We start from the raw sequence: 69,399 nt of genomic DNA on the forward strand, positions 1-69,399 counted from the left end.
ACCTGCATAATACAATACATGGTGTAAAGGTCAGGCACCCAGTGCAAGAGATTATGTAAGTCAGGCACCCGGACGGTGCTCACTGCACACACAGTAGGTCTTCAGGCTAGTTCCCTCCATGCTCCTCCCCTTCAGAAACATGACTATGATTTCCAGAAGGGAGGTCTTCTGAGAACAGAGCATAAAACTTAATTGCCTCAGTTCCTCTCCTTCAGTTTGAACCATTTCTGCTCAGTTCCTGAATCCTTCACAGTGAAAGCTCCTAGTTCAGCTATTTTAGGGAAAGGCAAGGGCCCACCAGCTTCACATGACCTGATGTTTCCAAAACCCCAAAATCCCGCATGGTCTGATGGCTTTAGAGTCAAGGGTTTCATTCCTCAGGAGATTTCCCCCTCTTCTTGGCTGGCTCGTCTGGCTCATTATAGTTCCTTCTTGGCACTTATCAAAATCAATCCCTCATGTATTCAGATGAGGGGGAAGCAACTTGCCAAAACGAGCACTTGTACATGGGGAAGAAACAGGCAAATGAATCCCCTGCAGCTTTGAGCAGAACGGGGCTGTTTTGTGCCCTCCAACACATCCTTCTAGGGAGAAAATGCTAGGAAGATCTCAGACCAAGACAGGGGAGGGGCTGAGCTGAGCTGGGGGCTGGTGTCTCAAAACACGGTCAGGGCTCCAGAGGGTGAGAGAAAGAGGGGATTGACAGCCCCAGAAGGCCTTCCTATCCCATCCCTGCCACCCGCCTTCCCACCATCTCTCTTCCCAACCGACCCTTCTCCCTGGGAAGGTGCTGTGAGCTCAGTCCACCAGGGCAGTGGGGGCAGGGCTCTGTTTGGAAAATGCTCATCAGTCAAAGTTAAAATCAAGAGCATCCTCAAAATATGTAATTATGACTGTCAAGCAGCATTTATTCAACAAGTAGTTATCAAAGGCCACCCATGTGCCAAGCACCATGTACTTCAGCAAGAATATCCCACAGTCCTGGGACTCGCAGAGCTGTGTGACCTTGGGTGTATGTCACACCCTCTCTGATCATCAGTTTTCTCATCTGTAAGAGACAGGATTGAACCACACAGTCTTCCAAAAAGGAAGGTAGCCCCCCGTACGGCAGCAGTTACAGAAACTGAACATCCCAGACCTGGAGCTCCCAGAGCTTAGAGCAGGGGAGCAAAGACCTTACCAGACCATCTCACAAATGTGGTGGGTAAACCAAGAGGCTGGCTCTGCAGGATCGCGCAGGGGAAAAGGGGGAGTCTCATAGTAGGGAGGGCTGGACAGTCAGGAAATCGTGTTCTGAGGGAAGGACAGCTGAGCTGAGACCCTGATGGAGTGGGGCTTACACAAGTGAGCGGGGCAGGGACATCATTTCAGAAAGGACTGGAGCCCAGAGCTAGAGAGAAGGAGGGCAGGGGCTGGGAGAGCAGTCGGGCGCTTTCCTGGGGCAGTTCTGACCCCAGACACACAGCTCAGGGGCCCCTGTGTGCACTGCCCAGGGTGGAGGGCCGTCACGGGGCCCCGTGCACTGAAGAGCCGGCGGGAAGCGGGTCAGGCGACACCTCCTCCAAGGCCCAAGGGTTCCCTGCCCAGGGGAACAAGCACAAGGCCAGGGGGACGCTTTCCAAAGCAGGACTCTCCACAATTTTTCAGATTTATAAAAGAAAGAAAATCATTCAGTATCTGATGTAAACACATTTTCCTCTGTAAAACTTTTTATTGGTGTACAGTTGATTTACAAGGTTGTGTTAGCCTCCTGTGTACAGCAAGTGAATGAGTTAAACACACACACATACCCCGTCGTTTTGAGATTCTTTTCCCACATAGGTCATTACAGAGCATTGAGCAGAGTTCCCTGCGCCACACAGAGGGTCCTTACTAGTCACCTATGTTATATATAGAATTGCGTGTGTTTGTCCCAGTCTCCCGATTTATCCCTTCCCCCTCCCTGATTTCTCCCCTGGTAACATAAGCTTGTTTTCTACATCTGTGACTCTATTTCTGTTTTGCAAATAAGTTCATTTGCACCATTTAAAGCTGAGCACCGAATTGATGCTTTTGAACTGTGGTGTTGGAAAGACTCTTGAGAGTCCCTTGGACTGCAAGGAGATCCAACCAGTCCATCCTAAAGGAGATCAGTCCTGAGTGTTCATTGGAAGGACTGATGCTGAAGCTGAAGCTCCAATACTTTGGCCACCTGATGCGAAGAACTGATTCACTGGAAAAGACTCTGATGCTGGGAAAGATTGAAGGCAGGAGGAGAAGGGGACAACAGAGGATGAGATGGTTGGATGGCATCACCGACTCGTTGGACATGAGTTTGAGCAAGCTCCAGGAGTTGGTGAAGGACAGGGAAGCCTAGCATGCTGCAGTCCTTGGGGCCACAAAGAGTCGGACACGGCTGAGCAACTGAACTGTACCATTTAAATGTATTATCTTCTAAATTATAGTTTACAGAGTGGCTTCCCTAGTGTCTCAGACGGTAAAGCATCTGCCCACAATGCGGGAGACCTGGGTTTTACCCCTGGGTCGGGAAGATCCCCTGGAGAAGGAAATGGCAACCCACTCCAGTACTCTTGCCTGGAAAATCCCAAGGACAGAGGAGCCTGGTAGGCTACGGTCCATGGGGTCGCAAAGAGTCGGACACGACTGAACAACTTCACTTATAGTTTACAGAACATGCCTGGGATTGGGGGTGATACTCTACATGTGTTCAACTTCCTGGGTGTTCAGCTCAAAAATCCAGATGTCCCGGGAGGCCCAGAGGCAAACTAGCCCAGAGGATTCAGACAGGGGAGAAGGCAGGGGGGACTGAACTGCTGCCTGCTGGTGCAGTTGAAGAGGACCCAAGGAACGGGACAGGGGACCACAGGCCTCTCAGCATGAATCCTCCACCTGCCTTCTCGGGGGAAGCTGGCACTTCCAGGCACTGTAGGATGCTCCCCAGCAGGCCAGGGTCCTCCTCTCCCCTGGGGTCCCTTCTTCACCACCAGAGATGAGAAGAGTCCCAGCCCAGCCCTCAAAGGGACGTGCTGCCCAGCTACCCCCGGAGACAGGGGTATTAAAGGCCTTCCCCCAGGACCCACCTTCCATGCTGATCTTCCTGGCATGGACCAGACAGCCACCCCACCTAGCTTGTCCTGTCCACTTCAAATTTGAGAAGCCAGCATCTTCGGACAGCAACTCGGAGACAAGGAGGTGGGGAGGGGCCCTCTACTGCCCCCTGGTGTCCACCCAGGGGCCGGCTCCTTGAGGGTCTGCGACGGCTTTATAAATGCAAGCCTCCCTGTTACCGAGGTGAGCCTCCCCTCTGTATGACCTTGGGTGTACGCCACCCCTCTCTGAGCATCAGTTTTCTCTAAGAGACAGGACTGGACCACATAGTCTTAGAAAAAGAAAGCCAGCTCCAAGCAAGTGAACAAAGAAGGACAGATACAAGGGCAGAGGCAAAAAGTCAGGGAGCCAGAGAGTACCAGCAGGGCCCACTGGGGCCCCTGAGAAGCTCGGAAGAGGAGGAGGGGGCCAGGGTCCCAAAGATAAGGGCGGGGCAAGAATACTGGGAGGAGGAGAAACAAGCAACCCAAGATCCTAGCCAACGGCCACCAAGCTTGTCTCTCCGCTCCTCTCTTCTCTGTCCCCGCCCTTTTCCCCCTCAATAGCTAAATTAAGAAATCAAGATATTCGGAACCGAGTCCTTCAAAATAAAGGATATTATTGAGACAAACAACAAAACTGGGAAGGGTTCTCAGGATTATACATAGCAACCTATCATTTACTGAGTTTTGATGGTTGGATTGAAATTTTGCTGATTGTCCTTGTTTGTACAACACACACTGAAGCATCAGGTCAGCAACTTACACATTGCAGGGAGGGGTTCTTTGTATAATACTTGTACGTTTTTGTTAGTTTGAGACTGTTTCAACAACTTAAACTTTTAAAATGCTAGCCTAGAATTTTCTCTTAAAAATTGCATATATCCTTTGAGTCAGCAATTTAATTTTAAGACTTTGTTGGATAGATATGATTGTTTTCATCTGTATGTACAATGATATGTATGTATGTATAATTATATTTATATATCACTTTTATATATCACATATAATTACATTTATATATCACTTATATATTACAAGATTCTTCTTAATTCGGCATGGCTTAGCTGTCAGTTTAAAAGGTTTAATAGATATTTATAACAAATAGAGCATTGTGTTCCTGTTGATGGATTTAGGACACTGGGGTGATTCAGTGTCTCAAGCTAACTCAGTCCAAAGCAGGAACTCCTAAGAAGATAATACTTCCTCAGATCTCAGTGATGCTTTATCGCGACTGTGCTGTTAAGTACCGGTATCATCTTGATTTTACACACTTTCATCAGCTTTTTTGGAGAAGGAAATGGCAACCCACTCCAGTATTCTTGTCTGGAGAATCCCATGGACAAAGGAGCCTGGTGGGCTGCAGTCCATGGGGTCGCAAAGAGTCAGACACAACTGAGCGACTAACACACACATATATCACTTTAAACATGTATATATCAATAATGTTAAAATATTATCTGTAATATATTTATGGTAGAAATAGTTTAAATAGCAAAAAACCCAAAGTTAACAGTCCATCAATAGGACAGTAGTAAAATAATGATAGTAAACTCATGGTAGTGGATACTATGCGACCATTAAAAAGAATGAATTGGGTCTATACTAATTGTTGTTGCTCAGTCGCTAAGTCATGTCCGACTCTTTGCAACCCCATGGACTGTGGCACGCTAGCCTTCCCTGTCCTTCACTATCTCCCTTCCTCTAGTTTGCTCAAATTCATGTCTGTTGAATTGGTGATGCCATCCAACCATCTCATCCTCTTTTGCCCCCTTCTCCTCTTGCCCTCAATCTTGCCCAGCATCAGGGTCTTTTCCAAATAGCAGTTAATATTCACCAAGCATTCACCTTGTGGCAGGTCTAATCCAAGCACATTGTAAATATTGATTCAGAGCAAGCCTGCTGTGTAGATCCTATTGCTATTCCCCACCGTGTAGAATGGAGGACTGAGCCTTGGGGAGGTTAAGTAACAGCTGGGGTCCAGCTCCTGCAGCTGGTTCCAGAGTCCACATGCTTAACCACACACAGTGATCGGGGAGAGTACACAGACACCACTGCTAATGATTGCTTTGGGGAAATGCGCTTGGGAGGGGGGGGCGGGAATAAGGTTCAGCTTGACTTTTCATTTTATACTGTTTATATTCTTTACCATATATCTTTATCATATATCATCACATGTCAGCTTTGCACACTTTTAAAAACCCACTAATTTAAATAAACAAGCACAAAAGCATAAAAAACATTTAAAGACCATGGAAAAGAGTATGGAAGTTACTTTAAAAAGTAAAAATAGAGCTACCGCATGATCCAGCAATCCCACCATTGGGCGTATATCTGGAAAAAATGAAAATTCTAATTCAAAAAGATACATGCACCCCAGTGTTCACAGTAGCAGAGTTCACAATAGCAAAGACTTGGAATCAACGTAAATGTCCATCAACAGATGAATGGATAAAGAAGAAGTGGTATTCCAAAGGTCTACAAACAATGGATGCTGGAGAGGGTGCAGAGAAAAGGGAACCCTCTTAGGCTGTTGGTGGGAATGCAAACTAGCACAGCCACTATGGAGAACAGTGTGGAGATTCCTTAAAACATTGGAAATAGAACTGCCATACGACCCAGCAATCCCACTGCTGGGCATACACACCGAGGAAACCAGAATTGAAAGAGACACGTGTACCCCAATGTTCATCGCAGCGCTGTTTACAATAGCCAGGACATGGAAACAACCTAGATGTCCATTGGCGGATGAATGGATAAGAAAGCTGTGGTACATATACACAATGGACTATTACTTAGCTATTAAAAAGAATGCATTTGAATCAGTTCTGGTGAGGTGGATGAAGCTGGAGCCCATTATACCGAGTGAAGTAAGTCAGAAAGAAAAACACCAATATAGTATATTAATGCACATACATGGTATTTAGAAAGATGGTAATGATGACCCTATACGCGAGATAGTGAAAGAGACACAGATATAAAGAACAGAACTTTGGACTCTGTGGGAGAAGGCGAGGGTGGGATGATTCGAGAGAATAGCATTGAAATATGTATATTGCCGTATGTAAAATAGATCGCCAGTCCATGTTTGATGCATGAGACAGGGTGCTCAGGGCTGGTGCACTGGGATGACCCTGAGGGATGGGATGGGGAGGGAGATGGAGGGGGGTTCAGGATGGGGGACACAAGTACACCCATGGCTGATTCATGTGAATGTATGACAAAAACCACTACAATATTGTACAGTAATTAACCTCCAACTAAAATAAATAAATTTACAAAAAAAAAAAGAAGTGGTAGTATATGCAATGGAATATTACTCAGCCATAAAAAAGAATGAAATATTGCCATGGGCAGCAACATGAATGGGCCTAGAGATCATCTTACCAAGTGAAGTAAATCAGACACAGAGAGACAAATATCATATGATATAATTTATATGTGGAATCTAAAAGGAGGATACAAATGAACTCATTTTTATAAAACAGAAACAGACTCACAGACACAGAAAACAAACTTATGGTTCCCGAAGAGGAGAGGAGGAGAGAAATAAATTAGAAGTTGGGGATTAATATATACACACTACTATACATGAAATAATAAACAACAAGGACCTACTGTATAGTATAATCTTGTAATAAGCTATAATGCAAAGGGAATCTGAAAAACAATATATATGTGTCAATCACTTTGCTGTGAAACTAACACCTGAAACTAACACAATGTTGTAAATCAACTATACCTCAATTTAAAAAAAAATAGATGAAAGATAAAGAAAAATTTTTAACTTTTGCCTTAAGCAATTTACAGTTCTGATAGCAACTTTTAAGGGATCTGTTAATTTTACAAGCAATTATAAAGTTTATGGTAAGGACATGAAAAACATAAGAATTGTTCACAGGGTTTCTGGAAACTGTGGGTTAAGTGTAAGTGCTCCCTACTTCTGGGTTCGCACACACAGTGGATGGTGTTTGGCCGGAGCTGCTACTACCCTGGGGGTCAGAAATACCCAAACGCACTTACAGTGCTTCGCACAGCAGACAACCAACACTAACCAGAGCAGAATTGTGTGGCTTTTGAAAACACCTTATAAATTGTCCAATGTGAGGTCACAGTAATCCTGAAAGGTTTAATTTCCTCTTTTGTAAAATGGAGATATTCTAGTATCCGTTCACCTAATAGCACTGATCATTTACGTATTTATTTATGTTGGTATCCCCATTTTACATATATGGAAAAGTAGATTCCAGGGGTAAGAATGTACTTCTTGTTTGATCTTCATTCAGGTAAGTGAGAGGGAGAAGGCAAGCCTGGCTCTGATGTGCCCTAGTCCGGAAGGGAGAGGGAAGGTGGTGACGCCCTTAATGTCCAGGGGATTTGGGAAGGACGAGGGAAAGTGGTGACGCCCTTAATGTCCAGGGGATTTGGGAAGGTTGGCTGGAGCTGCTGGAGGTGCTTGGGGCCCTGTGGATTTGAGGTGCTCCTGAGCCACCTGATGGGAAGAGCTGACTCATTGGGAAAGACCCTGATGCTGGGAAACATTGAGGGCAGGAGGAGAAGGGGACGACAGAGGATGAGATGGTTGGATGGCATCACCGACTCAATGGACATGAGTTTGAGCAAACTCTGGGAGTTAGTGATGGACAGGGAGGCCTGGTGTGCTGCAGTCCAAGGGGTCGCAAAGAGTCGGACACGACTGAGCGACTGAACTGAGCTCGTGGAGAGGGAAGCAGCTGCAGGCGCTAGGAGGAGGTTACCCAGCGGCTGCCCTCTGATCGCCCCCAGGTCATCCTCCAGTCTATTCCTGTCCTGTCTGCGCGCGGATGCTGACTCCGCCGACTTTTCTTGACCGGCGAGGTCTCGGGACCCTCCTCGCGGCGGCGATCCTGGCGCCGGAGCTTCTCCCTCCAAAGTCCCACTTACCCGCCGGCGTTCCCAGGCGTTAGTTGGCGGCTTTGGGGAAGGCGCCTTCCTGAGCCTCCGTGTCCCTTCTGTAAAGCCGGAGTGAATAGCAGAGTAAACTGCAGAGCTGGGATGGGAATTAAGTCAGATAGCAGCGTGCGCTCCGAGGGCGCGAAAGGCCCCCAGGTCCCTCCGCACCGAGGGGGCCCCCGTGACCGCGTTATCGGCCCGACTCCCCAGGTGCGGGCCCGGCCCTGCCCTCCCCGCCGCCGCCGCCGCCTTCCTCCGCCCAGCGGGCTGTGGGCGAGGAGCGATGGGCTCTGCCCAGCGCTGGCGCCTCCGCGCGGGCGCCCGGGTGCCCGCCCCGCCCGCCGCCCGCACCCGGAGGTGCTCGCCGCTCCCGGAGCTGGGCGGGGCGGGCGCGCCCTCGTGATCCCCGCGGACGCCCGGACCTCGCCCTCCTGCCGCCCTGCGCCCTGCCCGGCCCGCTCGGCCCGCCTGGTTTCAGAGCCCCGAGACCCGACGCCCGGCCCGTCGCCTCGCTCTCCCTGGCAGGACCGGAGCGGGCAACCCGGGAGTCCCGGCGGCCAGGGCCGACACCCCTGGGAACGGAGTCGGTGAGTTCAGGGAGAACCGGGGCGGTGGGCGGGTCCGCGGTGCTGGCTGCAGCCCCGCCGGTGTGAAAACGCCCCCAGCAGCCCCCCAGGCCTCGGTCCCTCCTGACCGATGAGGAGGACGCGCCCAGCCCCCCACCCCCACCGAACCCCAAAGCCAGGCTTCACCTGGAGAGCCTAATTGGAAGTCTGGGAGCCCATTCTGGGCAAATCGGTTTCCATCAGAAGTCCTGTCGGCGATGGCCCTGCTCACCGGGCTGAGCCTGGCCCTCCGAGGAGACTCAGGGGCACTCAGGGGCCCGTCACTCAGGCAGTTTGGGGAGCTACTCCTGCCAGAGAGAGAGCCCTGGGGCGCCCTGGCAGGGGAGGAGGTGTCCTGGATTTGGGGCCCCTGAAAGCCCCACTTTTATTGGAATTTTGTTTGCTGACAGGCCCCCAGACCAGCCCCAGGCCCCTGCCCCAGCCAGAAAGTGAGGAACGCAGGGACTGTGGCCCGCCAGGCTCCTCTGTCCGGGGGGTGCTCCAGGCAGGAACACTGGAGCGGGTTGCTGAGCCCTCCTCCGGGGGACCTTCCTGACCCCCCAGGGATCAAACACTAGTCTCTGGCATCTCCCACATTGGCAGGCGGGCTCTTTACCAGAATTGCCACCTGGGAAGCCTGGGTCAGACCTGCTTACAAAGGCCCTCGGGTCTCCCAGGCTCAGACACCTGCGTCCTGTGCACCTTAACCACATGTTGGGAAGAACCCCACTCCATTGTCAGTTGGGACCTTTACATTTTTATGTGGTTTTTTTTTTTTTCCGTCTTAGTTACATATTTCTTTCTGAGAGGCTGGAGTGATAAAGAGGGGTGGCAGGCCCCCACTGGCCCACTAGATGCAAAGGCAGCAATGCCGATGGCCATGAAGCCCAGGGAGACAGTCAGGCTTAAAGTCCATGGTGGTGGAGCAGCGGCGTTGGCACCTGGGTTCAGCCAGTCACGTCCATCTTTTACCATCTAGCCCTCTGTCGGCCACTCCACTAGGCTTCAGCAAGACCCAGCTTTCTCGGACAGAAGCCCCGTGCCTGGGTCTCCAGGGCCTCACGCCTTAGAATCCAAGCACCAATCATAGGTCCCTGCGCTCCCTCTACGTCCAAACTCTGCACGCATTGGTAGGTGCCCCGCAGGAGTGACTGAGGACCGATCCAGGCACACAGACTAGCAGGCAAGGGGCCCTACTGATTAAGGCTTTAGTGACTGAAAGCTAAGGCCAGCTCGGGGGAGGCTTGGGTGGTGGTGAAGAGGTGCCAAAGCCCCGCAGGCTACTTGGAAGGGTGGCTTCGGTGCCCTCAGATGGCAGCGTGGTGATGGCTCACGGGGGCCCCCGCCCCTGCCATCGGGTCAGCGTTCGGGGGCTGCCTGTCTCATTCTTTGCAGAAGCAATCTCTGGAGGATGAGGCTCCCCTCCCCTGCACCCACCCTATGATCTCTCCCTCTAATTCCAACATCCTGGCATCACCCAAGGCTGGAGATGTCCGGAGAAGTCATGGTACAGCTGCAAACGCTGAGACCCGCAGGGGAAGGGGACTGGTCCCTCGTCCAGTGGGGGTCGGCTGGTGCCTGAACCGGGATTGGAGCCCAGCCCCTGACTCCCAGGGCGTCCTTGTCCCGCAGCATCACCTGGGGCCCCGACCTTGCTCCGGACTCTGTAGCCAAGGATTTCCTGCAAGTGTGGAAGGATGTCTGTGTAGAAACAAGGGTTCTAGCAGCTCCCCAGGGAGTTGAGAGAGCGGCGAGATGGAGCAGAAGGGAGGCAAGCGGCAGGGCCGGAGCTGCTGGGATGATTTCAGAGCACCTGCAGGGGTGGGCTGCCTCCAGGGTGGAAATGTGCTCATCTTGCAGCTGAGAAAGGTTGAGGGGTTGGTCGCGTGTCTGGGAAGCCAGCCCTGCCTGCAGAAGTAACCACACAATCCTGCTCTGAAGGCAGCATTTGGGAAACAGCCTCAAAGGGTTAATGCAGAGCCCCCCTGCCCCCAGCTAGCACCTGGGCCTTCCCCCAAGAATGTGCCTGTACCTTTCTAGATAAGGGTCACTCACCTGATTCTGAGTCAGAGAGCATTCCTGCCATTGTCAGTAGGGCATTGAAGAGGAACTTGGGCTTGCTGGAAAGTTTATCAGCTCAGGAGGTGACGACTCATTCTTGCCTTTGTTCCCAGGCTCGGGGGGCCTCTCCAACCCAAGTTATGTGTAGGAAGAACCCCCACCCATATTTCCCCTTAATGGGGTCAAAATATGAACTCAAATCTTTAACAGATACAGATGAGCCACGGCTGAAATGCAGTGATCTGGGTTCAGGCTATCCACTTTGTAAAACCAGTTCCACTGTCTCTTTCCAACTCATTAACTTCTACGTAACGTTCTTTTTTCTCCATTATAACTTATAAATGACTGGGGAGGGCTAACAGTCTTGAAGATTAACAATGTGATTAAATCTGAGCCCTGGACCAAGCACAAATTGAAAGTGTTTTGTTCAGGAAGCTCATGACTAGGCGTTATCTACACCCAAGTGGAACCAGGAGCAGATAGAGCCTGGTGAGTCTGCCCTCCCCAGCACGCACACCCTGGGAGGTTCCCCTGGGCCAGGGCAGGTCAGAACCCTGTCCCCTCTGTGGGTCAGGCATGTCCTCTGCTCCCATGTTCCCCCCGACTGTGGTGGTTGGAGGGATACCTGGTAGAGACCAGGGTCTTGGTGAGCAAAGTGGGGAGTGGTGGGAGAGATGACCATGGCTGAAAGGCTGTCCCCTCCATGAATCCAGGGTCCTTATACGTGGCCGTACCTGGCAGAGTACCTGGCACCTTCTACCACATCCCAAGCACCCCCATCAACGTACCAGCGTGACACAAGCCAGAAGGATGCTAACAGCTCCCAATTGCTAATGTCTTCTGGTTTATCCACTTTGGTTACTGAAATCAAACATATTCTCTGTTCAGTTTAAGGTTATTTTCTAAAGATAGTTTTTAAAAAGCTTTAGCAACCTAAATGTCCATCAACAGAGAAATGGATAAAGAAAACGTGGTACATATATACAATGGAATAGTCAGTTCAGTTCAGTCGCTCAGTTGTGTCCGACTTTTTGCTACCCCGTGGACTGCAGCATGCCAGACTTCCCTGTCCATCACCAGTTCCTGGAGTTTGCTCAAACTCATATCCATTGAGTCAGTGATGCCATCCAACCATCTCATCCTCTGTCGTCCCCTTCTTCTCCTGTCTTCAGTCTTTCCCAGCATCAGGGTCTTTTCCAATGAGTCAGTTCTTTGCATCATGTGGCCAAAGTATTGGATTCTTAGCTTCAGCATCAGTCCTCCCAATGAATATTCAGGGTTGATTTTCTTTAGGATTGATTAGTTTGATCTCCTTGCAGTCCAAGGGACTCTCAGGAGTCTTCTCCAACACCACAGTTCAAAAGTATAAGTTCTTCAGCGTTCAGCTTTCTTTATGGTCCAATTCTCACATCCACACATGACTACTGGAAAAAACCGTAGTTTTGACTAGATGGACCTTTATCAATTAAGTAATGGAATCTTACTCTGCCATTAAAACTAAAATAATGCCATTTGCAGCAACATGGAAGGATCTAGAGATAGTCATACTAAGTGAAGTCTGTCAGAGAAGGAGAAATATGGTTTGATATCCCTTATATGTGGAATCTAAAAAGAAATGATACAAATGAACTTACAAAGCAGAAGCAGACTCAAAGAGAACGAACTTACCATCGCCCTGGGAAAGATAGGAGGAAGGGATGGATAGGGAGTTTGGGATGGACATGTGCATGCTGCTATATTTTAAGTGGATAACCAACAAGGACCTGTATTTTACAAGGAACTCTGCTCACTGTTATGTGGCAGCCTGGATGGGAGGGGAGTTTGGGGGAGACAGGATGCATGTATATATATGACTCAGTCTGCTATTCACCTGAAACTATCACATTGTTTGTTAATTGGCTACACCCTAATGAAAAATAAAAAGTTAAAAAAAAAACTAACTAGAACCAACTAGGTCCAAGATAGAAAAAAAATAAGCTTTAAACTACCACCTCCGCCCACCCACCATCACTACCACCAACAATGAAATAAACTGACAAAAATAATTAAAAGCTTTAAGCTTCTGTACTTCATCAACTCACTGAATGGGAAGGTTGGTCACTGTAATAAAGCTCCGTGTTGGGGGCCACAGGCTGCTGACCCCTGGCTGTCCCAGGAACCTGCTTCCCTGGGAAGCATCACCTCCCAGCTGCATGGCATAGCGTCCTATGAATGGGGCGGATCTGAAGTTTCCAGTCACTCTCCTCCCCTCCTCTCCCAGCACCTCCTGCTCACCCAGAAGTTGGACCAGAGCTAAAAACAGGCACCAGAGTAAAAGTTTTCAGATTATGTCTACCCCATGAAGTATCGACAGTCCGCTCTTAGGCTAGCTACATGGGATGCTTGTTTTTCAAACTCTGTGTTACCTCGTTCCTGGCTTCATTAAACAGAGCATCATGAACACACATCAGTTTCCCTGGTGGCTTAAGACCATAAAGAATCTGCCTGCAGTGCCTGAGACCCGGGTTTGATCCCTGGGTCGGGAAGATCCCCTGGAGAGGGGAATGACTACTCACTCCGGTATTCTTGCCTAGAGAATCCCATGGACAGAGGCAGGCTACAGTCCATGGTGTGTGTGTAGGGGGGGTGGTCACAAGCTGTCGGACACGACTGAGAGACGGACACTGTCACTTAACAACTCAGGGTCACCGCTGGAACCTCCGATTTGGTGCAAAGTCATGAAGCCCTGGTTCCCTTGAAGCACTGTGCCCTGGTCATCGCTCTGTTCACAGCTCAGCAGCTTCTGCCCGGCCTCACTCCAGGCAGCGGGCAGCCAGCCTGGGTGTCTTCCCCACCCCATCCCTGGCAGACACCCCCCTCTCCGGAGGTGACTCCCTGGTCCAGGATCGCCAGTCCCCAGGCTGTGATCGACTTGGCTGTCTAAGCCAGGAAGCCAAGTGCCATCCTTGTTAGAAAGGAGCATCAGACAGAAGAGACAGGCTTGAGAGGGGCGGGGGGTGCGTCCTCTGGGTGTGGAGCCTCCAGGCAGGGGTTCTGACCCCGAGTGGGTCATTCATCCATGGGCCACTGGTCACTGACCCACTCTAAGACAGTTAAGCTTGCATGGCAAGAAAAACATACTGGTTTCTTTTTGTTTTATTTTTCTCCCTCACACCTCGCAAGTTAAGTTTCTTGAAATGAAGCCTGAAACTGTGACTTTTCCTTTAGGAGAGGAGACAGAATGCTGACTACTCAGCTGATAGTCACGGCTTTCATCTGCTCTGAAAATAGAATTTCAAATGAATGTTCTTCTTATGACAGAATTTTGTCAACGACAAGTAAAAAGCAAAAATGAATAAACCCCAGTCATCCATCAAATGACTTTTTGTTCCATTTTTTAAAGAAAAACAGAAACTATGTGCTCTGGGGAAGCATCAAGAATCAGTTTGGGTTTAATGTTTTCACATCCAAAAATCTCAATTCAACTGTAAAGAAAACAGTTTGAATGATTCTGACCCATCAGGGCATCCTCTTAACACAACATTCACAGCATAGTGCTTGAGTTTGGAAATATTGAGAGGGTCAGTGCAAAAAAAAAAAAAATTAGAAATTATTTTTCACCTATTTTAAGGCATAGTTTGACAACCACGGGATCTCTGTGGCCACTTTCATTTTAAGCGGTATCTGAGTGTTACTCTGAAAATGTCACTCTTCATAATTAACCTCTTGTAGAGCAAACTGGCTTTCTAGCACAGAGCAAGTGTCGTTTGCATTTGCACAGAGATCACTTTCAGGAGGTCAGCGTCAGTGAATGGAGATGCTGCTCAGAATTCAGAAGCAGATTTGAGTCTTTGGTTGGTGTTTAAGGCTTCCCAGGGAGACCAGACAGGCTGGGTCCCTTCTCTGATGTTCCTGAAAAGCAGGTTTCAGTCCTTCGTGAAGACTCGCTGAAGTCACACAGAGATTCTTGAACTTTCGGTTCCCACCAAGATCCCGTCACCCAAACAGAATCTGCCTCCCAACCCCGTCCCGCCAGAAAAGAGCTGGACTGAGTGTAGCCGCCATGTCCCCGGCCAAGGGCCTGCTGTCCACGCGCCGCAGCCCAGAGAGGTGGGGGCGCAAAAATGTGTCCCCGAGTGCCAGGGGGAGGTCATCGCCATCACGATATAGGAAATGATGCTCCGCTAGCTGTTAGGAGGTGTGACGACACGCTCAGGGGGTGGGCGTGCTGGGGGAGGGGGAGACAGGCGGAGGACCCATCGAGGACCTTGTCGGAACGCAGATTCTGAATTAGGAGGGCCAGGGCCTGGGAGTCCGCGTTTCTCACAGGTTCCAGGAGATGCTGCTGGTCCACGGAGCGCACCCTGAGTAGCGAGCAAGGTGGTAAAGTTATGCTTCTCTTGGTTTGTGACAGCCGGGTTTTCCTTCCTTTGTCCTCTTGGTGTGAATTGGGATCTTCAGGGTCCAGAAAGTCACAGTGTCATCTGAATTCTGACTCTGAGCTGTGGGGACTCTACGCATGGGTTTACTTATTTTGACTGTGCGTGTTTCCAGACACACGTTTGCCTGTTTTCAAAAACGACCTAACCCAGGTTCCAGCTCCTGGGAAATCGGTGTTTTCCGCATTGCCTCTTCCTCTGTGACTTGGCCGGCACCTGCACGGGCCTCCTGGGCTGACCGCTGGGCCCTGTGTCACTCCAGGTGTGACCCTGACGAGCAGCTGCGATGGGGAAGACACTGGATCTTTCCAAGCTCACGGATGAAGAGGCCAAGCATGTCTGGGAGGTGGTTCAACGGGACTTCGACCTTCGAAGGAAAGAAGAGGAAAGGCTAGAGTAAGTGTGTGTGGCGGGACCCTTGCAGCGTTGCCCTAGTATCTCTGGAGGGGCCGGCCCCTTGGGGGTCTCTGGGTGGGCAGATGGTAGTAACTTGGTGGAGGACACTGGATGAAAGTCACATGCTTTCTGACCTCAGTTCCCCCTTAATTAAAACAAGGAGCTCTGACTTCCTTCCTGATGGTCAGACATTCCCCGAGTAGTTTTATTTCAACTTGATCCAGCGCCAGGGTGACAGTCTCTCCTAATGCTAAGACCACAGCCTTGCATGAATAAAGGTGATGAAGAGGGAAAGTCTCAACGCTGATCTTCAATACCCAGGAGCTGGGATCAAGGGCTTTCAGAACAAAGGCGGAATTTTACCTCTTCCCAGCAGACTGGGGGGCACCCCATCCTCACTGTGGAGGCCCCAGAGCCATCTTGCAGGTCTCTCCTGTGGGCTGAGCTAAAGCCCCCTTGGCGTTATTTGTTCTTCTGCTTTGCATCTTCCTCTGCCAAACGTCCAAGGCTTAGCTGTCTCCTGGGCTCCCTTGTTGCCTCGGGGTATTTTGTGGGTTGGCAGGCCTATTGCAAAGGAGACGTTAAGTGAAGACTCAAGGCAGGTGGGAAGTGGCCAAGAGAAAGGCCTAAAAGGCTCCTGGCGGTGGAGGGTAGAGAGGAGGTCAGAGCTGGGGTGGGGTGCAGGCAATCACGGGGCCAAAGACCCAAGCAGGACTTGGACTGGCTGTTCTCTGCTTGGCGCAGGCCTTTAGGCAAGAGAGGAGCAAGACCCAGATTCTGCTCTGCCACCGGCGGGCTCCTGAGAAGCAGTCGGATGAGCTGTCCAGGGGCAGCCAGCAAGTTTGCCTAAGGGCTGGTCGTGGGGTCTTGATTTTAGGTGAGTGGGTGTGGAGGTCACGGAGGACTCCAGAGTCAGGACCTGAGTAACTGTAGGTGTGGAGGGGTCCTCACCTCACCGGGGGAAGCTGAGGGCAGAGCAGGTGCGGAGGGAACCAGGACACAGATCTGTGGACCCTGGGCGGCCCATTAGACACGAGGGGGACAGGGCGGCCCCACACACACTGGCCGGGAGCCCAGCAAGACAGGCCTGTGGGAGTGTCCACCTGCAGAGTCCGCGGCTGCTGTGATCACGCCAAACCCTGCGGCCTAAAGCAGGCACACAACTCTCTCCTGGGCCTGGAGCTCTGGAGTCAAGGTGTTGACAACCTGCCAAGTGAAGCAAGTTCAGTGAAGCCCAGCACCCCCTGGTGATGGTGGGGAGGGGTCCACAGCAGCACCAGGGGGCTTCTTGCTGCCTCTCTGCAGCCGTCCTCCCCTCTGCTCTGTCCCGGGCTGCAGGACACCCTCTGGGTTTTCAGTACGAAGCAGCTTTCACCCCGCTGGTGTTGGGGCCCTGACTCCTGTCAGTTGCTGCGACCCCAGGACCAGGGCCCAGAGCCGGCCTTGGGCGTCATCCCGGTGCTGGCTGGGGCAGGCGCCCACCTTGCCTCCGGTCTCCTCTCTTTGCCTCAACCTGGAGGCTGTGCCTGGGGCCAGGGCCACATGCTCTTAGTGACAGAGGCCGCCGGGTCTTTCCTGTCTGGGGATCGCAGCCCCTCCAGGCAGCCCAGCTGTTGTCAGTCTTGTTTTTAATGGCAGCTCAGACCCTCCCATTCCATGCTTTTATAGAAGCACAGATCGATCGGGGGGAGGGGATCACAGCTCTTCAGGGAGACCTTTGAGGGCGTCAGCCCCTCCCTCTGTCCAGGCAGAGCCCGGGTAGTTTTGTAGAAATTCCTGTTTCTTGCCTACAGGGAGCACCACACCCTTCTGACCCTCATCACCCTTACTTTCCATATTTCTTGTGGTCATTTCATGTTGCAAAGAGGAGACTACCCCCCATAGCCTCCAGCTACTGCTGGAAAGGAAGTCTCCAAAGGATCCCACTGGTGACACACCCTCTCCTGGGGGGCCCTTGAATCAGGTTAGGTCCCTGGTCAGTCAGTTAAGATCAGGGTGACAGCCTCGTTCAGAAGTCCCCGAAGCCTTCTGCTCAGGAGTTAGTGTCTTCTCGGCCAGACATGTGACGATTAGGGGTGAACTTGTTAAATACGACAGCGCAGGACGTGGTCCCTGGGAGTGTCCGCGTGCAGAGAGGCGGTGGTTGGGAGAATCCATGCCAGGGTCAGGGCGAGGATGCTGGCGCCCCGGACGTGCTCCTGTGTTAGCGCCTCCTGTGCGCACCGCCGCCGGTGATACGTTTGGAAGAGCTAAGCCGCGGGGCCGAGTGAAAGGCGCCTGTGGAAACGCCGAGGTGCTTGTCTCTTGCCAGGTGTCCTTGGTTATCCAAGTAGCAAGAGCTGAAGCCGCCTCTGCCTGTGACAAGCCTTTTCCCCATGTCCCCCTGACCCCCGGGAGCAGGACTCAGGCATGTGGTCGTGCGGCTCTGTGAGGCCAGAGCCCATGGGCTCACATTCCGCTCCGGCGGGGCTGAGACTTAGGGAAGGCACAGCTCAGAATGAAGACTGGTGTTTGGACAGTGACGTTGGCTCTGCAGAGTGCGTTGGCTGGTATGAAACTGAAGACGGTTTAAAAACCATAAACCTCCTTCTTCCTGGCCTCGTCTCAACGTTAATCTCTGCACTTAACCAATTTCAATGTTAACCATCCGTCTCCTGCAACCACACTATCCCAGCCCCTGTAGCACACTGGGGTTTCTGCACGGTCCCTTGGGGTCCTCATGGGCGCTCCCAGTTCCTGGGTCTCTAATCTCTGAATCAACAACAGCCTGACTGCAGGCACTGGCCCTCAGCTGAGCGCTGAGTGGGTGCCTGTAACAAACTGAGCAGCTCAGGGGTTGTTCAGATGAGCAGGGTTTTTTTTTATTTTTATTGAAATAGAGTTGATTTACTAGGCTGTGTTAGTTTCAGATGGACAGCAATCAGATGAGTTTTTGATGTCTTTGATACGCTCCAAAAGAGAGGCCAAATGGATGGGCCAGCTCAAAACCTTACCAAGGTCATTGAGAGAACAAAGTCAATAGAGGGGAAAAAACTGTGAAACCAAGAACCAAACACATTCATTACTTGCAAGGCACTTGCCCATCCTGAATACACATCAGATGGACACAGTGTGTGCGCTCAAGGTTGATTCACCAGCAGCAAGGTCGATTCACCAAATACACCAACTAGGAAACCATCAAACAAAAACGCGTTTCATTTCGCGTTTACAAAGTGAACAGAAGTGTGTGTTAGATGGGTTGCTGTTCAGTTTTTCTCCCCAGGTGGGAGCATCCACCTGTAAGGGATACTGGGGCAGGGCCTGGGCGAAAATTCCAGCACCCTCTCGCACGTGGTAGGACCAGCACTGCTTTGACCTCTCCTGTCAAAGTGAGTGACCAGTGAGCTGGCCCAGGCCCTGACCCTAATGCCCAGTGCCCGGTAGACCGTCCCCACGACATGAGAGCCTCTGACCCCTTGGCCAGGCCTGACCTCCTGCCGTTTGTGGAGGACACTTGCGGCCCTGTGGGGAAGACGGATGCCAGCCAGTGTTGAAGGTCTGTATCTGCTGTGAGCCTCCTAACGAGATGTCCCGCATAGAACACATTTGTTCCGGGGACCACCCGGCCTGCTGGTAGACCTCTCGGACAGCTCCCCTCCAAACTGACCAGGAGGATGTCCCTGGGAGGCTAGCTCCTGAGTGACAGAGGCCTTGTGGAGCTTCCAAACAGCTTTCCTTGCAGACTATTTTGGGAATTTAAGGAGGAAGGGGGAGGCCGTATAGCCTCTGATTTAGCCCCAGGCAGATATAGTCTCTCCCTGAAGTTGGTTTGTGCGACCAGCGACTGGGGAGTGGGGTATTTACTGTGCAGAGTGTAACGCTATTGTTGGCTTCCCCTCAGAACACCGTGCTGCACTCCAGAGGATCCCAAACCCCAAAATGCACAGAAATCGTTAGGCAGCTCATCAAACCTTCACTCCCCTCCAAGACCCCGGGCCTTGGAATGAGCTTGCCTGCTTCCTCACAGAAGGCTCAAGGCTACCAGGCATCACCTCCCCACTCCCTGCACTTACCGTGTTCACGTCCACCCTGTCTTCCCTCTCGGGTCCTCACCGGTACTCTGAACCTTTCCTCTGCTCCCGACTCCTGGAGCTGCCTCAGTTACTCCCGTTCTGTACTCTGGCTTCTGCTTGGAACGTCAGTAGGGTCTAGCACCATACTGAAAGAAACAAAACTAAAGCAAGAACAAAGAAACCAAAACCACAGAAAGCCTTTCCTTTGGCCCTAACGCCCTGCTAAATGCTGGCACATCTTGCTTCCTTAATTTCAAATGATCCAAGCGCTGCACATCCTTACATCTGCCTCATGTTCCACTGGTCTGTATTGGCAGCTACCCCTCGGGGCCCAGTCGAAGCCCTTCTCAGCCCCTAGTCTTCCCTGACCTTGGGGCCTGCCTTCCTCATCAATCCCGTGTCTGTACTGGGTGTTCCTTTCCCCACCCCTTCCTGGCTTTTCTCTGTGGTTACTTTGAAAGCTCCTCTTCTTCCTTGTGGTGCACTAAAGGAATAAGTTGCCTAAGACATGTCTTCTCAAAGTCCATGAAAGCACCTGGACCCCGTCAGATCTTTCATCTTTCGAATACCCAAAGGACAAAGAATTCCTAAGCTATTTAAACTGCTTCAGACCAGGAAAGAAATGTTCCTTAGGCTCACTCTGATACCCTATATTAACAAAGATAAAGGAGGAAAAATACAGCTCAGTTAAATCACCATTTTAATATGCCTAAGGCTGTAATGGAAGTCACTAGCCTCGTATATCTATTTAAATTAATTGAGTGCAACTTAAAAATCAGTTCTTCTGTCTCATTAGTCGTATGTCAAGTTTTCAATGGCCATACTCATGGGTAGTGGCTGCCACACTGGACCGACAAATTTAGAACGTTTCCATCATCGCTGAAATTGTACTGGACATCCCAGGCTAAGGAGACAAAACTTATGCTTATCTCAGTACTGTGGAAGAATGTTTGGTAGCACACTATTTTTGATGATTTTTTTAAGTAATAAAAGTGAAATTAAAGGATACTTTTTTAACATGATGAAAAAATGCTCCAAACAATAGCCATCATGATATATTAGTGTTAGAAACAAGGAAAGAATTTCTTTCATTGCCACTTATCATGACCAATTTAGCATGTTCTATTAGTGCTAGCCAATGCAATTAGAGAAGGTAACAAAATAAGTAGTATACCAATGGACAGGGAAATCCAAAACTGTTACCTGCAGAAGATAAAAACCTAAGATAGTTACCTGCAAAATTTTAAAAAAGAGAGAATTTAGTAGTCTAGCTATATAAGATACAAGAATATAAAAGAAAATCAGTGTCCCCTTTGTAGACATCAGAGGTAACCAATTAGAACATACATAGAAAAATCCTATTTATTAAAAAAAAAAAAATGAAGTACCTAAGGAGGAAGGGGAAGGTGAGGTAAATTGGGAGATTAGGCTTGACATAAATACACTCCCATGTATAAAATAGATAGCTAGTGAGATCCTGCTGAATAACATAGGTAGCTCACTTCAATGTTCTATGATAACCTAGATGGAGGAATGGGTGGGACGTCTAAAAGGGAGGTGCTATGTGTATACATATGGCTGATTCACTTCATTGTACAGCAGAAACCAACAGAACATTGTAAAGAAATTATACTCTAATTAAAAAAAGAAATATGTAATAGCCATATAAAGAATAGCATAAAACATCACTAAACAACATACCAAAACTGTAAATTGTAACAAGTGATATCATATCCTCTATATGGGAAGAATGCTGCAATGATGTTGGCTCTTGAGGAATTAGTGTCAAATTCCTAAGGCATTTGAGGGAATATGAAAAAAAATATTATAGAAAATGAAGACGTAAGACACAGCAATTTAAATAAGACTAATAAGCAGGGCCTTATTCCATGAGATACTAAAAAGTATTTAATGCTACATTAATTAACATAACATGGGCCTTTCACAGATATAAATAATCAGTGAACCAATGTGAAAGTTCTAAAATGCAACCAAGTATGTGTAACAGTTTCCAGTACAATGGCAGCATTTCATATCAGTGAGAAAGGGAAGGATTAATTAAAGCTGAGTGTGTGTTGGGACAGTTGACCATGAGTGCAAGACTAGGGGAGGGAGTTTGACCTAAGTTCAATTTTTAATTGATGTATTAAAAATGTAAAGCATGAAACTATGAAAATTACTGGAAGAAAATATAGGTAAACATGTACCTAATCTTGAGGTGGAAAAACCTACATGTGACAAGACAGGTAGAAATCACAATACAACATATCAATAAGTATTGACTAAATATGTACATCTGAATTTAAAAAAGACCAATGTTTAATTTTTGAAAAAATTAGAAGAGTTTTAACCGAAATGGCAATGAGTTATATCTTTGACCTATAAAGAAAGTCTTAAAATTAGAATGATAAAGAAGTTTCTAAATTAGAAAAGCACAGAAACCCCCATGTTTAAAAAGGAAAGGGGTAAATGAGAATGCAGGGGTGACTCCTGTCGGTGGGTGAGGACCCGGATTTTCCTACAGAGAACACTGTTTTATGTGTTAAGGGCACAGCCCACAAGTCAAATATTAGGCTGTGAACCGTCCCCAGAAAGGCAAACAGATGGTGATATGGATTTGTAATCTTTGCAAACAAACCCAAATGCCTGAGATTATCCATGAAAAATCTCCTGGCGTGAGACATGGCTTGCAAACTATGACTTGCTTTAAAAATAAATAAATAATGAGGAAATTGAGGTCGCCCTTTGCTGGGCCACTGAGCACCACAGACAGACAGCTCCAGGGTTGAAAACACAGAAGCTGAACCAGGAAGTCAGCTGCCAGCAAAGCCTAGAGATTAACTTTGGTCTGAGATCACTTACAAGATTTTGGTGAGGCTCCCTCTCAGCGGTCTGTCATTCACACATCACTGTATAATTCCTCTTTATCCTTTCTTTCATCGTTTGCTCACTCTCTTCAGAAGACTTCAAAGAACTTTGTTGTTGTTGTTCAGTCACTAAGTCATGTCCAACTCTTTGCAAGTTCATGGACTGCAGCACTCCAGGTTCCTCTGTCCTCCCCATCTCCTGGAGTTTGCTCAAATTTCTGTCCATTGAGTCGGTGATGCCATCCAACCATCTCATCCTCAGCTGCCCCTTCTCCTCCTGCCCTCGATCTTTCTCGGCATCAGGGTCTTTTCCAGGGAGTCAACGCTTCGCACTGGGTGGCCAAAGTGTTGGAGCTTCAGCTTCAACATCAGTCCTTCAGTGAATATTCAGGGTGGATTTCCTTTAGGATTAACTAATTTAATCTCCTTGCTGTCCAGGGGCCTCTCAAGAGTCTTCTCCAGCACCGCAGTTTGAAAGCATCAACTCTTCAGGGCTCAACCTTCTTTATGGTCCAACCTTCACATCCATACATGAACTGCTGGAAAAACCATTGAACTTCAGCAAGTTTCCATTTCCCTCGTTATAATTCCTGACACTTATTTGTATAGTCAGGACCTTAGATCATGGACTTTCTTTTGATCCTTACTACTTGACGCTTGTCCTCTTTCAGCAATTCTCTCTGACACTTATGTTTCATTTGGTTGACACACTTTTAATACAACTGTCCCTCAGTTCTGTGCCTCATTGGTTCTTTCACACTCATTCTTAAGGGTCATACTTGAGATTCTATTTCCTGTCCTATGGAGCACATCTTCAAGTTGTTTTCTCAGGAAGGACAGGGGGTAAGGATTTCATACTTGAAATCTCTCAGTTAGGAGTAAGATCTCTGCTCACACACTTTCCCCTCTGAATCCTGGTGGAATAAAAACTCCCAAACATGCCCATTTCCTAATCCCCCAATCTATGAGTATGTTGAGCTATGTGGCAAAGGGGAATAAAAATTGCAGGTGCAATAAAGGCTGCTAGTCAGGGGCCTGGATGCAGGGAGACAATCTTGGGTTAATGGGTAGGTCAGTGTGATCACAAAGAGCCTGATAAATGAAAGGAAGGGGGAGACAGGACAATGTATAAGGGTCATTTATTGTGAGAAGGATTCAACCCACCACTGCTGACTCTGAAGATGGAAGAAGAGCCATGAGCCAGAGAATGCAAGTGCCTTCTAGAAGCTGAAAAAAACAAGGAACCAGACCTTCCTTCAGAGCCTCCAGGAAGGATCACACTCCTGCCAAAACTGTGATTTTTAGGTGCAATCTAGGACTTTCATAGCTAGAGAGAAGAAGTCAATGCCTGGCTTCAAAGTGCCAAAGGTCAGGCTGACCTTCTTGTTAGGGGCTAAGACAGCCAGTGACTTTAAGTTGAAGCCAGTGCTCATTTACCATTGTGAAAATCCCAAGGCCCTGAAGAACTGTGCCAAATCCACTCTGCCTGTGCTCTATGAATGGAACAACAGAGCCTGGATGAACAGCACATCTGTTTACAATATGGTTCACTGGATATTTTAAGGTCACTGATGAGACCCACTGCTCAGAAAAAGATTCCTTTCAAAATATTACTGCTCATTGACAATGCGAAACATCCCCCAAGAGCTCTTATGGAGATTAACAGTGATGTTAATAGAGTTTTCATACTTCGTAACACACGTCCACCCTGCAGCCCATGGCTCAAGGAGGAATGTTGACTCTCCAGTCTTATTCTTTAAGAAATCCCTTTCAGGAGGCTATAGCTGCCATAGATAGTGATTCCTCAGATAGATCTGGGAAAAATAAGTGGAAAACCTTTTGGAAGAGATTCATCGTTCTAGATGCTATGAAGAACATCTGCAATTCATGGGAAGAAGTCAAAGTATCAACATTAGTAGGAGTGTGGAAGAAGTTGATTCCAGCCCTCACAGGTGGCTTTGAGGGTCTCAAGACCTCAGTGGAGGAAACCACTGCAGATGTAATGGAAGTAGCAAGAGAACTAGAATTAGAGGTACAGCCTGAGGCATGAGGGAATTGATGCAATCTCATGGTACAACTTAGATGAGGAGTTGCTTCTTAAGAATGAGCAAAGAAAGCGGTTTCTTGATATAGGTCTCTCCTGGTGAAGATGGTGTGAAGATTGTTGAAATGATAACAAAGCATTTATAATATTCATAAACTTGGTTGGTAAAGCAGAAACAGGATTTGAGAGAATTAACTCCAATTTTGAAAGAAGTTCTACTACGGGTAAATTGCTGTCAAATAGCATTGCATGCTACAGAGAAACTGTTGGTGAAAGGAAGAGTCAATCCACACAGCAGACTTCATTGTCTTATTCTAAGAAGTTGCCACAGTCACCCCAGCCTTCAGCAACTAGCTCCCTGATGAGTCAGCAGCCGTCAGCACAGAACTGTCCCCCCACCATCAAACAGAACATGACTCAGAAGATGGTTAACAATTTTTAACACCAAAGTACTTTAGAGTATGTGCACTGTTTTTTCAAACATAATGCTATTGCATACCTACTAGACTCCAGTATGGTGTAAACATAACTTTTATTTGCACTGGGAAACCAAGAAATTCCTGTGACTCACTCACTTTATTGTGGTGGTCTGGTCCAAACCCACAGGAACTCCGAGGTGTGCCTGAATTACCCCCCAGATGTGTGCTCTTCTCTGCCCTGGCCATCATCTTCTCTCCTCACTCCTGTCTCTTCAGCCCTTTCCTCTGCATTCAGGAGAGTAAACGTGTGGCTTCAAAATAAGTGGTTCTCAAGCATTTTGCTCTGAGGGACCCATTAGATTCTTAAATTTTTGAAAACTCCAAAGAGGTTTTGCTTACCTGGGTTATATCTGTCTATACTTTCCTATCAAAAATTGAAACTGGGCATTTGAAAAGTAGTTGTTCATTTGTTTAAAAGAACAATAGCCTCCTTATAATGTAATAAAAATTTTATGAAAAATAAATTTTTCCAAAACAAAAGCACAAATGAGGACAATGGCATTGTTCTGTGCTTTTTGAAAATCCCTTCCGTGTCTGGCATGTTCGGAGATGGCTGAATTCTGATATTTCCTCTGCACTCAGGGTGTTGAAATGTGTTGTTGAAGAAAATCTGACTTCACACAGATGAGGTAGGAAAAAAGAAGGAGGAGCCTTTCCAGATGATTATGGATGTTATGTTCTGACAATACATGAAAACCCTATAACTGGTAGTTTCTTAAAGTTGCAATGTGGGATCTGAAACCACATCAGTGAACTTTCCTTTCCCCGTTACATTAAAATCCACTGGTCTGTGTCACACGTGGAATGGTTCTTCTATCCACATGTGGACACTTGTGTAGACTTTCCCGATGTCAGTGCATTTCATTATACATAACCAAAGCAATCACACTCGTCATTATCACTGCTGATCTCATTAGAAACCTCTCTGTGACAACAACTCTGAAGCTCAGGGAAGCAGAGACATAAAAGTTTTCCAAAAGTCTTCTCTGAGCTTGGAAGCCTGGGTTTTGTCACCAGCAACTAATACCACCACTTGACATGCTCTTTAATTAATTATTAGTTTACTTTTGGCTGTGCTGGGTCTTCGTTGATGCATGCAGGCTTTTTCCAGTTGCAGGGAGCAGTGGCTACTCTTCATTGCTGTGTGAGGGCCTCCCGTTGCGATGGCTTCTATTGTTGTGGAACTCTAGGGCCAGTCCATCCTAAAGGAGATCATCCCTGAATATTCATTGGAAGGACTGATGCTGAACCTGAAGCTCCAATACTTTGGCCACCTGATGCAAAGAGCCGGCTCATTGGAAAAGACCTTGATGCTGAGACACATGGGGGGCATGAGAAGAAGGTGACAGAGGATGAGATGGCTGGATGGCGTCACTGACTCAATGGACATGAGTTTGAGCAGGCTCTGGAAAATGGTGAAGGACAGAGAAGCCTGACATGCTGCACTCCGTGGGGTTGCCAAGAGTCAGACACACCTGAGTGACTGGACAACAGGCAGGCGGGCTTCAGGAGTTGCCGCTCACGGCTCAGCAGTTGTCACACACAGGCTTAGTTGCCTGGTGGCATGTGGGATCTTCACCAACCCATGAAGAACCCGTGTTCCCTGAATTGGCAGGTGGATTCTTAACCACTGGACCACCAAGAAAGACACACTTCATCAAGACATGCTTTCCTTTTCTTTCTGACAGAGAGCAGAGGGATAGTCTGCTCCTCTGGCTTGATCTGTTCTGAGACCCCAGAACTTTCACCCACCACTGCTCTTGCACGGCCAGGCCAGGGGCCCAAGAGCAGAAAAGACAAACCTTAGTGTTATTGTGAAAAGACTTTTGACCTTGTGGCCCCTATCAAGGGATCTGGGGTACCCCTGGAGGCCCCTGGACCACACTGTGAGAACCACTATTCTGAATCACTGGACTTGACATTCTGCCTGTTCCTCTCCTTGTCGCCAGCTTCACTTCCTTTCCATCTTCACTTTAGCCCAGCCTTCTCCATCTCAGTGGACGTGGTCTGTGGTCTTCCCATCTCAGCCTGGCTTCTTCTTATCTCCTGCTCCTCCCTTGTGTGCCCACTCAGCACAGCACACAGATGGCTTCAAGTCTTCCTTGGTTTCTGGTGGGACATCACATTCAGGTATCTATATTCCTAAAGATGACTTTGAGCCACAGCTTCATGCTGGGCTGCACGGACATCTGGTCAACCCCGTGTTTGCAATAGGCAGGCTATGGATGTCTCTGGTCCCTCAAGATTCTTCAGGTTGGTGGATATTCTCTGTGGCTGGCTGGCATCTGGTGTTATTCTGCTGGACCAACATGGGGTCCCCCTCTTCCTGCCCTCCTGTTCTTCAGCTGTGCAGAAGAGAAGTTATGTCTTAAAGAGTCTGAAGCAGAGTATCTTTATCTGTTCCCCCTAAACTCAAAACTGAAATACACCCACCTCCTCTGGACTCCGTGTGCTCTTGTCCCAGCCACCACATCTGGACTCTGAGCTCTTATTTAAGAGGACCTCACGCCCTGCACTTTCACTTTCATATCCTGAGATGCTGCTACATCCCCACATCCTCATCTTTCTTCCCAGGGGGTCTGACCCTACCTGGATGGAGAATGAGGGACACTTATTGGGAGAGAAGCTGGACAAGACCCTGCCCAGCCAAGGGGTGGCCTCTGTGTTCTCTGGCTGAAGTAGAGACATCAGGAGTGGACCTGAAGACTAGGCCTTTACCCCAGGCCCCAGGTGCTCCACTGGGCCAGGTGGGAAGACCGGACACTTTCTTCACCTTGTCAGTGCAGCTTTATCTAGACTGGTCAGTGGGTAACTTAGGTTCCTACCACCTCTAGCCTGTGTTTCTTGGTTTTGGGGGCCAAAATAAGAGTCTTATTTTGTGTCTGTCTTCATGAGTACTTTAGTGCACAGTTGGGAGACAGAAGTCAGTGGAGCATAGCCAACGCCTAGTTTGATCAGGAGGTTCCCAGAGCTCCTTAGAATCACTGCCTTGTCTTAGACCCCCTCCCTGCTCTGGGAAATCCCCATGAGAAACCACAGTTTCTGCGGAGTTCTCTGGAGACAATGGCATCTAGTGTCTGGCTAATTTTTGTCGCTAAGAATGGATTAATTTTATCTCATCTAAAACTAAAAATATTACTTTTGGCAGACATTCTCTGCAGCCAGAACAAGAGCAGTGTGTGCATTGTCGGGGGCACATTTTCCAATCAGTTCAACTTGGCAAGTTCACCAGGAAGCTGCTATTGAACACTTGCTGGTGTGAATAACTGATTTTCCTGGGACTCTTCAGTCATTCTGGAGAACCAACTTGCAGAGTCAGCTCAACCTGCTCCAGGAGGAAATACTGTCTGACTTTGCCCTTAGGACTCTCTGTGTACCCTTTTTAGGGAGGTTATTCGGGCAGCTCAGACAGTAAAGAATCTGCCTTAAATGCAGACCTGGGTTCGATCTCTGGGTTGGGAAGATCCCTGAAGACGGGAATGGCAACCCACTCCAGTATTCTCACCCGGAGAATCCCCATGGACAGAGGAACCTGGTGGGCTACCATCCATGGGTTGCAAAGAGTCAGACACGACTGAGGGACTGACCACATTCAGGCAGCAGTGGGACCACTGTGATTCTGAACCTTGATGGCTCCCTTAACCTGGTCTGGGTTAAGCTTCTCAACTCTCACTATTGGTCCCAACCTGACCTCCACTTACCTAGTATTGTCCCCAGCTCAGCACCATTCACTCAGGCCAGGGAGGCAGAGCGGGTGTGGCCAGCCAAGCCCTGGAGAAGGCAGCATCACCCCAACAACTGGATGAGGCTTCTCACTCTGTCCTCTCTGACTCCTGCTGCTGTTCTGACCAGACCAGAACCTCCTGGATTTTCTGTCTTCTTTAACCTCCTCTTCTGTTTATTATTTGGCTGCACTGGGTCTTAGTTGCAGCACAAGGATCTTCATTTGCAGCAGTTGGAATCTTTAGTTAGAGCATGTAAACTCTTAGTTGTGGCCTGTGGGATCTAATTTCCTCTTAAACAATGACACTGGGCAACAGATTTACTCTAGATAACCGTGTGGCCCAAGCAGGGTGCACCCCTCCAGGATCCCACCTGGCTCCATCTCTGCTAGTTTCCGGAGCTGCCGACCCCACATGGTCTGAGGGAGCTTGGACCTGGATCCTAGTGGCCATGGATCCACGCTCGTCCAACTGCGTTGGGTGCCTGGGCGGAGCCTGCAGGCTGTGGGCTTTGAATCAGAAAATCTCAGGGCTCAGGGTCAGAGCTGGGGAATAAACCTGGGCTCCAGGACCTCTGTCCATCCTCCTCCTGTTACACTGAGTCACGTGAGATTGTGCGGGCTGTGGTGGGTGGCCCCCTCCTGTAAGGATGAATCTGTATGGTTTGCACCCCTTTGGCAATGAAAGAAAGTCATGGGCATACAGCCTGGGAAAATGTAACCTCATAGAGAGTCACAGAAGTGTTTAAATGCAATTTCACATCTATGAACAGAGCGTGTTCTGATTCCTGGATGGCACATGTTTGAACCCAGCCTTCCGGTCTTCCCTGGAGTGGGGTGAGGGTGGTGCTGTGGACAATAAGGCCTGCCCGTGGGGTTATTACCTGACTTTGGGGTCGCTATTGCCTGAATCTGATAGCTCTATGTGTGTGTGTGTGTGTGTGTGTGTGTGTGTGTGTGTACATATTTAAAGTTTGTTGCAAAAACAAGGGGGTCCAATATTTTCTTGTTTCCAATAAAGGGGGTTGAAGGGCAAGATTAAGAAGGAAAACTCCAAGAGGGAGCTGCTTTCAGACACAGCCCACCTGAGCAACACCCACTGCGCCCGCTGCCTGCAGCCCTACCGGCTCCTTGAGACCCCCAAGAGGCAATGCCTGGACTGCCACCTCTTCACCTGCAGAGGCTGTGGCCACCCCCACCCAGAGGAGCAAGGCTGGCTCTGTGATCCCTGCCACCTGGCCAGGTGAGTGGGACCTGGAGGTCGGAGGGTCCTGCAGATGGGGGGCCTGGCCTGTCCCTTCCAGGGACACGTGTGTGTGTGTGTGTGTGTGTGTGTGCATGTGTGTGTGCGTGCGTGCGTGCGTGTGTGTGTGCGCGCGCGCGCGCACACCCCCCGGGCAGGGTGTGGGCCTGAGCTCCATGTCCCCGCCTGCAGGGTCGTGAAGGTGGGCTCCCTGGAGTGGTACTACGGGCATGTGAGAGCCCGCTTCAAGCGCTTCGGGAGCGCTCAGGTGGCGCGGTCCCTCTGCGGGCGGCTGTGGGGAGCAGGTAAGGAGTGGGCCTCCTCCCTGGGCGTCCGATTTGGTGCCTAGACTCTGTCTTTTTAACAAACATTCCCCGTTGAGTCTGATGATTATCAAGACTTGAAGAGATGGATTGTAACTCAATCAGTGGCTTTCATACTTTGAATCCAAGTATTTATTCCATGAAGAACTTGAAATCCAGACTGTCCTATTACACTAAACGTGTGTTCACCTGTATTGTCCACCTTGAAGCCATTTGGGTTGACCAATATTTCAGGGAAGGCTGTGAGGTTGCCTGACCTTGGGAGTTCCTCCTGAACTTGAATCGGGAGAACTGAGCGGTGTTTTCAGGAAGCACTTAGGCTTGCCCCTGTCATCTGAGCCCCAGGCTCTGCTGTGACACCTGGCCAGGCATCCAGGCTACGAGAGCTATTAGGCCGGGGCTCAGCATCTTGACTGTCTCTACCTGGGGGCCCAAGGCCAGTGCCCTGGGGTCTGGAGCCCCTGCAGGCCCAGAGAAGGGGCCATGCTCCTGAGACTGAGGGTGTCCTCAGTGTGCCCCAGCCTGGCCGTCTCCCCGGGGCCTCCTGGGGAGGTGCCGCCTTGTGTCTTGTGCTCCTTAATGCCCCAGGTTAATGGGCGGATGCAGAAGTTGGGCATGGCCACCCCCAGGGCATTTGCACACGTACCAGGCCTGGCACAGCTTTCAGAGGGGTCTCAGCACACTCTTTTGTGTTTTTATCATATTTGTTCGTCTTTCTTTGGCTTCACAGGGTCTTAGTTGTGGCACTTGGGGTCTTAGGTCTTCGCAGCACATGGGATATTTAGTTGTGCCATCTGAACCCTTAGTTGCAGCATGAGGGATCTAGTTCCCTGACCAGGGGTCAAACCGAGGCCCCCTGCATTGGTAGCTTGGAGTCTTAGCTGACTGGACCACCAGGGCAGTCCCTTAGGACGCTGTTGAATTCAGCACAGACCACCCAGAGGCACCCTCACCTGTAATGGCCCTTAGCACCTGGAGGAACAGACCGCTGCGGGGTGAGGGACCCTTCTTGGGTGGGGGCTGTGGGGGCATGTGATAAATCACCGAAACCAGGACACTTTGAAGAGTAAAGCGGTCCTCCTGAGAACCACGCTGAGACAGCCAGTGTCACTAGGGGTGCCCCGGGGATACGGGGAGGCACCGTCACCCTATCCTTGGAGGGTTTCCCCACCTCCTCCCTGGGTTGCTTCTCCACGTCGCATATCTCTATCTCGGCTGGAGCTTATCAGTAAATTCCCCGTGACGGCTCGGCCAGCCAGCAGCCAGCCAGCCGAGGGGTCTTCCTGCAGCAGGAGTTGTGGTCCAGCCCCGCTCCGCAGGGCTCAGGCGTGGGAACCACAGGCAGCGTGGGAAAGCCATCTTGCGCAGCATCTGAGAAGCTCAAGCCCCGCTCGCGGTGGGAAACCACAGCCACATCACAACCCTGAGGACCTGGGCCTCGCCCCGGGGTCGGGGTGGTGGGGGGGCGGGGGGACTGCTTATTTCTAGAGACCCGGGTGGGCTCAGGAATCCGCCTTAGGTAAAAAGCCGGAAGGATTTTGACGGCCCAGCCAGGGCCCAGAGCTGCGGGAGCCGGTACCACGCGGAACCGCCCGTTTGGGAACTGTCACCGCTGAGGGCCAGGAGGTGGCGCTGCGGAGCAACCAAAGCCCCGGTTCCGGCCGCTGCTGGTGGGGGCGGCGGGCAGCGAGGCGGGCCCAGGCCGGGCGATGGTCGGGGGGGGGGGGCGGCTGACTTCTCGCTGCTGGCACCTGTCAGCGCAGCGTACAAGAAAGGGCGCCGGGAGCGAGCGCGAAATGGGCAAGTCGTGCCTTTAAAAAAAAGTATTCAAACTTACAAAGAAGAAAGGATCAAAGTGAATGTTTGGAAACCTGGCCCAGGCAGGGTAGCGGGTGGGGCGCCCGCGGGGGTCTTCCCTGCGCGGGAGGCTTCAGAGCGGTGGGCGCGTTTCCCCAGGGCCCCCTCCTCCGCCCCCGAAACAGGACCGGCAGGCAGTGCTCAGGGGCGGGAAAGGAAGCCCGGCTCGGGCAGGTCAGGTGGCTCCCGGAGAATGCCTGTCCGCTCAGTGCCTTTTCTCCCGTCGTAGGTTTACCTGATGGAGTGCGGAGCGCGCCCGACCTCCACAGTAAGTCCTTCCTGCTCACATAGATGTCAGGGTGCCCTCAGCCCCTGAGCGGGGGGGATGATCCCCGAGGCTGCCAGACTGAGCCCCAGAATTCACGGGGTCATCCTGGTAGTGTCTTAAGAGAAGAACCCAGGCCAGGCCAGGGCGAACAGGAGTAAAGAGGAAAAACGAGGCTGCAGTGGGGGTAACAGGGTCGGGGGGGAGGTCCTGGGGACGCCGGTGAGGAAGGTGCCCGGGTCAGGAGGAGAGAGGCGGGGATGGGGGCCAGGGGCTGAGCCTCCCCCGCCTCCCGGGGAGGGGGCTGAGAAGGAGGTGAACGGACTGCAGGTGAAGAGGTTTGTTGGGCCGAACGTGACTGAGCTCCAGGGCGCTTTCGCCCAGGGCGCCTTCGCCCATGGCACCGCAGTGTCTTCAGATCCCTAGGAGGCGGTCAGTGAAGGCGACCGTGGGTGAAAGTGATGTGGGGTGCTGGTTTCCTGCTGTGATTCAGACCAGCCCTAAAATGCTCTGATAGGGCTCTGGAGGCCAGCAGAGGGCCTGGTTGGGTAGCTGCACAGCAGGTGTGGGGGGGCGGGGGGCGGGTGGAGGGATGGGTGGAGGGATGGACAGATGGGTGGGTGGGTGGATGAATGGTTTGTCCCCGTCTCTCTCCCTGGTGGAGTCACGCAGGCATCCACTGCAGGTGGGCCTGAGCAGATGCCCGGAGACCCAAGTGGAGAGGAAGAGCAGACTGATGAGGATGGAGAAGGGGACACAGCGGCCCAGGCCCAACCCCTTGGCAGCCAAGTAGGTCTTCCGCCAGCCCCGACCTCGTCCCCCCTGAAGCTGGAGCCTCTGTTCTGATTTCCTGAGAAACCTCAGGCTCTGTGCCTCCACTAACTAACCTGGCAGGAGCCTGGAGACCCGCCCAAGCCACTGTGCTCCACAGTCTCTGAGATGTCTGGGTACCAAATCCAGGTGTGCTCTCAGCATCCATCTCCCGGTGGGAACCCAGAGCACGCAGTGGAGGGCGGGGCCTGCCTGGACCTCCAGCCTGGCCCAGCCTGGCCCATCCGGCCAAGAGTCCTGCAGCTCATGGGTCCTGAGGGCACCGGTGTCCCCAGTCAGCTTTTGCACCTTTCAGAGAGGCAGCCCCCTCCCGCTCTCCTCTCTGAATTTTCTTGCTTTCATTTACAGCCAATCATGAGCCCTGTTTGTTTTTTGTTTTTTGGAGGTATTTTTTTGTTTGTTTTATGCCTGTTTTTACCTATTTTTTGAAGACTGTGTTCTTTATTTATTAGTTATTTTTGGCCGTGCCGGGTCTTTGCGGCTGCGTGTTGGTTTCTCTAGTTGCAGCGAGCGGGGTTTTCTCTCTAGTTGCAGTGCTCAGGTTTCTCATTGCAGGGGCCTCTGCTGTTGCAAGGGCTTCCCTGGTGGCTCAGACGGGAAAGCGTCTGCCTGTGATGCGGGAGACCCAGGTTTGATCCCTGGGTTGGGAAGATCCCCTGGAGAAGGAAATGACAACCCGCTCCAGTCTTCTTGCCTGAAAAATCCCACAGACAGAGGAGCCTGGTGGACTACAGTCCATGGGGTCGCAAAGAGTCGGACACGACTGAGTGACTTCACTCACTGCTGTTGCAAAGCACGTGCTCTGGGCTACGCGGGCTTCAGGACCTTTAGCACATGGGCTCAGTACTTGCAGCTCCCAGGCTCTGGAACACAGGCTCAGTGATTCAGGTGCTTGGGTTTAGTCGCTCTGTGGCATGTTGGATCTTCCCACCAGGGATCAAACCCGTGTCTCCTTCATTGACAGGTGGGTTCTGCCACTGAGCCACCAGGGAAGCCCTGTTTTCGCTTATTTTTTAGCTTATTTCTGGTGATAAAGGCAGGAAAGAGAGCCTCTGGGGGTCTGGGCAGGACGACAGAAGAGGATCAGAGTAGGGGTGGGGCAGGGCGGGCGGTGTTGGGTGGAGACCCTTGGAGAGTCAGGGGGTCTCTGAGAGCCACACTGGCAGGCAGTTCTGCCGGCTGCTCCCTGGGGAGCACATACATCTTCTTATGAAAATAAAACTGCACTCGTGCTATTTACTGGGCTCCCAGAACACTCTCTAGTGTCTGAAATATCCCCTGCAAATACATTCAAAGGATGGAAACCGTTATGAGGGAAGGATTTGGAACTAAGCTCTACTCCAGCATCTAGAGGTGAAGGAGCTCTTGGGAGCCGCCTTCCCCGCCTCCTCCCCGTGCTGGGTACCCCTCCTTCACCAAGGGGGGAGGGGCAGAACCCCCCCCGTTACCCCGAGAAGCCCCGCCTGCCCCCCAAGGCTGCAGCCTGGGCCAGTGACCCCAGAGCCTCTGAGCAGCCGGGTGCCCTCGGAGGCCCCGTGGGTATTTCCCCTGCTCTTCTGAGAGGGGCTGCGGGTGCAGATCCTGTGATGGGGGTGGGCTCTGAGCGGCCCTAGGAGCCTCCTCGGGGTCTGCTCATGTCTAGCACAGAAGGCAGACGGGCCCGTGGAGGCACCCTCCCCCACCCCCTGCTGCCCGGGGTCGGGGCACCTGGCCCCTGCCGTCAGGCTGACCCTCCCTCTCCTCTCCCCCAAATCCCTTCCTGCTCAGAAAAAGCGCCTCCTCCCCGTCCACAGCTGGGACTTTGAGGCCGACTCTGACGACTCCGATCCGTCCTGCGGTCCCCCGCCGAGCCTGTCCTCGGTCTCAGGGGCCACGGACAGCCTGCAGGTCAGTGGGCTCTCTTTTTGCCCCTGAGTTGACCTGGGGGACAGGTTTTCGGGCCCCAAGAAAGGATAGCATTCTGGGAAACAATCTGATGGCCCTGTGGGCCTAGCAAGGGGGAGACAACTGGGGTGGGGGTACAGAAGCCTCACACCCTCCCGTCCTGGTGAGCCTGGGTGGGCTGCTTGGAGAAGAGGGGCACGGGGCCGATGAGTCGGGGGCCTGGGTTGTCTGTCCTCTAATGAAGGCAGACCCCCTGTGACTCAGGAGTGCAGGGTAGAGGAGTCAGACGGCCCCCGAGTGTCGGCACCCCTGGTCTCATCCATAGAGCTCCTGTACCTTATTGCCCAAACTAGGCCAGTCTTGTAGGTGGAAGAGGCTGTCGGTAATCACACCAGGACACGGGGCGTCCGCAGGGCTGCCGGGGAGAGCCCGGCCATGTGGTGCCTCTGCTCCTTGGTTCTATGCCCTTGGTCTGGGCAAGCTGTGTGAGGCTCCCCACCTCCCACCTCGCCTGGAAGAGGGGTGATCTCCGCCTCACGGGATCCCTTCCACGAGGGACTGGAGACTGAGCCTGGTGCACCCCAGCCCCAGAGTGACGGCACCCCAGCTGGAGCCCTGACATCTCAGCGCCCTGGCTGCTCGGGTGGTTCCAGCCCAGGACGGGGTCCACCCAGGGCGATCTACGGACCCCTGGGTGCGGGGCCCAACAGGGCAGAGAGCTGGGACCCGGCACCCATCAGGTCTTTGGTCCACGGTCCTGCTCTGGTGGCAAGTTCAGAGCCCTTTGAAATGAAAGGGAGTTGAATTGCTAGGATGGAGAGGAGGGGCGACTTGTGTTTGGTCAGTCAGATGATGCTTGAAAACCCTCAGTCCTTGGACTGGAAAGACCCACATTCCAAGGACCTGCCTGTTCCTAGTGAAACCTGCCGACCGTTCCCATGTGCTCAGGCCCTCACAGATGACCCCTGCGTGGAGGAGACCACCTCCCAGGAGGCCGGGATCCTGGACCAGGCTGATGCCAGGGCCCCTGGATGCCACACCCATCCAGAAGAGCAGAGGGTCGGCCTCTCGCCTGCCCGACTAGACGAGCTCTCAGAGCTCTGCCTGCCGGGGGAGTCCTGCACTGCAGGCCCAGGGGTCCCTGCCACTCCCGGTAAGTGCCCTTGACTGTGGTCTTCCACACGGGCTCCATGTGGAGGAGCGGGTCGCTGGAACCCCACCCCCACCCCGCCCCGATCTCTGCCGGGACACTGGCTGATTGCCAGGAGCCCCTTCCTTCCTGGGATTGTCCAGTGTGTGTGGTCCTGGAAGACGCCGTTGTCACCGGAGCTCCCCGGGGGGGGTGCCTCTCCGTAACCCTCAGAGGTACCAGCTCAACCCCCTGGCTGGCCGCACAGCTCACTGCTGCCTGTGATGGGGGACATTGAGTGGGAGTGAGATAGAGACACACAGGTGTCCCTAAAGTGACTAGGGTCACCGGTCGCCTGGACCAACCTTCCTGAGCGCAGGACAGGGCAGTTCCAAACCTGGGACCTAAATAGGGTGCAGGTCCATCTGGGCCGCCTGCCTGCCAGCTGTGACTCGGGAGGTCTGCAAGTGTCAGTGTCAGGGGTCAGGTGTCCGAGTGACGTAGGAGCCGATGAGACCACAGAACAGCTCGGGCTGCCCCCGAAGTGTGCTCCCGCCCGACCTGACCACCGTGGGGGCCAGCTCCCGGGGAAATGTGGTTAAGACAGTGTCTGCCAGGAAATGGGTCCTCTTTCCATTTTCCCTTTTCATTGTATTATAGGGACTCTAATCTCATGATCCACATGCCCATTAAGGTGCTGGAGGCGTTTGGGGGGTGGGGAGGGGACTTTTATTTCCCCACAAACAATGGATAAGTGAATCTACATTGACCGAGTCTTTGGATGAAGACTAGACCAGCACATTTCCTCCCGGGATCCTTAATCACCCCCAGCACGAGGATGGTGGGGGCAGTGGGCGGGGCGGGGGAGACAGGCTCTGTGGAGCTGGGGCAGGTGCCCGGGGACACAGGCAGCCCTGAGTACCAAGCCCAGTTCTGCTGACCAACTCGCCACCCTATCTCATGGACTCTTAAGACACATTCTGTCACCTCGCCTCTTAAATCGGGAGCATCTCACAGCAAGTGTGGGAGACTGATCAGTAATGCTGTCTCAATAAGTGTAAAAGACAAGCTGCAAGGTTTGAGCTTTAAAGGAGTGCGGTGTGTGCTTGATCAAACCCCTTGACCACCGGGCCTCAGCGTCCTCATTGCAAACCAGGGCTGGTGCCTGACTCACCACACCTTTGTGGGCTTTAAATGAGACGGTTGTACCCGTCAGCTATTGCCGAGTAAGAACTTATCACAGATGTACTGGCTTAAAGCAGCACACGTTGATAAGCCCACAGGGGCCAGGTGTCTGGCACGGCTTCCCCAGGTCCTCAGCACAGGTCTGCTGGGCTGCAACCACAGGGTCAGCAGGGCCAGAGCCTCATCCGAGCTCAGAACCCTGCCCCCAGGTCCTGCAGGGTGTCGGCAGAGCCACGCGGCAGGTCAGGCCCCAGAGCAGCTTGTGGACGCTGACTCCTGGGACACGGGCTCCTGTGTGTCCTCCCACTTGAGCTCACCCCTTCCCTGCCCCAGCATGGCTGTGTATGGTGCTCTCCAGGCCAACTTGGAGCTCAGAGGGTACTTCCTGGTGAGGACTTGGGGGATCTTCCACCACCAGAGCCCAGGAATAAGCCTCTGAAGCCACACCATCAGTGACCCGTGCCCACGAGTCTGGGAATCACTAGTCTGGCAGGACAACCAGACCCCAGAGACTAAGGTGGAAAGACTTCCCAAAGTCATGTTCACGTGTGGAAACTTCCTGGGACCCACGTCTGCCACAGTAGGCACCACCTGGCTGCCCATGCTTGGGGCTCCCTGTGAGTGCCAGCTGGGGCAGGGGCTTCTGTCCCCGAAGTTTCTTGTGGGGGACAAGGACTCTGCTCAATTCTTACCTTAGTTGAGGGATCTTCAGCCCCATATCCTCAATGGAGTAGAATCGCATCCCTATTCTCTTTGATCTGTCGTTTTTCTTCATTGGATAAGACGCCCACTTGCCTTCAGGTTTTCACTCCACATAACTCAACCCCATTCTTACTCCAAAGGGCCAAACATCCTCAGGAGTGAGCAGCTGCCCTCCCAGTATCTGGCCGACGTGGACACCTCGGATGAAGAAAGCATCTGGGCTCAGAGAGTGGCCTCTCACCATCCCAGACAGACTGGCTGGACCACATCTGAGAACCAGGTAAAGGGGGGCGGAAAGAACGCATTCTGGTTGCTTCTTTGGGTCTGAAGTCTTTTTACCTTAACGTCAGTTCACCTCTGAGAACTTAAAGCTTTCAGAACTTTTAAACTACAAGATTGGCAAGCCTACATAACAGAAATGTGGTGTCTTCAAAATATGTTTTTTATTGACATGAAATTCACATAACATACAATTAACCATTTTAAAGTGAACAGTTCAGGGCTTCCCTGGTGGCTCGGTGGTGAAGAATCCGCCTGCCAGTACAGGAGACACGGGTTCAATCCCTGGTCTGGGAGAATTCCGCATGCTACGGAGCAGCTAAGCCCATGGACCACAACTACTGAGCCTGTGATCTGGAGCCTGGGAACTGCAGCTAGAGAAAGGCCTGTGCAGCAAGGAAGACCCAGAACAGCCAAATAAATAAAAAAAATTTAAAAATAAAGTAAACAACTAATTTAGCAGAATAGACATTTAGCAAACATTTTAGCTGAATGTTTAGCTACATAAACATTTAGCAAAATAAACACTCTGCATTTAGCAGATTCACACGGTGGTACAAACATCACCTCTGTCAGTTCCAAACCATCTTTGTCACCACCAAGGACAGGTTGTATCCTCCCGCCCCGCATACACCGGCCTGCTTTCTGTCTCTGTGGATTTGCTTCTTCTGGACACTTCATGTAAATGCGATCGTACAATGTGTGACCTTTTGTTCCTGGCTTCTTTCAGTGAGAGCAGTGTTCTTGAGGTTGATCGTGTTATAGCAGGTATCAGTACTTGGTCCCCTTTAATGAAAATATCTATTTTATACTCTATCAAGTATTGTGTCTTTAGGGAATTCCCTGGATGTCCAGGGATTAGGACTCTGACCTTCCACTGCAGGGGACTCGGGTTCGATCACTGGTTGGGGACCTTAAGATCCCACGTGCCATGTGGCCAAAAAAAAAAGAAAAAAACATATATATATATTTTACAAAAGGAAGAAACAACCTGTTATTCTAAAGCCTTTCAGTTCAAATCAATCACTCAATCATGTACACCTCTTTGAAACCCCATGGACTGCAGCATGCCAGGCTTCCCTGTCCAACAGGAATTGGCCTGGAGCTTGCTCAAACTCATGTCCATCAAGTTGGTGACGCCATCCAAACATCTCATCCGCTGTCATCCCCTTTTCCTGCCTTCAATTTTTCCCAGCATCAGGGTCTTTTCCAATGAGTTAGCTCTTCCCATCAGGTGGCAAAAATATTGGAGTTTCAGCTTCAACATCAGTCCTTCCAATGAATATTCAGGACTGATTTCCTTTAGGATTGACTGGTTGGATCTCCTTTCTGTCCAAGGGACTCTCAAGAGTCTTCTCTGACACCACAGTTCAAAAGCGTCAATTCTTCAACACTTCGGCTTTCTTTATAGTCCAACTCTCACATTCATACATGACTACTGGAAAAACCATAGCTTTGACGAGATGGACCTTTGTTGGCAAAGTAATGTCCCTGCTTTTTAATATGCTATCTAGGTTGGTCATAGCTTTTCTTTCAAGGAGCAAGCATCTTTTAGTTTCATGACTGTAGTCACCATCTGCAGTGATTTTGGAGCCCCCAAAAGCAAAGTCTCTCACTATTTTCATTATTTCCCCATCTATTTGCCATGAAGTGATGGGACTGGATGCCATGATCTTAGTTTTCTGAATGTTGAGCTTTAAGCCAACTTTTTCACTCTCCTCTTTCACTTTCATCAAGAGGCTCTTTAGTTCTTCTTTGCTTTCTGCCATGAAGATGGTGTCATCTGCATAACTTCACTGCATAACTGCATTGCCGGATATTTCTCCCAACAATCTTGATTCCAGCTTGTGCTTCATCCAGTCTGGCGTCACAGGCTACCAACTGCTCCCCCAGGGCCTTGGGAATGAGAAGCAGGGCTGCCCAGTGGGTCGGGCCTTTGCTGGGCCCTCTGCCCCCATCGGTGTCCACTTCCTGCCCCAGCACTGGCAGCAGGAGATCTGCCCGGGGCTCACCTTCTCCAGCAGGGAGGGTGGGGCGCCGGCCTGTCCTCTGTCCACGCTGGCTTGGAATGGGCGAGGGGCCCTTCCAGCCTCAGGCCCTTCGTGACTGCACTCTGGAAGGTGACCTGTGGAGCTCCAGACTTGGAGGAGGAGCCTTTCTTTGCCTGGTCCTTTGGTGAATCGGTGTCAGGTTTGTGTTCAAAAACTTGATTGGACTAAAGCATCAGTGGGGCAGAAGCGTGGCATGCTTCAGCTCTGCGTGTCTCCCTCTCCAGAGTCCATGCCCTCAGCCCAGCTTGCCCTCGTTCCTATAACACCGCCTGGAGGTGTTGCCCGACCCGGGGCCAGGCATTCCTCCTGCTCCCACCTCCATCCCTGAGAGGTGTCGCTGACCCTTTGCCCTGAGCACAGCAGGGCGTGAGAGGCCCTGAGGAGGCCTGCAGGAAGAGCCGTCTCCCTGCCAGGCGACCCGGGGGCTCTCACTGCCATTAGGGAACAGCTGGGGAGATGCTGACACAAAGTGTGCTTTGATTCAGACCAGGGGGTCACTGGCTTGGCCCCTGGGGGTGGGTATGGTGGTGGAGGGAAAGGCCACTCCAGGACAGAGACCTCCCCAGGGCAGAGACCTCCCCGGGACAGAGACCTCTCCAGGCAGAGACCTCCCCAGGACAAAGATCTCCTCCAGACAGAGACCTCCCCAGGACAGAGACCTCCCCAGGACAGAGATCTCCCCCAGACAGAGACGTCCCCAGGACAGAGACCTCCCCAGGACAGAGACCTCCCCCAGACAGAGACGTCCCCAGGCAAAAACCTCCCTGGGTTGCAGAACACAGCTGGCAGAGCAGTTCCCAGTTCCCAGGACAATGGGATGAAGACTAGAATTAAGTTGTCTATTTTCAGCAAGTTTTTAATTTAGCAACTTCAGTGACTTTCAGGAAAATACAGATCCCGGTATTAGCCCGACTGACACCAGTCCTCCTTCTCACCTCCTTGAATTTCATGCTTGTACCTTGTCTCCAGAATTCTTCTCCATTTCTTTCTCTTGACTTTCTTTACTCCAACTAACATTTCACCTGCAGGGTGTCCTCCACATCTTTATGAACAGGGAGTTGGGCAGGATGAAGAGCAACCTCCCAAGGCAGCAGCATCCCCGAGTGTCAGTGAAGACCCAGGGCCGACCCTTCCAGGGTCTTCATGGAGGAGCTGCTGCAGGCCCCTGGAGGAAGGTCTCTGCCTCTGTCCACCTCTCAGAGCAGCTCTTCTAAATCAGCTCTCAGAGACATGCCCGTGGAAGGGCAAGAGTTCTTGAGAATAATCTGAATAATCTGAATGGTCTTCCATTGTCTGTCTCTGAGTCTGTACTCATGGTCAGGACTTTCTGGGTGAGGGATATTCAGCAAAGACTTTGTATAAACAACCACTCGTGCCTAGAGGAGGCCTAAGATGGCATAGCATGTGGTACCAAGGATGCATGTTCCAAGGTGCTGAGATGGCATGCCATGGCACGCACCCTGCCCCGAGTGGTGGGTGGTGAGCACTGGGGACCTGAGAGCTTGGGCTCCAGACACTGACTCAGTTTCCCCACAAAGGGCCTCACCAGCATCAAGTGAGAGTAGTTTCTTTTCCTCCATGGCCTATGTCTGTCTGGACTGTATTTGTAAGTTGTTCATTTACATTTTGCTGCAAAGGAGCTGAAAACACTAGGAGTTTATTCTGAGTTGCCACCCGTGTGTCCCAAGAGCGTGTGATTTACCTCAACACGGAGCTCACGCGGGGCAGAGAAACTCCCCCTCTTGCAGAAGGGAGGGGAGCTCGTTGGGTTCCTGAGCGCCTGAGAGGCAGGTGTGCCCTGGGGTGTGTGTGTGGGGGGGGGCGGTGTCTGCACGGGGTCAGTGGCTCCCAATCCCAGATGGAAAAGCAGGATGGTGCTCTGTGCATCGTGTCTGTGCCATCCAGGAGGCGGACGGCCGAGTCCTCACCCAGAGAGCAGCGTGGAGCCCGAAGCTCACCTCCGGGACCTAGGACTGTGGCCTCCCCGTGGCTCCACGCCACCCCCCAGCCCCTCTCTATCAGGACGAGAACTTTCTGAACGCTCATCAGGGGTGCGCTTCCTTCTGTTTCACTCTGGAGGTGACATTTCACCGTGCCTGTGTTGGGCTCTGGTTGGTCCAGCTCTTACGCTCTGGCCACGTGTTCCATGCCGGCCATGCTCCCTGGGGACACGAGGCTGTCCTCTGAGCCTCCCTCCCTGCCCCGCCGGATGACACAGAGTGCAACCAGAGCTGGTTCCGGTTGCCAGCAGCCACTTGTGACTGCAGGGCTCCCCCTGCCCGAAACCTTCATGCCTAAGTTTCTCAGCTCATGTTCTTCTCTGGGCAGACTTGCCCACTCAGGGCCCTTGCTGCTGTGAAGATCAAACTAATTACCTACAAAACAACACAGAAGAGTCTTCCCAGCCTGCCGGTGCCATTTGCCTCTTAAGACAAGGCAGCCCACGGATGAGATAATGGCAGGAAAGATACATCTGCTGGGCTCAGAGGAAAATGGAAGAATTGATTTCCTCTGCCCTGGCCTGGGAGCTAATAGACTGTGACTCAAGATTCAAGAGCTGGTGAGTCAGGGACGAGGAAGCCGCACGTTGAGTCACTTTAGGTCATTACCTGGGCGCCTCCTGGCCCGCGGTGACCCGGGGCGCTGGCCATTCCGTTCCATCAGCCTGGTGCGATCAATGCCCACCTTCCTGTGTGGCTCACGATCAGCAGTGATGGGTCCACTGCCCACGGCAGTGACGCCGAACAAGTCACCTCTCCTGCTGTAGTCATGTCTCCCGCGCCCCGCTGCCCGCTTCTGCTGCAGCTTGATGTCTCAGAGCCCTGTGGTCAGAACACGGGCCTCCCAGTACCTTCCCAGCCCACATTCCCGATGGCGCGCTTAGCTCTCCTTCCATCGCCTGGTGTCTGGAGCTCCCAGGGTGGTGGGTGTCAGTGTCCTGATGGCGGGTGCAGCTCCGTCTTCCAACCTTCTGCTCCAGGTCTGTGAGCGGACATGCAGGTGTCAGCTGTGGACCTCCTGCTGACATAGTCATGCTTCTGGCGGCCAGGTCACCCCCGGGGGCCAGGCAGGGGCCAGGCAGGTCCCGGCCAAGTGAGGAGAAAGAGCTGAAGCCCCCTTGTTAAGGGAGGTTGAGGCACCCACCCAGGTCTCTCTTGAGATTTCCTGGGTTGTGAGCTCACGTGTGGTGCTCAGAGATCCAGGGGTTGGGGGGATCCCCTGCCCCATCCAGGCCCCCTGCCATCAGCTGTCCCTAGAGCCTGTGCCTCAGTGCGCCCAGCAGATGGTGCAGGAGACTCAGAGGCATGCAGGGGTGCAGCCTTAGTTCATTTCAGTTGCTCAGTCCTGTCGAACTCTCTGTGACCCCATGGACTGCAGCACGCCAAGCCTCCCTGTCCATCTCCAACTCCCAGAGCTTACTCAAACTCATGTCAATGGAGTCGGTGATGCCATCCAACCATCTCATCCTCTGTCATCCCCTTCTCCTCCTGCCTTCAGTCTTTCCCAGCATCAGGGTCTTTTCTAATGAGTCAGCTCTTCGCATCAGGTGGCTAAAGTATTAGAGCTTCAGCTTCAGCATCAGTCTTTCCAATGAATATTCCAGGTTGATTTCCTTTGGGATGGACTGGTTTGATCTCTTTGTTGTTCAAGGGACTGTCAAGAATCTTCTCCAGCACCACAGTTTGAAAGCATCAACTCTTCAGGGCTCAGCCTTCTTTATGGTCCAACTCTCACATCCATACGTGCTGGTTCCCTTCTTTTCCAGCCCCATTTATGCTCTAACCACAACTGCTGTTATAACAGAGACTTTAGCAATTATGACCAAATAATCCCACCCTGAAAATTAGTTTTGAGAAGCACATATACAGATAAGAGCCTAGAACAGAGATTAGCAGATACAAGCACTATTTCCCTGTGTGTTTCTTAGCAGCTGAGGCAGAGAAGTAGACATTCTGGGTTGTATGAATCTCATCCAAGCCAGGTGACAAACTTCCCTGGCTCTAGATTCAAGAAGGGACACGCGGTGAGGGTGCCGCTGACTGTCTCATAGAAAACATGCCTGCAATGTTCACACAAGAGTCACAAATATGCTGTGGACACGTCTCAGCTCCAGGCGGGCATCTGCGACTCTGACTCCCCTTGCAAAGCTGACAGGAGGGGTGGGCACAGAGCCTGGCAGGCAGAGACATGATGTGGGTGGTAGACATGAATAACACTGTCCTTATGCAAGTTCAGGCCCCACCCCTGAGCCCTTGGGTGATGCTGAGGCCACACGGCCATCATGGGCTTCCGTCTAAACATGAAGGGGATAGAGGAAAACCCAGAGAACAGATGTGTCAACTTGCTGAGCCTCAGCTGACCAGTTGCAAACAATCCAGGCTGAAGTCTTGGTTTGGCACCTTAGCAGTGATGCTAAGCCCTAGGAAATGGCTTGGGGGCCTAGTTTGGGGACAGAGAGATATTCAAAGTGGTGCCTCTCCAATGACCTGGATGCTGTTAGGACCTCCAGGACACCCCACCCTGCCTGGTTCTGGAGTGGGGTGGGCAGCACCTTGGCCACACTCATGTGGGGCATGGACAAGACCACAGCTCCAGCCGAGTCCCAGGGGGCCGGGGGATGTGGTGCCTCCTGGAGCCCTGCCTCTGAGTGTGGTGATTCCAGTGACCCACTGAGTGAGGCCCACCCGCTTGTCCATTTCAGCATCCAGGTGGCGACGAGCCCACCGATGCTGACGCGGAAGAGGCGGCCCTCAAGAGAAAGCTGGAGGAGCTGACCAGCCACGTCAGTGACCAAGGGGCCTCATCCGCAGAGGAAGAGGGCATGGACGCAGGGGCTGGGATGGGCAGAAGCAAGCCTGCCGAGGACCACCCTGGGGCCACACGGGAGGTGAGGTCCCCCGAGCGGTCTCAGCAGGAGACAGGGGGAGGCAGGGCCAGGGATCAGCGGTTTGTGACTAAGCCACCAGCCCAGCCACAACCCCTGGTGAGCCCTGAGGGCCCCGGGTGCCCGGCCGCCCCTGCAGTGCAGAGAGAAGCAGCGTCAGGACGGGACGTGCGTCAGTGAGAGCCGCGCGGCCTCTCCGGCTCGTGGTCACGCTTGGGGCTTCCCTGCCCTAGGTGTGCATGGCTGCAGGCCAGACCCCCAGCCGGGAAAAGGACCCTCTGAGTCCTGGGGACCCCGAGCAGCCCATCAGGACCACGGAGGCGGAGCTGGCGGAGCTGGAGGGCCGAGTGGCCACCACGGCCTGTGAGGTGCGGCGGACAGAGAGCCAGGTAGGCGAGTGGCCGCGCGATGCCCGCCCCGCTTGGGAGACGAGACTTGTTTGCTTCACGAGAAGGAATAAGTGAACCCGGAGTCCCCAGGATGGCCTGCCGCCCGGAACGTGTGTGGCCTGGAGCACGCCGCTCTCCTCGGGGACAGAAGGGCACCCCAGACAGATGGTGGGGGCCCGGAAAGCCTGGGAAGGGCCCTGAGAGCTCGCATAGCGCAGCCCACGCTGTCGGCTCCAGAGCAAGACTTGGGGCTTTCTGTGGGAACCACTCTCCTCACCCCTGGGAGTGGGTGACCCTTCCGGTGACCATGGAAGATGGGTGAAAATGAGGTCCCCCAGGAAGTGCCCCTGGTCGGGACACCCATCTTAGGGGAAGTGTCATATTAGTAAACTCGATGAAGCCAGAGCAGCTGCTCTTTCTGGTCCGCGACATTGAGAAGGGACTTCCAAGTGACGTCTATCTGTCCTTCCTCCAGGTTTCGAATATCGAGTCCAGGATTGCAGCCTTGCGGGCAGCGGGGCTCACCGTGCAGCCCTCGGGAAAGCCCCAGAGGAAGTCTAACCTCCCGGTGAGTGGAGGGACTTCGGGGCCCTGGGAGGTCGTGCCCGGAGCCCTGGGAGGGGGGCACAGGGTGGCCTGGGGCAGCGAGAGCCCCCACCAGCTGCCCCCCCTTCCCTCCCCTGATGTCAGTGACCTGGGTGGGATTCTTTTTCATCTGTTACTGCCGATTCTAACATAAAGAGCGCTTTACGGGGAAGCGGGGCCTGGACGGGCTTAATAGAGCTCCGCTTCACAGCGGGTGCGATCAGGAGGGGCAGGATGGAGATCCGCCCACAACAGACACCTGAGAGTGGCATCCTTCCCAATTCAAGTCGGGGATCCCCAGACAGACCACACTGAGGAAATCTGGCAGAAGAAGGGCAGGTGCTCCCAGGAGAGCCCCAGGGGCAACTGCCAGGACGCCCCAGTTGAACCTGAGCTTAAGATGTGCGACAAGTCATTTCCTCGTATAAGCACATCCCGTGCACTCTTTGGGGCGTGCATACAGTACTGTTCACTTGTGGTTGATCTGCAACTCAAAGCCAGCTGGGATTTCCATATTTTAATCTGCTGAACCCAGAGCCCTGGAGTGGCGTGTTTGGAGGACTGACAGGTCATCCCAGCCTCTCAGGCTGACTAATAGAAAGAACATCCATCCTTAGTCCTGCTCACCTGCCCTGCGGCTGGAGGTCAGACAGGCTGTCATGACGCACAGACGCCTTCCTTGTTCTCCAGATCTTTCTCCCCCGGCTTATCAGGAAATCTAGCCAGAGTCTGATGGATCCAAATGCAGACCCTTTGAATGAGGCCGAGGTATGTGTTCACTGCACCCAGGCTCGAGGGGGTGGGAGAGGGTAAACAAGTGGCCTGACTTTTCTAGCAGCGGGACAAGCCAGTAGGTGGTGGAGCTGAAATATGCAGACTTTAAGAAGCCTGGTGAGTCTCACAGGCTGACTTCCCGCAGAGGCAAGGCTTGATGTAGGGTGTCTGTAGGAGGGGAAAAAAAAGCCAGGAAAACCCAGCAGGGGAGTGGGAGGGTGGGACAGAGGGCAGGGCTGGGGTAGGGGCTGGGGGGGAGGTGGGCAGAACCCCCGGCAGGGTAACCGGCTCAGGGTAACACGGAGCCCCGGAGACACCACAGGTCACAGGGGAGTGGTCCTGTGCCTGGACCACGTGCTGGACGTGTATCCCCCGCGTGCTCACCAGTCACAGGGGACGCATATTCACAGGCACAGGGTCTGGGACGGCCCTGCTCTGGGAGCCGCGCGTCCAGGCTGTGGGAGGGAAGCACTGAGCCTCTGTACAGGAAGCAGCAAGAGAGTAGACGCTGGGGGGGTGAGGACACCCCTCAGTCTGCCCATCAGGGAGACACGGGGTGGGGGTGGGAGGGAGGGGGCAGACTCCAGTCCCAGGGCCCCACGGATAGCGGCATCTGCCCCACGTCCTGCCAGCTCCCTGAGATCTCGAGTAACCATCTAGTCGCTTCTGCTTCTCATGACAGCAGCACTGGGTCACTCTTCCCAGTAAAGACGGTATTTTTACCATCCCTTCCATCTGAGGTTTACAGCACCTGGTGAGCCGGGGCAGACACCACCCCTATTGCAGTGATGGGAGGAGACCGCACAGACCACCGAGCTAGAGGGTCTCAGGCAGGCCCCTGGCCCCGACCCCACCCTCTTCCCAGGGCCGTGACCTCCCTGATGTGTCGCGGGACGCCCCAGCCTCCTGGTACAGCCACAGAGCAGCCGGGCTGAAACCCCAGGGGGCCGGGGTTGGCAGGACTTCCGGAGAAGTCAGGCTGTTTGCCTCTCGCTTCCCCCTGAGGAGGCAAAACACGGAAGGAATTATCCCAGAGTAGAGAGCCAAGCAACAGGAGAGGGCGAGGGAAGGGAAGGTGCGGGCCAGCAGCCATGGGTGCTGGGCGTGTATCGTTCAGTCGCTGAGTCGTGTCCGACTCTTTGCGACCCCATGGACTGCAGCACAGCAGGCTTCTCTGTCCTTCACTATCTCCCGGAGCTTGCTCACACTCATGTCCATTGAGTCAGTGATGCCATCCAACCATCTCATCCTCTGTCGTCCCCTTCTCCTCCTGCCTTCAATCTTTCCCAGCGTCAGGGTCTTTTCCAGTGAGTCAGTTCTTCATATCAGGTGGCCAAAGTATTGGAGTTTCAGCTTCAGCATCAGTCCTTCCAATGAATATTCAGGGCTAATTTCCTTTAGGATTGACTGGTGTCATCTCCTTGCAGTCCAAGGGACTCTCAAGAGTCTTCTCCAACATCGCAGACTCTTGAGAGTCCCTTCCCAAAACTGGCAGTTCTCCAAAAGGCAAGGATCTCTTTTATATTCTTATATTTGGTAATTTATTGATAACATGCATTTTAGTACTGTTTAAAGTTCTAATATTGCCAAAGAACGGAAGACAGTTACCGTCATTTATCAGAATTTGCTTGAATGATGAGAAATTTGCATTTACCTCTTGGTGCCCCTAACAATTAGAGCGACATAGTGACACCCAGAGACGTGTCATTCTTCTAGGTGGAGGCTGTGCCCTGTCTCATGAATAGGAAGCTCAGCAATTACCCCAAAAGCCAAGGTAAGAGTCACTTGCTCCCCTCGTTACACAGGCCTAAGAGAGCGTGAAAATGACCAATCAGGGCTTGGGATTTCTACATGAGCCATGGGACACAACGTCTCATGCCCTGACACCCACAGGACACCCCAGTGTCCCCTGGCCACCCCCAGCGACTGTTGCAGTGAGCTGATGCCTGGATCCCTGGAATCTTCTGCTTTAAGCACATAAAGGTGGAGTGGTGGGGTCTGTGTCATGTGATTTAATTTGTACATACACAGTATGGCACTAGTGGTAAAAAATCAGCCTGCCAGTCAGGAGACACAAGAGACACAGGTTCGATCCCTGGGTTGGGAAGATCCCCTGGAGAAGGAAATGGCAACCCACTCCAGCATTCTTGCCTGGAGAATCCCATGGACAGAGGAGCCTGGCGGCTACAGTCCATGGGGTTGCAAAGAGTCAGACACCGCTGAGCACGCACACGCATGCACGGTGCACAGCTCCAGACCTTCTCACACAGAGTGTGGGACACAGTTTCTTGATGTCTTGGACATCAAGGACAAGGACAGCATTCGTCCTGGATCATGCATTTGTTTCCATGCTGCTTTTAAAATTTCTTAGGAGGCAAAGACACTTGTTTGAGCTAAGTGTGTGATTAATAAACAAGCCCCCTTCTGTTTTCCCCAAAGACAAAGATGATGACTCCTTCAGTCGGAAGTCCGTGTACCGCGGATCCCTGACCCAGAGAAACCCCAACGGCAGGAAGAGAGCTGCCAACCACAGCTTTGCGGTAAGTTTTCTCGGTTCACTGGGGCGACTTCTGTGACCTGTCAGGCTGATACATGAAGTCTTCAAAGTAAAGAATTGGGTAAACTCACAAGAAAAGTAAGATCAACGGAAGATCTAAAGGAAAATGGAAAACATTTCTAAAGGTACCCGAGTGTCAGGCTGATGGGGGGCGGATCACCTCACCCTGGGGGTCTGGGCTTGAGATCGGGGGCAGCCCACGAGGCAGTGGGGACCCCCGCCCAGCCCCGCACACCTTCCCTGCGCAGTAAAGGTCGTGCTGCTAAGCCACCTGTGCAGATGCCGGGGTCGGCGCTGTCCCCCAGCTTCCCTGGGAGGGACCTCGGTGCAGAGGGAGCCTGGGGTTCCCCCCCAAGCCCAGGGACCAGAGTCACACCCACAGCCCAGGGGTGGGCAGGAGCCCTCAGTGGCCACCATTAGGGTCCCAACACCCTGGATCCCCACCGCTGTCCACACCCACACCCCACCTGCCGGCTGCAACCCCCCAGCAACAATTCTGACTTCATTCCGGTTATGCGAGTCTGAGCCGATGCCCTGGCTGTCCAAGAAGACAGAGTGACCGCTCTGTTATTTCCACAGACTCCATCTTTAAACAGATTTCAAGGGATTTCACAACACTCACTGCTGATGCCTGTGGCTGGGAGACGGGCAGGCAGGTGGGGCCCACATGTCCGACACAGCCAGCATCAGCCCACCCCAGACGAGGCTCCCCGCCCGGCCCCACGTGGGCCGGGCAAAGGCCACCTGGGCCGTGGCCAGAGCAGGGCCATTCCCTGCAGGAGACTGATAATGAAATCACCAGTGGGGGCTTGAAAATCTAAGTGCTTCCAAATGAGAACACACCTTCCTGTGTTTCAGCGCTTTCAGCTGTCAGATACTTTCCATCTTCACAGCCCGTTTGATGAGGGCCAGTGTCATAGACCCAAATTCATAGGTGGGGAGACTGAGGCAGGGAGAGGTTGAGTGAAAAACCAGCGGGGTTTGACCGATGCCCTCTGACCAGCAGGTCCATGGGTTTGTGTGTGCAGCTGTGTGCGTGCATGCGTGTGTCCGTGTGCATGCCCGTGTGTTTCTATGTGCACACACTCACGTGTCTAGGTGCGTCTTTACTCGTGTGCACGCCTGTGTGTTTCCGTGCCCCTCTGTCCTCCTCGCCTGTGAGTTTCTCTGCCTGTGTGTGCCTAGGTGTACGGCTGTGTATCTCACACCCACTTGTGCATATGGTGTGTCCATGTGCGTGTGTGTGCTCCACAGAAACCCGTGATGACCCACCAGCCCTAAGAGGAGAGGTTCGCCAGGACGGAACACCCACCCCCTTCCCCTCCACCTCGGGCACCGCGTCCCGCCTCCTGCCCCGCGCTTTCCGCTGCACACAGCCCAGTGGAGGAAGAAGAAGAGACCCTTAGCCCGTGTTGGAAACCCACCCGCGAGCTGTCAGCAGTTCTCAGACCGTCAGCTCTTCGCCCAAGTTCATGGACAACCTCCAAGGCCACCTGGTCCGTGGCTGCTCTGATTCGTAAGAGGCATCTAGGCTGTATGTCTTTCCCTTAGGGCGCTGTGGTTTAAGCTTTCTGAAGAGCACAAAGAAGATCTTTCTCAGTGTGATCCTTTACCCCCTCCCTGCTGGCTTCCTAATGCTGCTTTCATGACCGGCTTGGACAGGAGAGGACGCGGTGACCGCCCCAGCCGTCTGTGTACTCCTGAGTGTGTCTGCCGGGTCGTGGGTGGATGTGTGAGCACTCCTGGACATCGGGACGAGTGACTGGACTCTTGTCTCTCTGAATAAGAAGGAGGGAAGGCTGTCAGATCTCCTTACACACACACCCCATCTTCAAGTTCACCCATGCTTCACAGGCTGGGAGAGAGGACCCCGTGGTTCAGGACAGAGCGTGCGGGGGGAGCAGGTGGGCGTCTGCTCACAGCCTGGGTGTCGGGGCGCACCGCCTGCTGGGAGGCCCCGGTGGCACGCTGGACGGGCGGGCAGAAGGGTGGGCTCCAGCCCGGCACTGCCGCTCACTGCAGTGGGATCCAGTGGGGCAAAGGACCAGCTGGTGATGCCCGCCAGCCACTTGCCATCCGTCCGTAGACGAGCTCCGAGTCCTCTCCCACCTCGGACAGTCTGGGAGTCAGGGTGCGGTCCAGCTTTAAGGGGAGCCCACTGGGACCTTCTGCAGCTGCCTTGGGCACAGTAACCGCATCTCCCCCTCCCGGGCGTGGCTCAGGGCCTCACAGGGACCTGTTTATTTGAATGTCAGAGCAGCCCATTCTGCAGAGTGGAGCCCTGAGGGTGAAGCAGCCTCCCGCTGGGCCAGAAGCCACCTCGTGACCCTCTAATGCCTTCCGAGGCGACTTCCAGTCCGCTCTCACTTCCCTCTCGCGGCGGCTCAGTGCTTGTGTTCAGTGGTAACTGAAAGGAGATGGTGAACCTGTGATGCCCAAGAGCCTTGCCTACTAAGATGTTCTTCCGACCTGACTGTCTCCCCACGGCTTACAGATTCTGCACCACGAGCTCCAATCCCATCCCCACTGACCCCGCAGTGTCTCAGTCCCCACAGGGGCCATGTTGCCCACAAGCTGGCCCACAGCCGCTCCAGGGCGATTTTCAGAATCGGCGTCTGCGTTGATCCAGATGACCTGGGCTTTGGCAGTGTGCTGGGGTTTGTGGAAAAGATGGAGCTGATCCTCCTTCTCCAAATGAAAGCTGCTTCACGTAGGCAGCTCCTAAATTCAGTGCCGGAAATGGTTCAAGATGCCTGTACGTGGAAGAGGATGGGTTCTTTGTGATGTGCAGTCCTCCTTAATTCACAAAGAAAATGGGGGGTCGACGTGAGCTCCTAGCTTTCGAGGGGGAGGCAGTCCTGGCTGGCCTGGAGCCCTGCCCTGGAGGTGAGGGTAACAGGCCCACCGAGGACCAGAGTGGCCACTTCGCTCCATGGCTAACTTGAGTGCAGAGAGCTTCCAACCTGGAAACACACTGGTGCCTCTTTCCAAAGGCCCCTCTCAGGGGTCTCCGATTAGGTCCACAGCTGTACTCACTCATTCATTCGTTCACCTGACGGTGTGCACAGCCCAGGGATCTGTGTTCATCCGTGGCCGTGGCCAGGTCATCAGGGACGTGAGTTCTCCCGGTCCCATGCTGGCTCCTCGGCCCTTCCTGCCTCCTCTCCTTCCCGGTCAGGACCATGGTTTTAGGGGCCCATGGCTGGTCTGCCGCCCAGACGCCCCGAGGTCCCCTGCACAGACCAGCCACCCCTTCCTCCGGCATCTCAACATCAGCCCATCCTGCTGACCCCAGATCTCACCCCCACACCCTGCTGCACCCACTCAGGTCACCTCCATCCTGCCCGGGGGCTCTGGGCAAGGCGCTTCCCTCTCTTCAACTTCACGTTCTGTCGGGAAAGCTGGCCTCTGCCTTCTGTGTACACCTCCACCCTCTGCTCTCCCACTTCGTCAGCAGCCGTGTCACTGATTCAGGATTTTTCCTTCAGGTTTATTTTTGATGTGGACCACTTTTAAAGTCTTTATTGGATTTGTTACACTATTGCTTCTGTTTTATGTTTTGGTTTTTTGTGGCCGCGAGACATGTGGGATGTTAGTTCCCCGACCAGGGATCAAGCCTGCTCCCCCTGCATTGGAAGGTGAAGCCTTAACCCCTGGGCCCCCAGGGACATCCCTGGGATATGTTTTTATGCCAAAGACGTGCGCTCTGCTGATTCCAGGATGGCAGCTCTGGTTTCACAGGCCTCCTAGCCCTCTCCCTTCAGTGCTGTCCTGTGTTTATTTTATACCAGGATGTGTTGCATGGACGCTGTGCTTTCATTTCCAGGGTTACCTGTGGTCCAGTGTGTGATTGTCCTCTCGAGAGCATCCTTGTGACTTGTGGACCCGGGTTTCCCGGGACCACTGGCTGCTGTCTGCCATACTTGGGGCAGCACGGGGCGTCAGGAAGGTCACCAGAACTCCACTGCCGGCCCCCTGCACCTTGCCTTTCCAGCCCCGGGCAGCCTTGAGAGGAGGCAGCCCCCTGGCCTGGTCCCCACAGTCCTGTCAGTTTGGAGGGACAATGTCCAAGGCGCATCAGCCCTTCCCTTTTCTCCAGAGCCCCTCTGCTCCTGTTCCCTCCTAAGGCTGTCCACTGCAGCGGGGTCTGGGTCAGGCCAGCAGATCTGGCCACATCCCTATGTTTCTTGTGTCTGTGGTTGTTTCTATGCTACAAAATCAGAGCTGAGTACGTATGGGAAATCTGTGCTGACCCCTGGTCCGGGCCCGTGGCATTGACCTGGGCAGCGGGGGCTGGCAAGCGTCATCTCAGGCAGCGCCAAGTAGGGAGGAAGGACCAGACCATGCTTACCTCCTGCATCTTCACCCCAGCCTCCCCGCACCCCAGGTACTGCCACCATCACCCAAACCATCCATCCCACGTGCCTGTCTGCCCCCCACCCCCCGAGGCTCTTCTCAAAGTCTGGCCTTGTTTGTTCTCTTGTTCTATAATTACTGCAAGTTTTATTTGGTGAAGGAGCCAGAATTGAGGAATAAGTGATGAGTTAGTCGCTCAGTTGTGTCTGACTCTTTGCGACCCCATGGGCTATAGCCCGCCAGGCTCCTCTGTCCTTGGAATTCTCCAGGCAAGTACTGGAGTGGGTTGCCATTTCCTTCTCCAGGGGACCCTCCCAACCCATTGGCAGGCAGATTCTTTACTATCTGAGCCACCAGGAAAGCCTAAAGAAGCCAGAACGAGGGGAGAAGGAAGGAGCCAGCATCTCCCATTCACTCACCATCTCAGCAAAAAACTGAATACATTGTGTCTTGGAAAACACACCCCACACAGCCTGACCTCGATGGGCCCCCAGCGGCTCAAGCAGATTACTACAAACTGGGCAGCTTAGAATGGCAGAAGTGTATCCTTTGGCAGAGGCTGGAAGTCCAGAATCTAGGGGTGTGCAGGGCCATGCTCCCTGCAGAGACTCCGGGAGACTGTCCGTGGCCTCTGCCTGGCTCTGTAGACTCCTGCTGTCCCCCACCGGTGGCCTCCTCCCTCTAGTCTTGGACTCCACCATGCAGGCCCCTTCAAAGCCTGTCTGTCCCAAACCTCTGTCTGCCCGTCTCTTACAAGGATCCTCATCGTTAGATTTAAGGCCCATCTGGATTCTCCAGGACAGCCCCCTCATCTCAACATCTTTACCCCGATCACACAAGCAAAGGCCCTGTTCTGAAAAAGGTCATGTGTGGACTTCCCTGGTGGTCCAGTGGTTAAGACTCCATGCTTCCAATACAGGGAGCACAGGTTCGATCTGGTCGGTGAACTAAGATCCCAAATGCCGCGTGAACACTCCCCCTCCAAAAACAAAGCATCTTGCAGGCATTCCCTGGGGCTCATGGGTCCCGGCAGGAGCAGCAGAGCATCTCACCTGCGTGTGCCCCACCAGCTGCCATGACACCTGCAGCTCCCCAAGGGCCCCTCAGTCACTCTGAGTCCTCTGATGACCGCCCCCAGAGACCACGGGGTGGGGGGCATCATTGCTCTGTCAGCAGGGCCGCGCGCTCTGCTCTGGGATGAGGCGGGAGAGGCTGGATTGGTGCCATCACCCACTGGCGGACCCCTGAGTAAAGTAATCAATAGGCAGTCTACAACAGGAATAGGAAAGGGCTCTATCTGAGCCAAACTGAGGGCTACAGCCCGAGACATGGCCTCTCAGATCGCTCAGAATCCGCTCCGGAGAAGCAGGCTTTCAGGAGCTTTGTCTCGTCAGAACGAAAAAGCATTAAAGTCAGGGATACATCCCTTCAAGGTTTCAGAAACAGAACAGATCAGTGCATGCACAGTGAGTCAGCACGGCCTTGGCACCTGGGAGGGGAATCTTATCACCAAAGGAAGACCAGCCTTGGGGTCCCAGGACGGGAGGCATCTCATCTTTATTTTGAACATGGGCATTCTTAGCTGGGCAGCTTCCCAGGTGACTCAGTGGTAAAGAACCCCCCCGACCCCTCAACAATGCAAGAGGCACAGAGTCTTGGGTTCGATCCCTGGGCAGGGAATATCCCCTGGAGGAGGAAATGGCAGTCCACCCCGGTATTCTTGTCTGGAGAATGCCATGCACAGAGGAGCCTGGCGGGCTACAGTCCATGGGGTCGCAACAGTTAGGCATGGCTGAGCGTGAACAACAGTGACATTCTTTACTTGTGGTCAATGAGCCTTTTCCTTTTTGAGTTTAAGCAGGTGCACAATGTATGCTTGATGGGCCACAAACAGGCTGTTCTAGTTGGTATCAAAGTCAAGGTAACTCCCATATAAGTGGGGCTTCCCTGATGGCTCAGTTGGTAAAGAATCCACCTGAAATGCAGGAAATCCCAGTTCTGGGTTCCATCCCTGGGTCGGGAGGATCTCCTGGAGAAGGGAATGGCTACCCACTCCAGTATCCTGGCCTGGAGAATTCCACGGACTGTATAGTCCACGGGGTCGGACACAACTGAGCGACTTTCCCTTTCCCCTATAAGCCAGCATGACTTTCCCAGGCCTCAGTATGTGGACATTTCTTTCATCAGCACCAACCCTGCACCGTGGCGAAGATGCTTGGCTGACAGGAGAGGGTTCACTACCACACACACACACACACACACACACAAGCACACGCTCCCCCAATGGTCTGCCCAGGAAGCTGCCTCCAGCTGCCCTGGTCTCACGGGGTCCACTCCCCCGAGGGCCTGGTGCCGGGCAGCCCTGCAGGGAGAGGAGGAGAGGCCCCCTCCAGATGGGGGCTGGCCCCAGCAGTGCTTCCAGCAGCACTCCTCAGCAGAGCCGCTCTGACCCCCACTCACCCCGCACTCCCCAGGGATCTGGACGGACTCCATCCCAGGGGCCTCAGCTTGCAGCCAGGGTGTGGGCCGGACCCCTCCTATGACCCTCACCCTCCGTAGACACACCCCTCACCAGCACCTGTCCCCCCGACCTCCACTCCAGACTCCCAGGGAGCCCACCCACCCCCCACAAAACCTTTATCACCAGGAATGGGCAGCCATGGGAGGAAGGAGAAGCACGCCTGACCCTCTGAGGGTCCAGAGCTGCTCTGGAACTTTCCTTAAAGTCTGGTGGAGGCTGGGGAAGGGCCACGGGGCCCCTGCACACATCCCAGGAGAGCAGCCGGGAGGGGTCCCCCCAGCATGGGCTCCTCGAGATGATGCTCAGGGGCGTGTAAATGACCTTTGCTATGTTGTTCAGTCGCTCAGTTGTGTCTGACTCTGTGAGCCCATGAACCACAGCACGCCAGGCCTCCCTGTTCGTCACCAACTCCCGAAGTTTACTCAGACTCCCGTCCATCGAGTTGGTGATGCCATCCAACCATCTCATCCTCTGTCATCCCCTTCTCCCGCCTTCAATCTTTCCCAGCATCAGAGTCTTTTCCAGTGGGTCAGCTCTTTGCATCAGGAGGTCAAAGGATTGGAGCTTCAGCTTCAGCATCAGTCCTTCCAATGAATATTCAGGGTTGATTTCCTTTAGGATGGATTGGTTGGTCTCCTATCATTATTCAGAATATGAGGCCCAAGTGAAATGGAAAACAATGTGTAGTTATTTAAAATAGTGTAAGTGTACAGATTTTTTCACAACTTGAGGATATGATGGTTAAATGGAAATAATAAGATTCAAAAATGCATGAATCTGATGAACCTACCCAGAATACAGATGAAAAGCCTATGAAAAGGAAGTGCATCAAATGGGATAAATGATTGACTTCTCTGATACATGGGTGTTCTTTTATTCCTATTTTTCTGTATGTGCTAAATTCTATCCAAGTGTATGTAAATTGCTTTTATAATAAAAATAAGCCTCTTCATTATTTATTTCATAATAGAAATACAAGTGTTTGTTTTATAATCATAGCTTCCCAGGTGGTGCTAGTGGTAAAGAACCCTCCTGCCAATGCAGGAGACGTAAGAGACACGGGTTCAATCCCTCGGTCAAGAAGATTCCCCTAGAGAAGGGCACAGAAACTGCCTCCAGTATTCTTGCCTACAGAATCTCACGGACAGAGAAGTCTGGCGGGCTACGGTCCAGGATCGCAAAGAGTCAGACACAACTGAAGCAGCTTAGCATATGTTATTTATTTTATAAGAAATGTACACACTTGTTTTATAATCATAATGTGTGTGTGTGTGTGTGTGTGTGTGTGTGCGCATTGCTCAGTCGTGTCTGATTCTTTGCGATCCTATGGACCATAGCCCATCAGGCTCCTCTGCCCTTGGGATTTTCCAGGCAAGAATACTGGAGTGGGTTGCCATTCCCTTCACCAGATAATCATAATAAACTTCTTTAAAGTGTAATTATGACGACTCTGGAAAGAGCTGGAATAAACATAGTTTTTCAGTGGTAGAAACAGGACAGAAGTGGTCTGTATGTAATAAATGCAGCTGTAAAAGGCCTGTGGGTGACGGACCGGCCAGGGAAGGATTATCAGGGTGTGGTTCAGCTGTGACGGCCTCCTCGGGTGACCCTGCACGGGAGCAGGGAGGTGGCTGGAGGGTCAGCTCTGTGTCAGCCGTCTTGCGGCTCGGAGCACCCAGGCCGGCGGTGCCTGGCTCTGCAGTCTGCCCAAAGCGTGCAGAAGGAAAGCTAATGTGTTTTAAAACCACTCAGCCCAAATGAAATTATATAACCCAGGAAAGGACACATCACATCGGTGATGAGAGTTAAAAAAAAAATTAGAAGAAAAAAGAAAATGACTCTTCCGATGTGGCCCAGTGAGGGAAGCGGGCGGAGAGGGAGGGAGGGGGTCGGGTCAGCTGCTTCCTCCCGGGCGCATAAAAGGGGCGAGCACACCCCACCTGGGTCCCAGCTCCCGTCCACGGCGCTCGCCAGCCACTGGGAACCTTGGTGAGTCGCTCGCGGGGCGCTGGAGAGGGCGGGGGTCCCTGACGCTCCACGCTCAGCCCCTGCCACCCTTCCCTCCCCATCGGGGCAGGGCTCAGTCCTGGCAGCCAGGACCAGCTCTGGTGGGGACCCCACCCCATTTGTGCATCCAGGGGCCACCCTGCCTGTTCTGGCCCCCTGTCCACTCGGCTATCGTGGTAGAAATGAAAGGTGGAGCCGTCCAGGCAACTCCGCTGGGGACACAGACCAGGAGTCCCACCAGCCAGGAGACAGCAAGCCCCCAGCTCTCAGGAGGCAGGACCTTGAGGGTCAGGAGACAGGCTCCACCAGGGTTCTCCTAAGACGCCCTGCACCCAGCGGGGGTCCCAGCCAGGGGGAGAGCAGACAGCCCCACCCATCTGGGAGCATCTCTTTATCACTGCACTTTCATGACGACACCTCCATTTCCTCTAAGTTGGAGTCCCCCTGCCAACGGGTCTCTAAAAAAGGAAGGGGTGGACATTTTAAATCTCTCAGTTGGAGAGCACGTTCCTTGGGGCTAGGGCTTCCCGGGTGGCTCAGACGGTAAAGAATCTACCTGCAATGCGGGAGACACAGGTTCGATCCCTGGGTAGGGAAGATCCCCCAGAGGGGGAAATGGCTACCTACCCTAACCTAACCCTAAGAATACCCTCCAGTATTCTTGCCTGGAGAATCCCAGGGACAGAGGAGCCTGGTGGGATACAGTCCATGGTGTTATAGAGTCGGACATGACTGAGGGACTAACGCTTTCACTTTCCGCTGGGCCCAGGGACAGGCTGGAAAGCCAAGGTCAGCAGAGGGGTCTTCCCCAAAACAGACAAGCTCTCTGGCATCTTGGGCTGGTTCCTTAAGTGCCAGGGGAGGGGGGAGTGGGGGAAGGAGCCAGCCCTAAGAGGTGCGGGCACCTGCGGAAGGAGTTGCCAGGTTTGCCGGGTGGACGCTGTTTTGGGCTGAGCCCAGCAGGGTGAGAAGTGGATTTCTGGGTGCCTCTGTCGCCCACAGCTCTCCCCCACCTGTACAGGGCTGTCCTGCTGCGTGAGGGCAAGTCCCCTCGGGCTGCTGGTTGATCTTGGAGACTCAGCGGCATGGACCTGGGGTCGCGGGGGTGGTGAGCGTCCCTGGTAGGGACGGGGGGGTGACGACCCTTCCACAGTGCGCGGCTGTCAGCTGACGTTCTCCAACGGGCAGGGAGCAGGGTGGAACCGGGCTGAGGGAGGGAAAGAGCCCTGCACCGGGGGCCCCGGCCCTGAGCGCGGTCAGGCTTGGCGCCCCCAGGCCCCCGCCCAGAGCACGGTCGGGCTCAGCGCCCCCCGGCCCCAGCCCCTGGGTCACGTCTGAGGTTGGGCCACAGCCCCTCCACCTGGCAGCCACCCGGCTCCTCCTGGCAGGGACCCACCAACCTGCTCGCCTCTGCCGTCCCCCCCAACCCCGCCGAGGCCAAGCGTGCACACCCACCATGAGCAGAGGCCTCCCACACTCCTGGCTCCCTGACACAGATGGACAGACAGACAGACTGAGGCACGACCAACACAGCCCAGCTCTCTGCACCCACAGCTCATGTTCCCCCCGGATTCCTTCTGATGACAGAGGCTCCTGGTAAACACGACGGAGCCCAGGAGAGGCCAACACACGCGGTCCCCTCATCGAACGCTCACTGTACAGAGCAGAGCCTGGGTCCCCGGGGGAGCGAGGGACTGTGCGCAGAGCCAGGCGCGCCTGCTGTTCCGGGCTCACTGCCACCCCAGCAGAGCAGAGACGTGCACACTGGAGCCCGGCTGGGCGTGCACACGCGTGTAACCCCATGCACACCTGCCATACACCTGTGCACACCCATGTCCGTGTACATGCATGTGTGCACGCACTCACACACATCCACTCTGACACACACAGTGTGTGAGGCGTTATCCGTGCCGCCCCACTTTGTGCTCACGCGCGCTCACCTTTGCCCTCAGGCTGTACCCTCCCAAGTGGGGCCTCTGTGAGGAGCTAGTGGGATGAAGGCGGCGGGCACCTGGCTCCTCTGCCTGCTGCTGCTGGGCCTGGCCCTGCGGGGGGCTGCCAGCCGAGCCCACCAGCACTCCATGGAGATCCGAAGTGAGTATCCCAACCCGCCCCCGCCCCCAGGGGTCAGAGGGGGGCCTGGCCACTTCCTGAGCTGGGGCGTCCTTGCTAAGCGTCCCAGAGCTGGGGGCTTGGCCTCCTGTTTCCCAGACCCCTCCCCCAGCTGGCCCCGACACCTGCTCCCAAGGGTCCCGGCCCAGCACACGAGGGAAGGTCGCTCCTCACCACAGGGGTGACCTGGGGCTGAGTGCACCTTGCCCATGAGAACGGGGTTGAGGGGACAGGAAGGGGAGGGGAGTGTGTCCTGGTGTGAGTCAAATCCTATTTCGCGAAGCCATTCCAGCACCAGAAATGGGCACTCCAGGCAGCCCTCCTGTGCGGGCGGGTGGTCCCGGCACGGCCTGGGCGACGGGCAGCCGTGAGCCGAGCACACACCCAGCCCAGCCACCAGGGCTGCACGCACCAGGGCACAGGCCTCCACACGCTGTTCTCGCTCTTTCCAGCCCCCGACATCAACCCTGCCTGGTACGCGGGCCGCGGGATCCGGCCTGTGGGCCGCTTTGGCCGGCGGAGAGCTGCCCCGGGGGACAGAGCCAGGCCTGGCCCCCGGCGCGTGCCGGCCTGCTTCCCCCTGGAAGGCAGCGCTGAGCCCTCCCGAGCCCTCCTGGGGCGGCTGATGGCCCAGCTCGTCCAGGAGTAACGGCAGGAGCCTGTCCCCGACCCCTCCTCCACCACCGGCGACCCTCCCTCCAGTCCTAATAAAAGCAGCTGGCTTGTTCACATGTGTCTGTGTGGTGACAGAGCGGGCGGTCCTTTCCCTCGCGGGATGTTAGCCTAGAAGGACCCTCAGAGCCCAGCAGCCCAGAGGCTCCGGGACTCGCCTAAGGGCACCCGGCACTGAGCAGGGGGCTAGGACGGCCATGGTCACGTGCAGCCCATACCGCTCCCCTCCACAAGCCGCCCTGAACGGTTGCTCAGGCTGCTCACTGCACGAGGCTGCTGTGCAAAGGACCCCAGGGAGGGCATCACAGCCCCTCGGCCTCACCTGTCCCCTCTCTGCCGCAGCTCTTTTTGCCTCCCTGTTGGTACTCATGGAAGAAAAAGAAACAGGGGGTGCTTGTTCCCAGTACTCCTAGGTCCAAGTATTTCAACCCCACCTTGCGTCCCTTTTGAATCGCACGGGGATGTCCCGTGTCCTGTCTCAGGCCGAGCTCGCTTTGGTGTCGGGGGCACACGCCCACTGACTGGACAACTGAGCTCCGTCCCCACCTTCTGGGAGCCCCGGTTCCCACATGAACCTGGGTCTGGGAACACGCACCTCAGTCCTGAGCTTGGGCAGCACAGCCCCTGCATACCTGCCGACAGGTGTGGATGCTCCATGAGCATAAACCCCCTTCCCCGAGGTGTGCCCGCCCCTCCAGCGCTGGAGCCAGGAGCAGATGGGCAGTTGCTTCTGAACCCAGAGCTCGGGCCCATCAGGCCCCTGCCTGCACCCTGCCTGCAGGGTCCCAGGAACCCCCCCGGGGCCTTGGGACTCCTGTGCACACTCAGCAGGGGCCGGGACACAAAGCCAGCCTGCAGGACTCCGGCCTGGCCACCCTGCCCGATGAGGAAGGCGGGCGTCCATGCTCACTGGCCAGTTGGAGGAGGCTGAACCGGCCCACACCGCCCGGATGGGGCTGGGTCAGGGCTGCCCCCTCCCCAGCCACAGGGAGGCTGGAGGGAGGGCAGGGGCCAGTCTCCTCCCAAGGAGAGCTCCTGCCTGGTCAGCACCGCCCCAGGCTGCGTGTGCACGAAGGAACAGGAGTGCGGCCAGTCCCCTCCCAGGGCAGACAGGTGCTGGGCCTGGGCTGGAAGCACGGAGAACCCAGGAAAGCAGATCAGCCCAAAGTGACCACATGGCCCCCTCCCACCTGTGGGGACACACCCCAAAGAGCGGAGAACCACTGTTCAAACACACACTTGTATAGGAAAGTTCCCAGCAGCACAACAGCCGAAAAAGGTAGAAATAACCCCAACTCCCATCAACAGATGAATGGATATCAAAACGTGGTCTATGCATACGTACCACGGCTTATTACTCAGCCATGGAAAGGAGTGATGCTCTTCCTAATGCTACCACGTGGAGGAACCGTGAAAACAGGATGCAACAGGACAGCAGCCAGGCACCAAAGGTCCCCTCGTGTGTGATTCCATTTGTAAGAAAGGTCCAGGGAGGCAAGTCCACAGACGGAAAGTGGTTTGGTGGCTGCCAGGGGCTGGGGACGGCTCCACGGACACAGGGCTTCCTTGGGGGTTGAAAGTGTCTGGGAACTTGGCCAAGGTGGTAACCGTGCTAAACGCCACTCAGCTGTGCACTTTAAATAGAAGAGCTCACAGCCCCGGGTGCTGCAGATGTGGAAACATCAGTGTGGCAAAGGGCTCCGGATTCCAGCCACGCAGCACCTGGTACCCAGTCAGGGCAGCCCCTGGAACTCATCTTCTGAGCCCAGAGAATTGGGGAGATGGGAGATTTTATGTATTCTCCAAACTCCTACTATGGAAGTTTTAAACATACAAGAAAGCTCAAAAATATTCTGATGGTACCTAATACCCTCCACTTAATTTTTTTTTTTTTTTTTGGCTGCAAGTCATGTGGTATCTTAATTCCCTGACCAGGAATCAAACTGGCTCATTGGAAGCACAGAATCTTAACCACTGGACCACCAGAAAAGTCCCTACCCTCCACTTATAATAGCTGGAGTCTGAGAAAATGTAACAAGCCCTTAGAAGTGAAAGTGAAAGTCTCTCAGTGTGTCTGACTCTTTGCAACCCCATACATACAGTTCATGGAATTCTCCAGGCCAGAATACTGGAGTGGGTAGCCTATCCCTTCTCCAGCGGATCTTCCCGACCCAGGAATCAAACCAGGGTCTCTGGCATTGCAGGTGGATTCTTTACCAACTGAGTTATCAGGGAAGCCCACAGTCCTTAGAAAAGAACATGTAAAAAGGAGGAAGTGGGTCAAGAGTAATATTCTGATGAGGGGATCAAAATGATCCAATGTTTGGATCATGGTGGGCGATTCCAGCCGCCTGAGAATCACATAGAGAGTGAGTCTGTAAAGACGATTGTTTCAAAGGCTTGTCTGTGAAGGGAAAGGAGAGGGAGATAAAAGTGAAGGAAAGGGATGAGGACAGGGCTTGGTTCCGCTTGTTTTAAGATGCAAGGGCAAGGAATCCAGATCAGAAAAGAAGTAAAACCCGCACTGTCTGCAGACGACATGACACTATACAAAGAAAACCCTAACGGTTCCACCAGAAAATTACTAAAGTTAATCAATAAAAATACTAATAGCTTCCACGATTATCACTGCATTTACTTTCTCTCCCGCACTCTCCCCTGCTCTCTCTACCCCTTGGAAGTGAGTTGTAGATATCACATTTCCCCTAGACATTTCTGCATCTTTCTCCTCAAACGAAGGACAATCTCCACCATAACCACAAAATTATCATCATGCCTCAAAAAATTTTTTAAGAATTCCATAATATCATAGAGTTTTTCATCCATACTCAAAACTCCCCAAATAAGGCAAGGAACTCTTAGCTGCCCCCCCCTTTTTTTGACTCCAGTGTAGATTCAGGGTCACGGTTAGTTATTTCCCGCTAGTCCCCCGTCGTCTGATTTTGTCACGACAGAGACTCTTACAAGAGCCCAGGCGTGTTACCTGGTAGGCTGATCCACAGGCAGCATGTGGCGCCTGCTCCCCCAAGTGCTCTGACCGCCTCTTTCCGTCCTGCCCTGTATTTCCTGTCATCTGAGCAGTTGGGTCCAAGGGCAGGGTGGGACTCGGCCATTGCTGAAGCATGAACGCTCTGTGTCTGACTTACGGCATGGTATCTGACGGTGGGCTCCGGGCCCCACTCCGACAGGACCCGAGCCTGACCCTTTGCAGACTGTAAGACCCTCTCAGTTTCCCGTCTGCTCATAAACGATCTTCAGAAGTCCTGGGACCCGGTGACAGCAGCCTGTCTCCTAAACAGCTCCCAGCCAGGGACTCGGGCCCCCGGGGTACCCTTGCTGAGACCAGCTGTCCTTCGTGGGCTGCACAAGGCTGAGTCTCTGATTCTTTCCTCCTGAGTGGATTCTTCTAAAGGAGGTATTTCTCCTTTTTTCCCCTTCCTCCTTTTTTTTTTCTTTTCATTCAACATCTTACAAATGGTAAGATGATTTCAAGTTATTCTAAATTTGGCCTCTGAAAAGGGACTATTTTAAAAGGAGAAGAATGGATTCCTGAGTCAGCCCCTCCAGGCACAGGGGGCTCTTCCAGGGGAGACGGAGGAGGAGCTGGAAACGGAGCGGGCGAGGAAAGGTCAGGACCACAGGCAGGAAGCAGGGTTGCTCCCGGAGGCTGCTTCTCAGCTCTGCTGTCCCTCCTGCCTAACCACGAGCACACACACCTGCATGCACACACACACGCGCACGCACATACACACACACACACACATACACACACACCCCCTGGCTTGTGAGAAGGGCTGGAGTGGCTTCCCCAGCTGCAGACAGGACAGAGCTCACAGACCGGCCTCCCCCAGGACCGTTTACCCCGGAGAATCTGTGCCCGGAACACCCGCAACCCCATGGACTCATCTCCCTCCAGGTTCTACACCCACCACAACCTCACGGTCCAGGGCGGGCTGAGCTCAGGTGTGTGAAGCAGACACAGAGAAGCTCCAGAAACACCTGTGCCTGGGTGTGGCGGAGGCTGTTTCTAGAAAAAACCTGCCTTTTCTTTACAATGCTGGGGAAAACGGCTTCAGTCCTCTCCTGGGACACATTTGCTGAGTGCTTGGCATATGCCAGAATCGTACCAGGCACTGGGAGCCCCATGCAAAGACAGACGGACAGAACCCCTGCCCTCACCACAGAGCTCCCCGTGTCTGAATATCAGGTCACTGGACGGGTCTAGACCTTCCAGGGCCCATGCCATCCTGCAGACAGATCTAACACGGAGCTGGTGGGCTCAGGGATACTGCCTACAGAGGCTTCCAGGTGATCCCAGGGCTGAGCCCCACCTGCCCCGTGGGGGAGGAGGAGAGGGAAAGGGGCAATCACACCCGGCAATGGGGACCCCAGGCTCCAGGGTCACCATTCACCCCATCCCATTCTGATGGGAGGCAGGGAGGCTTGAAGGAGGGAGGTGGCAATGAGTCAAAGAATATGCTTTAATAATAAATTCTAGCCTGAGAAGATAGGAGGAAAGCAATCACATATATGGGCATCCTACAACTAGCATGATTTCCCCACTTCCTATTTCATCATGGATGGGTTACTCCTCTGAAAGACATCTATTGTTCAGCAAAGCAACTCTCTAGACCTGGAGCAGTGGGGTTTGCTTCGGCGAGGCTGGAGTGCCATCTAGTGGCCGAGCCAACCTCAGCCTCCCGCCACCTCCAAAGTGGTCTCGTCCTTTGGTGGGGAGTCCCAGCCCAGCCGGCTTCCCTGGTGGCTGGGTCAGTAAAGAGTCTGCCTGCAACGCAGGAGACTCGGGTTCAATCCCTGGATCGGAGGATCCCCTGGAGAAGGAAATGGCAACCCCCTCCAGTGTTCTTGCCTGGGAAATCCCATGGACAGAGGAGCCTGGTGGGCTACAGTCCATGGGGTCTCCAGAGTCCGACACGAGGGAGCAACTAAACCACCCAGCCCTGCTACCCTGAGTGAGGAGACAGCACAAGGACACAGTCTGACCCCGCAAGGGCTCACATCTCACACGCTCCATCTGCAAGGGAACGGTCGTATAAAAACCTTCACTGCAGTCAGAAAGCGCAGGGTCCGCAGCAGTAAGCTGCCAGGTTCCACCGGGAAATTGTCCAGGAAAGAAACACGCATTTGGGGGACGTCCAGGGGCTCGGCATCAACAGGGAAGGCCGCTTTACATTTGTCCTGTTGATCCTTACAGTTGACAAAGTGAAGCCACTTTTTTTTTGGGGGGGGGGGGGATGACAGTGACGTCTTGTTTAAAATTTCACGCCTGCTTATCACAGTCTCAGAGGGGAAAGCAGCGTCACCACCTCCCCAGCAAGTAGCCGCCTTTGAACCACCTTCACGTGGCCGCTGGCTCATCTTCCAGAAGGGCCGTGGGGGGCCTCTCCAAAGGGAGGAGCCAGGCGAGCCCGTGACGTGTCTCCGCCAGAAAGATGCCCTGTGCCCACCTCAGCCGCAGCCCCCCCTCGGGGGACGTGCGTCACAACCCCCACCTTCAAACTCATCAGAGACCACATGCGAGAAAGGGGTTTACTTTCAGGAGAAAAACTCACTGGAGCAGAACAAGGTATCCCTCCGCTCGAAATCCGAGTCCTCAAGCCCATGGGCCCAAGCTTCTTGTCCTCATATTCACCCGGAGAAGCGGACAGTGGGGCCCCCACCCCGCCCCCAGCTGCCCCCCTCAGGGACCCTCACAGAGGTCCGGTGACGACGTGGCCCGCTCCAGTGGTGCTTGCTGACCCCTCTCTCCTGTCCCAGGAGCAGGTGAAACCCCCCAGCCTAACTCCGGGCAGCCTCCTGCCCAGAACCAAGTGCCCGCCGGCTGATTTCCCCTCTGACCATCTCCTTCTGCGGTGCCTGGTGGCCAAGCAGCTGAGGGGGTCACCTCCAGGCAGGGTCAGGCGTGCCCACCCCCAGGACATCCGGCATTTAGGTGGGATCTGGCACCTGGGGAAGTGGACCCCACGCCCTCTGGAGGCCCCCGGACACGCAACCATCTCCCGAACGATTCCCGGGAGTTTGGGAGGCAATTATTCTAAGGAATGCCGGCTTCCTGTGCCTCGAGGACTCAGGCACGCGCCGGGCTCGACGGTGGACCGGGGTCAGCACCGCCGTCACCACGGAGCTGGCCGTGGCTCGCTCGGAGGACCGCTGGGGCGCGGGCTGGGAGTACCCGCTCCTCGCGGCTGCCCCCGGAGCGGCCGCTTCTAGTGGGCACAGCATCGGCCCCGCAGCGAGGGCCGCTCGCTCAGGGTCAGTGGAGCGTCTCTCCGCCGCCTCTGGCCCTCCTTGCTCTCTTCTCTCCGCGAAAGCTCCCGGGCTGCGGACGACAGGAGGGGGAAGCCCGGTTGGGAGGGAAGCCCCCCAGCCCAGCGCAGACCCTGCCCCCTGGAGACCCGCCCTGCCTCATGCTCTCCGGGAACCAGGAAACAGGCGCCCTTGACTCCTGTCCCCCTTCCAGGTCCCTGGCAGCATTCGCCTGGGCCCCGGGAGGCCAGAGAAGACCCGTGTGAAGAAGGAGCCCCCCCCCCACCCCCGGCTCCGGGGCTGGTCACTCACCGACGGCGCTGAAGACCTCCGTCACCTGGTAGTTCAGTTTGGCTGAGGTTTCCATGAACAGCAGCCCCTTGCTCTCTGCAAACTCCTTCCCTTCCTGGAGGAAGTGACCGTGGAAAGTCCACATTAATCATCAGAAATGTCCCAGGAAGACCCAGAAAGGCCACAGGACAGTTGCACCAGTGGAGAACCTCATTCCTCCCGCCCTGTTACTGGGGCTCCTGGGGAAGGCGGCCAGGACTGGGCAGTGGGGCCAGGAGGGGGTGTGGCGCTCACTGGAGGGGAGCCTGGCGCCCCCAGGGGGGTCTGCAGGGAGGCTCCCCTCCCTCCATGGAATCTGGGGTGGGGGCTCCGAAAGCAAGTGAGAACAGAGGAGACGTGGAAGGGGCATGAGGCCAGCCTGGTGGGAGCCCCCTGGGCCCTTCTCTGCTCCCCCTCCTTGCTGTGTCAGAGGGGTCAGGCCTGCGTGGAGTGATGGTGTGTGGAGCAAGGGAGGCTGGGAAACTCCAGGGGCTGCCTGTGTGGCCAAGAAGGGGAGAAGTGTTCACGGGAAGACAGCATGAAGGAGGACCTGGGGGGCTCCCCGGGCAGGACCCTCACCTCCGGACCCTCCCAGAAGAAGCCTGGGCCCCAGATGGTCCTGCCTGAGGCTGAGCGGGCCCCAGGGGCTGGGCCAGCCAGGCCTGCAGCATCGCACCCAGCAGTGTCCACCCCTCCTCACCTGGCCCACAGAGCTACACTCCCCCCGCCCCAAGCTTCTCAGCCCCTTCCCAGACACAGAGATGGTCATTATCATTTGTGTTTTAAAGGACAACGTGACCTGGTACAAATGAAGATTTGTGACTTCAGGTGGCTCATATTTGGTCATATCTGCATGCGTGCCCAAGTCGCTCAGTCATGTCCAAATCTTTGCAATCTCATCAACTGTGGCCTGCCAGGCTCCTCTGTCTGTGTGACTTCTCAGACAAGAATACTGGAGTGGGTTGCCATTTCCTCCTCCAGGGGATCTTCCCAACAGGGATCAAACCCTCTTTTCCTGCGTCACCTGCATTGTCAGGGGGATTCTTCACCACTGTGCCACCTGGGAAGCCCCTGGTCATCTGAATGAAACCCAAATATCTGCCTTTCCCCCACTAGCTTGAGGGTTCCAGGTGGGTCACTTTGAGGGTTTTTTCTTGGTCCAGTGGGCCTCTAGCCCCTAAACTGCAGGTCCCCAGCCTTCCGTCTGCCAGTTTGTCCTTGAGGTCCCCCAGGATGGGGTTCATGGTTATCTCACTGTCCATGGAATGAGAACATCCAGTGCATAGATCTTGGCTCCTAAATTCATTCCCCCACACAAGGAACCAGAGCTCCTCGGGGAAATGGTGGATTTCAGGGCTGGGGCCGGGAAAGGGCAAGATGAACCAGGAACAACTTGGCCAGCCAGGAAGGAAGACCTCAAAGAATAACGGGGCAGGAGGGACCAGGCCCACTGGGGTGGGGAACTTCTCAGTGGCCAGATCCAGGAGCAGAGCTCCCTGAACCAGGGAAGGGATCATAGTGGGAAAAGAGATAC

The 69,399-nt window shown here is 53.7% G+C and overlaps 3 protein-coding genes across 9 annotated transcripts in view; 2 read left to right on the plus strand and 1 right to left on the minus strand.

Annotated features, from left to right (window-relative positions):
• The first annotated feature begins 8,349 nt into the window (after positions 1-8,349).
• On the plus strand, positions 8,350-51,190 carry MLPH (melanophilin). Of its 5 annotated transcripts, none has more exons than XM_043462074.1 (16): positions 8,350-8,605; positions 15,365-15,498; positions 29,683-29,904; positions 30,097-30,209; positions 32,314-32,352; positions 33,008-33,138; positions 34,948-35,067; positions 36,013-36,217; positions 38,221-38,360; positions 45,113-45,298; positions 45,529-45,684; positions 46,160-46,252; positions 46,960-47,037; positions 48,760-48,817; positions 49,483-49,583; positions 50,855-51,190. In XM_043462074.1, the coding sequence occupies exons 2-16, from the start codon at positions 15,389-15,391 to the stop codon at positions 50,879-50,881; spliced, it is 1,779 nt and encodes a 592-aa protein (XP_043318009.1). In that variant the 5' UTR covers positions 8,350-8,605; positions 15,365-15,388; the 3' UTR covers positions 50,882-51,190. The 5 variants fall into 5 exon arrangements, with proteins under 5 accessions (XP_043318009.1, XP_043318010.1, XP_043318011.1 ...); XM_043462075.1 differs by having other exon boundaries at positions 33,014-33,138; XM_043462076.1 differs by having other exon boundaries at positions 8,351-8,605; positions 33,035-33,138.
• Positions 51,191-60,478: 9,288 nt separating this feature from the next.
• PRLH (prolactin releasing hormone) lies at positions 60,479-61,245 on the plus strand. Its single transcript, XM_043462082.1, has 2 exons — positions 60,479-60,578; positions 61,049-61,245. The coding sequence occupies exons 1-2, from the start codon at positions 60,479-60,481 to the stop codon at positions 61,243-61,245; spliced, it is 297 nt and encodes a 98-aa protein (XP_043318017.1).
• Positions 61,246-66,804: 5,559 nt separating this feature from the next.
• RAB17 (RAB17, member RAS oncogene family) overlaps positions 66,805-69,399 on the minus strand; it is a 39,426-nt gene continuing 36,831 nt past the window's right edge. For all 3 annotated transcript variants that reach the window (XM_043462080.1, XM_043462081.1, XM_043462079.1), the window contains exons 5-6: positions 67,848-67,941; positions 66,805-67,608 (exon numbers count right to left, since the gene is read on the minus strand). In XM_043462080.1, coding sequence (XP_043318015.1) covers positions 67,496-67,608; positions 67,848-67,941 — 207 coding nt within the window. In that variant the 3' untranslated portion in view covers positions 66,805-67,495. The remainder of the gene's footprint in view (positions 67,609-67,847; positions 67,942-69,399) is intronic.

The sequence above is a fragment of the Cervus canadensis genome, chromosome 2, assembly GCF_019320065.1.
Source record: "Cervus canadensis isolate Bull #8, Minnesota chromosome 2, ASM1932006v1, whole genome shotgun sequence".
In the NCBI taxonomy this organism is placed as follows: domain Eukaryota; kingdom Metazoa; phylum Chordata; class Mammalia; order Artiodactyla; family Cervidae; genus Cervus; species Cervus canadensis.

What these genes read in the sequence shown, in the direction of transcription:
- MLPH (XM_043462074.1), top strand. Translation starts at nt 15,389, where the DNA reads ATGGGGAAGACACTGGATCTTTCCAAGCTCACGGATGAAGAGGCCAAG. An exon ending in GAGCGCGCCCGACCTCCACA is followed by an intron (nt 32,353 to 33,007) that starts GTAAGTCCTTCC and finishes TCTCTCTCCCTG; the next exon opens with GTGGAGTCACGCAGGCATCC. An exon ending in ACCCTGGGGCCACACGGGAG is followed by an intron (nt 45,299 to 45,528) that starts GTGAGGTCCCCC and finishes TCCCTGCCCTAG; the next exon opens with GTGTGCATGGCTGCAGGCCA.
- PRLH (XM_043462082.1), top strand. Translation starts at nt 60,479, where the DNA reads ATGAAGGCGGCGGGCACCTGGCTCCTCTGCCTGCTGCTGCTGGGCCTG. An exon ending in GCACTCCATGGAGATCCGAA is followed by an intron (nt 60,579 to 61,048) that starts GTGAGTATCCCA and finishes CGCTCTTTCCAG; the next exon opens with CCCCCGACATCAACCCTGCC.